The 51204-nt window shown below is 52.7% G+C and overlaps 5 protein-coding genes across 9 annotated transcripts; 3 read left to right on the top strand and 2 right to left on the bottom strand.

Moving 5' to 3' along the window:
- Nucleotides 1-1328: 1328 nt before the first annotated feature.
- On the bottom strand, nucleotides 1329-6044 carry BCKDK (branched chain keto acid dehydrogenase kinase). Of its 3 annotated transcripts, XM_061209189.1 has the most exons (12): nucleotides 5937-6044; nucleotides 4982-5348; nucleotides 4788-4856; nucleotides 4583-4693; nucleotides 4238-4285; nucleotides 4038-4157; nucleotides 3435-3533; nucleotides 3157-3230; nucleotides 2698-2826; nucleotides 2519-2608; nucleotides 1878-2036; nucleotides 1329-1784 (listed from the first exon to the last, which is right to left on the bottom strand). In XM_061209189.1, exons 2-12 carry the CDS (start codon nucleotides 5174-5176, stop codon nucleotides 1640-1642), a joined length of 1239 nt encoding a protein of 412 aa, XP_061065172.1. In that variant the 5' UTR covers nucleotides 5177-5348; nucleotides 5937-6044; the 3' UTR covers nucleotides 1329-1639. The 3 variants fall into 3 exon arrangements, with proteins under 3 accessions (XP_061065172.1, XP_061065173.1, XP_061065174.1); XM_061209190.1 differs by lacking the exon at nucleotides 4238-4285; XM_061209191.1 differs by lacking the exon at nucleotides 4788-4856.
- Nucleotides 6045-12891: 6847 nt separating this feature from the next.
- VKORC1 (vitamin K epoxide reductase complex subunit 1) lies at nucleotides 12892-15138 on the top strand. Of its 2 annotated transcripts, XM_061208697.1 has the most exons (3): nucleotides 12943-13258; nucleotides 14094-14203; nucleotides 14675-15138. In XM_061208697.1, the coding sequence occupies exons 1-3, from the start codon at nucleotides 13086-13088 to the stop codon at nucleotides 14881-14883; spliced, it is 492 nt and encodes a 163-aa protein (XP_061064680.1). In that variant the 5' UTR covers nucleotides 12943-13085; the 3' UTR covers nucleotides 14884-15138. The 2 variants fall into 2 exon arrangements, with proteins under 2 accessions (XP_061064681.1, XP_061064680.1); XM_061208698.1 differs by lacking the exon at nucleotides 14094-14203 and having other exon boundaries at nucleotides 12892-13258; nucleotides 14675-14780.
- A 945-nt stretch (nucleotides 15139-16083) lies between these two features.
- PRSS53 (serine protease 53) lies at nucleotides 16084-22197 on the top strand. Its single transcript, XM_061208349.1, has 10 exons — nucleotides 16084-17104; nucleotides 18060-18080; nucleotides 18186-18348; nucleotides 18676-18938; nucleotides 19082-19236; nucleotides 19380-19599; nucleotides 20393-20543; nucleotides 20628-20872; nucleotides 20959-21104; nucleotides 21324-22197. The coding sequence occupies exons 1-10, from the start codon at nucleotides 17047-17049 to the stop codon at nucleotides 21627-21629; spliced, it is 1728 nt and encodes a 575-aa protein (XP_061064332.1). The 5' UTR covers nucleotides 16084-17046; the 3' UTR covers nucleotides 21630-22197.
- On the bottom strand, nucleotides 22190-30938 carry ZNF646 (zinc finger protein 646). The gene is made up of 3 exons (XM_061208348.1): nucleotides 30674-30938; nucleotides 24084-29509; nucleotides 22190-22760 (listed from the first exon to the last, which is right to left on the bottom strand). The coding sequence occupies exons 2-3, from the start codon at nucleotides 29425-29427 to the stop codon at nucleotides 22639-22641; spliced, it is 5466 nt and encodes a 1821-aa protein (XP_061064331.1). The 5' UTR covers nucleotides 29428-29509; nucleotides 30674-30938; the 3' UTR covers nucleotides 22190-22638.
- A 391-nt stretch (nucleotides 30939-31329) lies between these two features.
- Nucleotides 31330-40243, top strand: ZNF668 (zinc finger protein 668). Of its 2 annotated transcripts, none has more exons than XM_061208916.1 (3): nucleotides 31330-31363; nucleotides 37549-38217; nucleotides 38648-40243. In XM_061208916.1, the coding sequence occupies exons 1-3, from the start codon at nucleotides 31341-31343 to the stop codon at nucleotides 39858-39860; spliced, it is 1905 nt and encodes a 634-aa protein (XP_061064899.1). In that variant the 5' UTR covers nucleotides 31330-31340; the 3' UTR covers nucleotides 39861-40243. The 2 variants fall into 2 exon arrangements, with proteins under 2 accessions (XP_061064899.1, XP_061064900.1); XM_061208917.1 differs by lacking the exon at nucleotides 31330-31363 and adding an exon at nucleotides 31646-31733.
- The last annotated feature ends 10961 nt before the right edge of the window (nucleotides 40244-51204 follow it).

The following is a 51204-nucleotide window of genomic DNA, read 5'->3' as shown; positions in this document are numbered from 1 at the left end:
GGAGTTTGGGGGGAGCAGTAAATGCCAGTTGTCTGGCAGCATATGAAACAGAAGAAATACAAGTCAGGCAAGAAAAAAAAAATTAAAACTGTAGTACCTTTTCCCACTCTCCACCCACCCCTAAAACTATGTAGATGATTCACCCAGATCCCCTAGAATCTTTTTTTGTTGCTTCTTTGTGCTCATATTTCCTTTGATGGGCTTTCAAAAGCCAGCACCAGAGGCTTGTTTGGTGAACTGCCCCTCAGGCTAATAGAGCTATTTTGCCTCAGAAGAGGTGAAAACGGAAGTTCTTAGCCAGCGAGTTTTAAGTACCTCCCCAATCCCACTCAAATAGGGACATTAAACGAATGACTGTCCAGTGGAGGAGTCCATCAATGACTGTGGAGCTTAGCTCTCTTGCCTGGCCTCCTGCCCTTCCCTTTCCCACTTCCCCTACTCCCTTCTGGGAGCACTTTCTCAACAAATCACTCGGACACAAATCCTCCTTTTAAGATGTGCTTCTAGGGAACCCAACCTGAAACATCCCTTCCTAGCTTAAAACCCTTCCATGGGTCCCTGCTGCCTCCAGGATAAAACCCATGCTTCTTCACTGTAAATTCAAGGTCTTTCACCCTGACTGCCACCTACCTCTCCAGTCTCACCCCCTCTGCCCTGCAGCCAGCAGGATTTTCAGCCTGGCAAGTCACTATGGTTTCCCACCACCAGATACAATTCCTGTCTCCCCTCAGTGCCCCACCTCCATCACCAGTCCCACCAAGCAGGGCCTCAGGCCTTCTCCTTCCCTGGCAAGACAGGCAGGCGGTCACCTCACCACCTGCTCCCTGGAGTCCTTTCCTTTTGCCCTCCCTACCAGGACCCCACTGTCCTCTGGGGCCTGCCAGAGCACAATCTGGTGTGTTCCTTTCCTTGGCAACAGCAAGCACAGCTGGCAGACAGTACTTCTAACCTGACTCAGGTTCAGGAATCAGGCGGCTTGGAAAGTTGCCTACTCTGGTGACCTACACCTCCGCAACCTGTGACTGCTGGGAAGGGAAGAGTCAGAACTGAGGCCTAAAGCTGGGCCAACCCGGGCCTTCAATATTGTCTGGGAGCCGGAAACATTTGGTAAATGAAATAAATGAAAGGTCTTTGCACAAACTGCCCAAGTCATCCCCACTCCCACCAAATCTAATGTGCAAGCGACTCGGAGCCAATTCTATTCCTGGTCTGCCAGGCTGTGAGGACAGAGACTGGAACATGAACTAGTTAAACCCAAGGGCCCAGGGGACCTGAATGGGGGCAGAAACAAAGGCTCACCTGCCCTGCCCACTCATGGGGCCCAAGAGGGCATTCAAAATGTGAACTTTAATAACAAACAGCAGGTCAGAGTGGGGGTTCCCCAGGAACAAGAATGACGGAGCTGGTGCTGGAGACCCCAAGGGTCCCCACTTCATCCCCTCTAAGGCCTGGAGGCGGGGAAGCAGTGGACCCCATCGAGGAGGGGAGGTGCCTGGCCCCACGTAAGTTCATCTGCTTGGGGCCCTAAGACCCGAGATGCAGCAGTGTGTGGAGCAGGGTGGCACCCTGCTGGGCCCGGAAGGTCCTGCCAGGGTGTGTGGCCCAGCCAGGGCAGGCAAGCAGGCCAAGGGCTGCAGGGTCAGATGCGGAAGCTTTCCTCCCGGCCGTCGATGTGACGGAGCCGCAGGTAGACGTCCGTGCCAATGCCCTGTAGGGACTGCAGCCGAAGGGAACCACCGAGGTACTCCGCGTAGGCCCGCGATGTGGGCAGCCCGAAGCCAAAGCTGGGGGTGGGCAAGGGGACAGAACACGGGCTTCAGAGGCTTGAGTCTCCTGGGGCCCCCCCGCCCCTCCATTCTGGCCAGGTGGGGCCTCACCCATGCATGGGTCCCGACTGGCCGCCACTGTGCAGGTCCAGGTGGCCGAAGAGGGGGCTGATCCGGGGGTCCTGGGTGCTGGCCTCAGCCGTAGTGAAGTGGTAGTCCATAACCCGATCCAGGTCTTTGTGAGCGATTCCCCCGCCCCGGTCTGAAATCCTGGCAGGATGACGACGACAGGGGTTTGGCTCAGCTTTGGTGGGGCTCACTACCTCCCCAAGCAGACAGTGCTAAGTCGGCCTTCCTGTCGCTTCCACGCAGATGTGGAATGTGGTCACCTAGACTCTTGGGCCTTGTTTTTTTAAGCTATGTTTCTCCACCCTCACCTCTGCCACTAACTGCTTATACCTTCTCATAGGACTTGACATTTATTCTCAGCCCAGCACTGCAGACTGTTTATTTCTGACTCCTTCCCCACTCTGGGCCCCTCAGCTGCTGACACGGACAGGGCCCTGGGGCCCACAGCTGGCCCCAGATCCACTCATGTCCAGCTCATGGCAATCTCAGGACTGGAGAATATCTTGTCCAACCAGAAACTAAATCTCAGACTGGGGCAGGTACTGGCTTGAAATCATCCAGCAAATCAGAAACAGTGCCCAGAACCCCCATGTATCCCACCCCAACTCCCACCCAGGGCAAACCTGATGACGAGATCGATATCATTGTTGGCGATGGTGATGACCACATCTGGGACATTGTAGGGAGTGTCTAGGTGACTCTCCATTGTGGCTCTATGCAGGGGAAAAAGACCAGTAGGTGGTGGTGCCCCAGCCTCACCCCAGTTCCTGTCTGCCCCCTTCCAATATATCCAGCAGCCCACCTCATGGCATTCTTGAGCAGCTCGGGCAGGATGTAGTCCAGCGGCATCGGGATGAAGGGGAAACGGGCAGCCACATGTCCATTGATGCGGACTCGGGGGGCGTTGCCATACTTGTGTTCACACAGGCGTCTGCGGAAAGGAGCAAGGGTTCAGACCTCAACCAGTGGTTCTCAACTGGAGGTGATTCTGTCCCCACCCTCCCAGGGAAATTTTGCAATCTCTAGCGACATTTTGGCTGTCACAGCTGGAGAGTATTACTGGCATCAAGTGAGAAGCCGGGGACCCTTCTGAACATACTAACAAGCACAGGCCAGCCCCTCACAAAAAAGAATGATCTGGCCCAAAACGTTAACAGTGTCACAGTTGAAAAACCCTGCCCTGGACCATGCCCTGGGCAACGGATCAGACCCAAACCTTCCCTGCCCGAAGACGTCACCCCCTTAGCCATTCTAGCCTCACCTGGCAAAGTCCACCCACTTTTCAATAATCTTCTTTGGTGAGAGGCGAGTGCAGATGATGCCAACAAAGTCGGGCTGGCAGAAGAAAGAAGGTCAGGACCAGGGATCACCTCCACCCACACCGTGACCACCAAAAGCTTGCAAACTCTAGACTACGGAAGCAGCCCCAAGGCTCTCCCCAGGTCCTTGGCCCGGGTCCCCAACCCATGGGGGCTCCTGGCTCAGTCCCCTCTGTCCCACTTGACATTCCCAGGTAGGTCTCAGGTCCCCGCGCCCCACCTTGTCCTCATGTAGCGCCAGATGATGTGTAGCCAACATGCGGATCCCAAGCCTTGAAGTCAACGTCTTGTCTAAGAAGTAGCGGACGAGCTTCTCATCCTGTAAAGAGTAGGGGCTCAGAAACCCTGTGCCTGGGACTTCCCTGGTGGCGCAGTGGTTTAGAATCTTCCTGCTAACGCAGGGGACATGGGTTCGATCCCTGGTCTGGGAAGATCCCACATGCCATGGAGCAACAAAGCCTGTGTGCCACAGCTACTGAACCTACACTCTAGAGCCCGCGAGCCACAACTACTGAGCCCATGCACCACAACTACTGAGCCTGCGTGCCACAACTACTGAAGCCTGCTCACCTAGAGCCCGTGCTCCGCAACAAGAGAAGCCACCGCAATGAGAAGCCCGTGCACCACAACAAAGAGTAGCCCCCGCTCGCCGCAACCAGAGAAAGCCCGCGCGCAGCAACAAAGACCCAATGCAGCCAAAAATAAATAAACAAAAAATAAAAATAAAAACAAAAACAAAAAATGTTAAAAAAAAAAAAAAGAAACCCTGTGCCCTTCCCAGGCCCTCCCAACAGGCCTGGGCCCCCATTGCGCTGCCCCTGACCTCTATGTGCTTCCGGCTCTCACGCAGGCCCTCAGCTAAGAGGGTCACCACATCCTTGTGGTCGTCCAACAGCTGTCGCACCAGCTGGCAGTATTGGGCATCGTCCGCCTGGTCCTTGATCTGCAGGCCACAGAGTCATGAGCTTGGATGGTCCAGCCCTGACTTCTCAGCCCCTCACCCTGCCCTGGCCCAGCCCTCACCGGAGGGAAGTCTGTCAGCTTCTGGAAGGCACGGATGTACAGCTCGTGCTGCAAGGAAGAGGTGTGGGAATTCACAGGGATACTCTGGGCACCAGGTAGAGAACAGCCACCCGTGCCCACCTATGGGGATTGCCATCCACCCCAATTCATTTGGTTCAAACCCCATCATGGCCTTTCAAGCCTCCATGAAGGCTTGGGTCCGAGTCCTCTGTGGCCCTGAAACCTTTTGGCAGGTAAGTCTCTACCACTCCGATTCCGTCTCCCCATTTGCCCCATGGGCGGTGGGCACACTGATCTAAGGTCCTCTCTACTAGGGAAACCGACGCCCCCTTGAGGCCACCTTACCACGTGCAGTATGGTGGGGTTGCAGCCAATGATGAAAGGAAGGCTGCGGAAGCCCTTGATACGGTGAGCGATCCTCACTGGCAACTCCTGCTGCAAGTACCGGGCACTTTTCTAGAAGAAAGAGAGGAAGGAAGTTAGGGTCAGGGCCTGAGTGGCTGGGTCAGAGCTCCAGGGACCAAGAGAAAAATAGGGCCAGGAATCTTACCAGAAGGTGACTGCCATCCTGAGAGCGGCCTGAATAGAGCATCATGGTCGGAGTGAGACGGACTGAGGGCTGGAGGGGCAGAGGGCCCTTGAGCACTGGATCTCTGACACCCTGCCCCCATCATATTAGCTCCACCCCTTCCCTGGACACCCACTCCAGCTCTGGACCCAGGCCTCACCGCCCTAGCTGCACACCTTCTCCGCTGCCACATCGATGGCCGACTGGTTGTAAAAGGAGGTGACTGTCTTGGAGCGCTCCCGTGCCATCTCCACGTGGTGGGTATCGGTGGCTGATGTGGAGCGGGCCCGGAGAGAGAGTGCGGGCCCCAAGAGAGGCCAGAGTGCTGGCCCGCCCCGGGGTCCGCTCCCCAGCACGGAAGCCAGTATCATCGTTTTGCTCTTTTGTCGAACTGGGCGGCCACTAGGGCTGAGGACCGGTTAGATGGAGGCGACCCCAAAACGGGGCAGGAAGGGTGTGGGTGGGCAGGGGCACTTCTCTGACTTCAGGGGTGACAGCCGGTCGAGGATGCTGACAAGCTCAGCCTCCAGGAGCAGCTCCCATCTATAAAGGCGGAGGAAGGGGGAGTTGTAAGGCTCTGAATCCAGGCGCACTATCTTTCCACGTGAGCACTGTTTAGTCAGATTTGGACAATCTCTGCCCACCCCTTCAACCACTTCCCCAAGCACACACAGGCCGAGCCTGGATAACCTTGCTTTCCGGGGCTGCTATTCTTCAATCTGATGTTCTATCTGGTAGTCTGGAGGGAAGGGGATCCTTAGACCCATCCAGCGCGAAAACCTCAACCCCCGCTCCCTCTGATCCCGGGCACCCTCGTTCAGGGGGCGGGGCTGACCCCTAATCCGGCGCCTTCGGACCCCGGCCGGTGTCTGGCCTGCGTACCTGCGGCACACAGAATTGTGCACCCCAGGGTCGGCTGCGTTGAAGTAGCGGCTCGGGAGTCCCCGTCTGGTTCCCTCCCTCCACAGGGTCACTTGGTTCGGCCCGGATCTTCCCCATATGGTAGATGTCAGTCCCCCAGCCCCCCAACCCCAGTCCACGCGCGCTCCAACAATCCAGAGCAAGGGCGGAGGCGGCGGGCGCGCGCTGCGAAGCCTTCGCGGCACGGTCTGAGCGGGTCGCTCCACTTACCTCGGGGCCAGGGCCGGAGTCCGAGAGGAACGGCCCAAAAGTCCACCGGCCGGGCTGGCCGAGCCGCTGGCGCCCTCTGCCGCCGTGACGTCACGTGGGCTATGGGCGCCCGGTGCCTCCTGGGAGTTGTAGTTTGGAGCGGAGGACTCGCAACTCGCGCCAGCCCATCGTGGCTGTGTCTCTGCTCCCAGGTCCCCAAATAAATAGCACAGCTCTCTCCACAGGGCTCCCGGAGTTATCTGGTCTCTCTGGGCCTCTGTCTTCTGCTCTATAAAATAGGCTCTCTGGAAAAGAAATGCGAGAGGGCGAGAAGACCCTTAGATGCAAAGTGCACAGACCAAACCCTACCTGGATTCCTCCCCTGAGGTCCCGTCCTTCTCCCTTCTAGCTCTTGACTCATTTGTGGGAAACCAGACTGCCTGGTTTAACCCCCAGCTCAGCCACTTACCATCTGGGGCAAGTTACTTAAACTACTCAATACTTCAATTCCCGTATTGGTAAAATGAGGTTGTACCAACCTTGGGGTTGTGTGGTCACATTAATTTATATATGTAAAGTGCCCAGAATAGTGCCAAGCATGGAATTAACACTCTACTAGGTATTATTATTATTAATATTATTACTATTATTGTTACCGAGTCCAAGCTCGCTCTGCTCGCCGCACGACAGGCCATCGGAGACGAGGTGTTGGGTACGCAATTCGGCAGACTGAGAAGATGGCAGACTAAAGTCTCAAAATAACCAACTTATCGGGGTTTGGATGCCAGTTTCTTTTATAGCACAGAGAGGGGGAGGAGATGAGGAAGTAAAGTAAAAAGGCCAAAAGTTTTGCAAATATCACCTGGAATGGCCAGCCTCGGGGAGGGGATGTGTTAATTTCTTCTTTCTTATAGTCATCCACAGGCGGACAGGGTCCGGATGTTTCCCTGAACAAAGGCACTTTGATTCAACATTCAGGCAGAAGGGCAGGGTTCCCCGAGGCAGGCCACTGTGTATAGACCGTATCCTTTTAGTGAACAAAAGCAGCAGAAAGCAAAGGTTAAAGTAAAAGAAATAGATCCAACATGCAGTCAGATTTGGCTCTTCCCTGTTACATTATCATTATTACCAATTAATGCCAGCAACAAACACTGTTTAGGTGACTTTTCTGTGCAAGGAGAGGAGATTGGTGTTGAATTAAATAAATAGACCCTTCCCTGCCCTGAAGAGGAAGACAGACAATTTCCGTGTCATCAGTTGTGCTAAGAGCCACACAGGAGGCTGTGGGAGCATCAAATAGGGTCTGGGAAATTGGAATAGGTGCAGTGTGAGTAGGACTGGCCAGGCCTGGGAGCTGGAGTGGGAAGGACATGTCAGGACAGGGAAGAGCCTGGAGCATGTGGAGTCTGGGAGGAGAGGAGCTGAATGAGGCGACCAGAGCCAGATTTTGAAGGATGAGTGTGCATTTGTCCTGAAGTAGTAAGAAGCCAGTGAAGGGGGCTTCCCTGGTGGCATGGTGGTTGAGAATCCACCTGCCAATGCAGGGGACACGAGTTCCAGCCCTGGTTCGGGAAGATCCCACGTGCCGCGGAGCAACTAAGCCCGTGCGCCACAACTACTGAGGCTGAGCTCTAGAGCCTGCGAGCCACAACTACTGAGGCTGAGCTCTAGAGCCTGCGAGCCATAACTACTGAGCCCGAGTGCCACAACTACTGAAGCCTGCGACCTAGAGCCCGTGCTCCGCAACAAGAGAAGCCACCGCAATGAGAAGCCCGTGCACCGCAACGAAGAGTAGCCCCCACTCGCCGCAACTAGAGAAAGCCCTGCACAGCAACAAAGACTCAACACAGCCAAAAATAAAATCAATTAATTAATTAATTTAAAAAAAAAAAAGAAGCCACTGAAGGGTTTTAACTGGATAGATCTGCTCCTTAGACAGAATGCTCTGGCGGTAGTGACTGGGACCAGTGAGACCAAACGAAGAGAGACCAGTGAAAAGACAGTTTTTCCAAGCAGGCGATGATGGGAGAGAGACTTTTCAGTGTGTGTTTGTGTGTACTTATACTGACCAGATTTTTCTTCACCATGGTCATGTACTTTCTAAATAGTTTAAATTTTTAAAGCAAAGGGGTAAGTGAAGCAGGCGATATTTTGGAGTTTTGGGGGGTTTGTTTTGTTTTGTTTTTGAAAAATTTTTTTCTTTTTTGCCTGAGCCATGCGGCTTGCGGGATCTTAGTTCCGCGACCAGGGATTGAACCCCGGCCCTCGGCAGTGAAAGCATGGAGTCCTAACCACTGGACCGCCAAGGAATTCCCTGGAGCTGTCTTTAAACTTCAGCAGAGGTGGGACCCTTCACCACCAGCTGGCCTGCCTGAGGGACTGAGGGAAAGTCTGCACAGATCATGAGGAAGGGGCTCCCTGAGTCTCTGGATTTTCTCTTCGCCCCTCACCCCCACACCATTCCCACCCTTTCTTTTCCCGCATCCCGGCAATACCCTGGAGTGAAGCTGGGAGGACGCTCAGCTCTGGAGGCGGCTGCAGGCAGGCAGGGCTTGAGCCAGCGTTAAAAGGGAGAGGGGAGGGTGCTCCCGCTGGGAAGGCCGAAGTGCGCAGACAAGCAAAAGATGGCTTGAAGCGTGCCAGATCCCGGCGCTCACGTGGCCGCGGCGTGGCCGGCAGTGCATTTGACCCTGCGCGCTGGACCAGCCCGGCCGGGACTCGCTGCTACCTCCCGGCGGTGGAGGTTGGACTTGCACCCCAAGAGTCCACCTTCCCGTTGGTCAGGCGCTCTTCTAAGAGATTTACATGTGTTCGTTTCATCCTCATAACGAACCTCTGAGGTAATGTGATTATCCTCATTTTACAGATGGGGCAACAGAGACCCAGAAAGATTGAACGACTCCTCCGTCCCCTTTTTCCGTTCCGTTCTCACCCCCCATACTCATGGCAACAGCCACACTGGCCCACCTGCTGTTCCCTCAACATACCAGGCACGTTCCACCTCTCACGAGCTGTGCCCTCTGCCTGGAACACCCTTTCCCTAGATTTCCACATAGCTTAATCCCTCACCTCCTGTAAGCTTTTGCCCAAATGTCAGCTGAATGAAGCCCAACCTGATCATCCTATTTAAAATTGCAACCACCCCCATTCCCCTCACACTGCTTTACTCTTATTTATTTATTTGTTTATTTGGCCGCACTGTGTGGCTTTTGGGATCTTAGTTCCCCGGGATTGAACCCTGGCCCCAGGCAGTGAAAGCACCAAGTCCTAACCACTGGACCGCCAGGGAATTCCTTCTGCTTTACTCTTTATTTTATCCGTAGCATGTATCACCGACAGCATACTATATACTTATGTATTTATCATATTAATTGCTCAGTTTTTTTCCTAAAATGTAAGACCACAGTATGAATATTTGTCTGCTATACTGATTTATCCTGTGCCCCTAACACAGTCCCTGGCACATAACAGGTGCTCAATAAACATTTATTAAATAAATGGAAGAAATATTGGGCTTTCTTCTCTGAGCTATTGAAAGGCAGAGTGACAAAACTACATCTTTTAATTTTTGATAAAGATGTACTTTGACTGCTGTATGGAGAATGTATCTTAGGGTAAGAGACAAATATATCTGAGAGACCAAAGATGAGGCTACTGCATTTATCTAGGTGGGAGGTGATGATGGTTTGGGTCAAGGTAGTGGTCTGCATAGATTACAGGGAATGAGAGAGTGGTCCAGGAGGAGTGGCTTGGGTGGATTGGGGGGGGCCATGGTTAAAATGGGAACCCCAGAGAAGGGCCAGGTTTGGGGAAGGTAAGAAGCTCAGTTTTGGTGCATTGCCTTGCATCTGATTGGCCTGTGAGACATCCATATGGTGATGTCCAAGAAGTGTTTCTGCTCTGGGGTGTGGAGCCCAGGAAAGAGATCTGGGCTCAGGTCAGAGTTCAGAAGCTGTGACCTGTAAGGAGTAAGGGAAGACATCGGTGGAAATAATGTTGCCTCATGTGGCAGTTTGTGTTTCCCAAAGATGCCCCACCCCACATGCCCACATGAACTTCTTAGAATATGACTTCGACGCTTCTCATATCAAGAGGTGAAGTTCTGTGTTCCTTCCCATTAGAGCTAAGCAAATTTGTGTTTACAGTGGAAGGGATACTATATGATGACTTACGAAGCTAGATCATAAAAGATGATGCAGCTTCCACTTGGCTCCCTGCAGAACTTTTACTGGAGTCCTGAGTTACCATGTAAGCAGTCTGATTGCCTTGTATTAATTGTCCATTGTTGTGTGACAAATTACCCTCAAAATATAGCAGCTCAAAACAATAAACATTTATTATCTCACACAGTTTCTTTGGGTCAGGAATCTGGGAGCAGCTGAGCTAGATGGTTCTGGTTCAGGGTTGCTTATGAGGTTGCAGTCAAGATGTTGCCCGATGGTCCAGTGGTTAGGACTCTTCACTTTCACTGCCGAGGGCCCGGGGTTCGATCCCTAGTCAGGGAACTAAAATCCCATAAGCTGCACGGTGCTGCCAAAAAAAAAAAAACATGTTGCCCAAAACTACAGTCGCATGAAGTCTTGACTGATGCTAGAGAATCCACTTCCAGGGTGGCTCTCTCACGTGCCTAGCAAGTTAGTGCTGGTTGTTGACAGGAAGCCTCAGTTTCTCACTAAGTGGACCTCTCCTTAGGGCTGCTTGAGTGTCCTCATAACATGGCAACTGGCTTCACCCAGAGTTAGTGATCTAAGAGGGAGCAAAATGGAAGCCACAATATCCTAATGACTTAGCCGCCAAAGTCACAAACCATCATTTCTGTATTATCCTACTGGGTCAGATCAGCCCTATTTCGTGTGGGAAGAAACTACACAATGTTATGAATCCCAGGAGGTGGAAATCATTGAAGACAACTTTGGAAACTGGCTATTGTAGCCTGGAGTCTGCCATGCTGTGAGGAAGCCCAAACTAGTGCCTACGGAGAGGCTACACGGATTCACGAATAGCCCCTGAGACTGCAAGAAGAGAGAGAGAGGCCAGGTTATCAGCCTCCCATCGTTCCAGCATTAGCCAGCATCTGACCACAGTTATGTGAGCCAGAACTACCCAGCCAAAATTCTCGTACTGAATGCCTAACCCCTAAAAACTGAGAGAAACTAAAATGATTGTTTTTCTCTTAAGTCATTATTTTTGTGGTGATTTGTTGAACAGCAGTAAATCCTCAATGATTCCCACCTCCCGGTATTTATATCCCTCTGTAGTCTCTTCCCACATTGAACAGGGCTGACCTGACAGAATAGGATAGATGACAATGTGGGACTTTCAAGGCTAAGTCATAAAGATACTGTGGTTTCCACCTTGCTCCCTCTTAGATGACTCATTCGGGGGGAAGTCAGTCATGGATAATAGGAACACTCCAGAAAACTGTGGAAAGAAGTGAGAAACTGGTCTAAGTCTTAGTCCTCTGTATTAGTTTCCTATTGTTTCTATAACAAACTACCACAAACTTAGTGACTTAAAACAACATGAATTTTGACTTCCCTGGTGGTCCAGTGGTTAAGACTCCGCCCTTCAAATGCAGGGGTCACAGGTTCGATCCCTAGTCAGGGAACTAAGATCCTGCAAGCCACATGGCTGGGCCAAAAAAAAAAAAAAAAAAATCCTCTCTGGAGGCTCTAGGGGAGAATCTATTTCTTCAACTTTTCCTGCTGCTACAGGCCACCCACATTCCCTAGCTCATGACACCCTTTCTCCATCTTCAAAGCCAGCAACACTGCATCTCTTTGTGCTTTTCCTCTGTAGTCACACCTTCCTCTGAATCTCTTCTTCTGCTGCCCTTTTTCACTTTTAAGGACCCTTGTGATTACATTGGATCCATAGGATAATCTGTTTTAAAATCAGCAGATTAGTAGCCTTAATTCCATCTGCAACCTTTAATTCCCATTTGCTACGTAAACTAACATGTTCACAGGTCCCAGGAATTAGGACACCAACATCTTTAGGAGCCATTATTCCACTGGCCACGTTGTCTGGAAGAAAAGGAATGGGCCTGAGAAGGAGCAGCCAGAGAAGGAGGAGGGCCATCAGGAGAGTGAAATATCACAGAAGCCAGAGTTCCCAGGAAGGAATGCCCAACAGTGATTAATACTGTTGAGAGGCCAAGCATGATAAGAACTGAAAAATATGTATTGAATTTAGCATCCTGGTGACACCAGCCATAAGTTGTCAGGGGAGTATTGGGGGCAGGAGCTAGTTTATGGTGTGCTGGGCAGCAAGGAAGAGGTGAGGAAGTAAAGACTGGGAGGGTAAAATCTTCCAAAAACTTGATTGTAAAGGGATATTTGTTGCAACTTCTAAAATGGGGGAAAGTTTCAGTGCAAATGGGAAGGAAGGGGAAGTATAGGTGAGAGGGGTCATCAATAGATGCTATGTCTGTGAAGGGGGGGAGCTCAGCTAGCCCACCAAAGGCTTGGAAAGGAGGCACTGTTGGGTTGATCTGGGCTCAGGTTTCGCCAGGTGGCGCCACAATAGAACAGAGGTTAGGATACTGTCAAGGGTATGGCGGAGGTGATGGAGCGGGGCATGTGGGGGAGAGACGAAGAGAGAGAGATCGGCCAGCAGGAGGCGCTGGTGCAGCAGGAGAGAATAGCTGGGCAAACTAGGCGGATTGGAGGTTATAATCCTAATAATGTCTGAGATAGTAATTTCAGGGAAAACGCTTGGTTCTTGATCGGATCGCAGTATTCGCTGGATTCCCCGATCCGCTGGTCTCTAGTTCATGGATGTTCCAAAGTTAGAGCAGGGCTTGGGCTAGAGTAAACGCTATATACTGTTAGTCGGATTAATAAAATTTTTAAAACTCCGGAGACTCCATTACCCTTGAGGCATTGAGGCCACCCCGACTACAATTCCCATCATGCCTGGCAGGCCGTCACATCAGTAAGTACCCACGTCTCTTAATCTGGTTTTCCAGTCCCAGCATTCCTCAGCAGTTTTCGTACCCCGGCAGCACTCCTGCCAAATCCTGGGAACAGCCAATTGGATCAGGAAGTGTGAGACCAACAGGCCGATCGCCCAGCCAGACGGGCGGGAGAGGGCGTGGCCAAATCCGGCCCCGCCGCTGCTCCGTGGCTGGTTCCCTTCCGGCTGGCGCCTCCGGCGGGACCAGAAGACATGGGCAGTACCTGGCGGAGCCCTGGGTGGGTGCGGCTCGCTCTCTGCCTCGCGGGCTTAGGACTCTCTCTCTACGCGCTGCACGTGAAGGCGGCGCGCGCCCGGGACCGGGATTACCGCGCGCTCTGCGACGTGGGCACCGCCATCAGCTGTTCGCGCGTCTTCTCCTCCAGGTGCGCGTGGGAGTGAAGCCTTGGGGGACCCGCTGCTCGTAGGAGCGGTGCATGGGGACCAGGTGTGCATGGCGACCAGGTTGCCAGATGAATCTGGGATTGGGATGCCCGGGGAGCGGACACACGGAGCCGGACTGCTCAGGGGGGCGTTGCCTGGCGAGACGGGTGTGTCCGAGATAGGAGTGTGGGGTAGAGGGGGCAGATAGTGCTGGGGACTGGGGTTATTCGAGGGAGTGCACGTGAATCCTGATGACAAGGAATAAGTGACCGGGCAGGACGGGGAGGTGGGGTCGAGTGTAGGGACTGATTATGGTCTTTTTTTTTTTTAATTTATTTTGATTATGGTCTTAAGGATGGCTTTGCCTGGGGACAAGGTGGCCAGATCTGGCTATGCTTGAGGGTCTAGGTTAGTGGGATGATCTAAAACAGAATAGGGGAGAGGGTGGCCGGGGGGCTGGAGATTTAGGGGTCCAGGGCAGAGAGATTCTGCCCTGGTTTCCCAGTCTCTGGTAACTCTGTAAAGCAAGGTGAAGGGTTATACTCACCTTGCCATCTTAAGACTTATTGAAGGTCTAGGATGAAAAGAGGAGCCTATGGGGGAGCCATGGCCAGGTGTGATCTGGGGATGGGGGTGGATAGGGGCAGTGACATGGAATCCTGTCCTTGCCAAAGAAAGGCTGTTCCCGGAGGCCATTGACCCTTGGACTCATGTGGGGGTTGGGGGAAGGGCTAGAAGGGGAAGGACAGCCCAGATGGCTTCTTGGAAATAACCCTCCCAGGATAAGGCCCATGGCACTCAGTTGACACTCCTAACCTGGGCCCTCCCCTCCACCAGGTGGGGCCGGGGCTTCGGACTGGTGGAACACGTGCTGGGCAAGGACAGCGTCCTCAATCAATCCAACAGCATATTCGGTTGCATCTTCTACACACTACAGTTGTTGTTAGGTGAGCGGCCCTACCCTCTCATGACAGGCCCCCTCCTGTCTTGGCCAGCCCAGCCCCGCCCCATCCCTTGCAATCTTGGTGACCCAGACATCTGATGGCCAACTGCTCATCACTGAGCACCCGGCAGGTGGGAACCTAAAGGAGTCTTTACTGTCAGAGCCAGAAGGGCCCTTAGAGACTTCATAGGAGCCCAGATTTCTGGAAAAGACTCAGAAGTTCCTTTCTGGGGGAAAACCAAGGGTTGCTTATCTTTCATCTCATGTAGAGCTCAGCAGGAAAATTCACTATTTGGGTCCCAGGGATCATTGAACAGATAGGAGAACCAAGGCCTTGGCGGAGTCTGTCAGAGCCTCTCATTTTAGAGACTCTTCCCCAGTAGCCCCTGCCATCTGGGTGGCACCATGGAGTCATGGCGTGTTCTAGAGGTAGCCAGTCCCTGAAGCCCATGCCTGACCCTTTTCTGCCTTGCAGGTTGCCTACAGGGCCGCTGGGCATCTGTCCTGCTGGTGTTGAGTTCCCTGGTGTCTCTAGCTGGTTCTGTCTACCTGGCCTGGATCCTGTTCTTCGTGCTCTATGACTTCTGCATTGTTTGCATCACCACCTATGCCATCAATGTGGGCCTGATGGTGCTGAGCTTCCGGGAGGTCCAGGAACCCCAGGGCAAGGTCAAGGGGCACTGAGCCCTCACCCCAAGCCAGGCTGACCTCATCTCCTCTGCTTTGGCTTGTGATCTTTGCCCAAGGAGGCTACGTCTGGATCCTTAGAAGAGTCTGCAACCTGCCCCTGCCATACTCCCACACAGGACAATGGACCAAACATGCCACACTGTTTCCTTCACCTTAGTGCCTCTGGCTCTGTCCCCAAAGACTGGTTTCCAAAGTTCCTGCTATTGCCCAAGGAGGGATGGTTCACAGCAATAAAATTCCTTAAATAAATTAGCCACGTCTGAGCCATCTGTCAGCCAGGGACCTTAGCGTTGGGGCTTTCCCAGTCTTTCGTCCTCTGGGACTGGAAGATATGAGTCAGAGGGAGAGTGGAGGGCCTGCTGGAAGGGTAGTTAGTCCCTTCTCCAGTATGTGGAGTCAGCAAGACCTGGGGTGCCATCAGCCCCCACCCCCAGGAAATGGGCTGGCAGCTTGTGCCTCCTACCCACAGAAGCCAGGCCTTGTCTTCTGGGACAGCCAAGCATGTGAGAGCTACCTTTCTGGTTCTGTGCAGGCTTGCTGGAAGTTCTTCCTGTAGTCTAACCTAACCCCTCCAGCTGCCTTATGTACCACCCCAAGCCAGTCTTGGCAGCCCTGGAGGGCCAGGTACAGGTTGTGTTTTTGTTTTGTTTTTCCTAGTATGTACTAAGCACTTATCCACATGCGACACACTGTTTAAGAACATGACGTGTCAACTTTTTTAATCCTTATATCAATTGTATGAGGTAGGTATTATTATTACAGTCATCCCTTGGTATCCACAGGAGATTGGTTCCAAGACTCACCTACGCACCCCCAAACCAAAATCCGACGATGCTCAAGTCCCTTATATAAAAGGGCATAGGGAATTCCCTGGCCGTTCAGTGGTTAGGACTCGGAGCTTTCACTGCCGTGGGCCCGGGTTCAATCCCTGGTAGGGGAACTAAGTTCCCACTGCAAGCTGCGCAGTGCAGCCAAAAAATAAATAAATAAATAAAATAAAATGGCATAGTATTTGCATATAACCTACACACGCCCTCCCATATACTTTAAGATATACTTTTAAGTCATCTCTAGATTACTTATAACATTTAATACAATGTAAATAGTTGTAAATACAATGTGAATGCTAGATAACTAGTTGTTGGTAAGCAGTAAACTCAAGTTTTGTTTTTTGGAACTTTCTGGATTTTTTTTTTTTTTTTGGATCTGCAGTTGGTTGAATCTGCATATGCAGAACTTGTGGATACAGAGGGCTGACTGTATATCTTGATGAGGAGACTGAGGTTCAGAGAGGCTAAGTAATTTGCCCAAGATCACACAGCTAGTTTGGGGGAGGGGATTAGGGAGCCCTCAGGACTTGAATCCACCAGGGCCATATGGCTCTGGTGTCTATGTTCTTAACCGGAGCCACAGCTGCCTCTGAGTTGGGGTCAGGGTCCCTGAACAGTCTGGTCTGTTCTGAGTTAGAAGTCAGGAAGAGGAAAAGGATGCACCCTGAGTGTTCCTCCGTCCTAATTGAGTCTTCCAACACCTGTCAGGAAGGTGGGCACCATGTAACCCTGTTTCCTGGGAAGGTGGCAGAGAGGCATTGAGATTTGCTAGTCTCGTAGCCAGCAAGAAGCAGAGAGCCTGGCCCCTTGACACCTAGCCCTGTACACCCTGCCTCTGAATCAAAATAGGAGAAGATATATGAAACCCATTTGGACCCAAGCCTGGGAGGGAAGCTGAAATGAAGAGTGAGAACTGGGGAAGGCCTGCCCGCCATGCCCTTCACCTGTTCCAATAGGACAGCTCCCACGCTTGGGAGCAAGTTTACTCTGCCAGGCTTCGGTCTAAGCACTTTTACATTCAACAGTTTGGAGTTTTTCAGACAAGGCACAAACGGGCTACCTGTCCAAGGTCACTCAAGTGTTAGGGGGAACTGGGATTTGAACCCAGGCAGTGTGGCCAAGGCTGAAGCCCAGGGAGAGGCGGTGAACAGCCCAGGGTCACACAGCCACAGCCCCAGAGCTGGAAGCTGCTGGCTCCCTTCCAGCCCAGGAAAAGCAATGACACCTGACTCCTAGCAAGTTGAGGGTGGAGCAGAGGTGGAGCTAGGGAGACCCAGGTGGCTTCTCGCAGAACCAGAGCACAGGTGGCAGAGTGGCTTGGAGCAGCATGAAGGGGAGCTGGGGACCGAGGCTGCTCATCCTGGGAGCCGTGGTCTTCATAGAGGGTGAGTCACCCGTGTTTGGGGGGGGAGGCGGTATGGTGGGGTTCGGGGGCTGTCCTCTACCTCAGTAGCCCCCTGCAGCTTGGTGTGTGAGAGAGAGCCTGCCCGGGAGGCCACAGTCAGCCTGTGGCAACGTAACCGTGTCCGGCTGTGTGTCGGGGGGAGGGGTATGTGGCCGCCTATGTCCAAATGGGTATGATTTCCTTGGGCTGGATTATAGTCTGTGTCTGGAGGAACTGTCATTATGCCTGTGTGTGCGCCCTGTGGCCCCGTCTGCCTCTCTACTTCCAGAATGACCTTAGGCAGGTTCTGGGGCTCTGTGGCCTCAGTCTCCCCACCTTTACATACGTCCCGTCTCTCCTGGCGCAGATGTTCAATGGTGTGTTTGTGTGTGCCTGTGATGGCGAAGAGGCAGGGCAGGGGACCCTTTGGTAGAGTCTCTGATGGTTTCTGGAAAGGTGGCAGAGCCCAGGTCGTCAGAACAGGGGCGGGGTGAGTCTCAATCTCTTGACGCCCTCCCCAACTTGGACATGACGCAGGCCTCTAATTATTCCTCTTAGGCCTCCGCAGCACAGGGCACAATTAAGCTAACGCTCTCCACATGCACAGGCCACCTCTCTGACTCAGCGGTGGGGGCAGGAGTTGGGGGTTCTGCGGCCTGGAGGAGGCTTGGCCTGGTCCCAAGCTGAACCCTAGGCCCTGCCGCTCAGGCCCAGGAGTGCTGAGCACGGCTGAGGCAGGAGAATTAATGCCTGAGTGTACACTCTGAATAGCTTCCAATAAAAGCTGTTTCTTGACCTCATATAAATATTTTCATTCTGGGAGGGGCCGGTGAGGTAGCCACAGAGTCATAGCAGCAACCCACACCAATCCCCCCAAACCTGTCCCCTCCACCAACGCTGGGCCGGGCAGGTAAGGCTCCCTGCCCCAAGGCTCACCTGTGTCTCTCTCTTCCCAGGTCTTCAAGCGGCTCAGCGTGGTAAGCTCTGGGGCCATGGGGCTGGGCCTTACTTGGGTCTGGGTCGGGCCAGGGGTGAGGGCAGGACAGGGGCCTGCTGTCAGCCTGACCCCCGCCTCTCCACAGCATGCGGGCAGCGTGGCCCTGGTCCCTCCACGCCTCAGGAGGGCAGCACGGTGCCTGGCGAGTGGCCGTGGCAGGCCAGTGTGAGGAGGGAGGGGGTCCACATCTGCAGCGGGTCCCTGGTGGCGGACAGCTGGGTCCTCACTGCGGCCCACTGCTTCGAAAAGTGAGTCACGGCTGCGGTCAAACAGGGTTTCTGGCTTTGGGGGTGAATGATTTGTCCCCAAGCCCCGCAAGACTGAGCCCTGCCCCTAGAGTAACAAAGTACCATTTATTAAAAATATGCCATGTGCCAGGTACATACTATCAAGTTAATCTTAACGACCCTTCATGGTAGAAACCTTACAAATGAGACAACTGAATTGGGAGAAGGATGGACCTTGCTTAAAGCCACAGGTTTTCTGTCCATCTTTCACCCACTTTGTGCTATCTCCCATGGTGTCACCGTCCCCCTTTGCACTCAATGCCTGGGTCTTGTCCCCCCCACTTCCAGGGTAGCAGTCACGGAACTGCACTCCTGGTCAGTTGTCCTGGGTTCTCTGAAGCATGAAGGGCTGAGCCCAGGGGCTGAGGAGGTGCGGGTGACAGCTCTGCAGCTGCCCAGGGCCTATAAGCACTACAGCCAGGGCTCGGACCTGGCCCTGCTACGGCTCGCCCACCCCATGGCCCACACACCCCTCTGCTTGCCTCAACCTGCCCATCGCTTCCCCTTTGGGACCCACTGCTGGGCCACTGGCTGGGATCAGGACAATGACGGTAAGTGCTGGCCCAGGCTGGAGCCCAGAGGGGCACTCTGCTTGCCCAAGGTCACACAGCCTCAGCTGCAAACTGTCCCCATTCCCAGTCTCCCTTGCTCCTCCGAGCCCAGACTCCAGCCCCAACCCCCTCTCTTTCGCCAGTTCCCAGGGCCCTACGGAATATACGCCTGCGTCTAATCAGCCGCCCAACGTGTAACTGTCTCTACAACCGCCTGCATCAGCGGCTGCTGGCCAGCCCGGCCCGGCCTGGGATGCTGTGTGGAGGTCCCCAGCCCGGGGTGCAGGGGCCCTGTCAGGTCTGAGGGGGAGGACAAGGGAAGGGAACAGGAGGGGGCTGGGCACTCAATCCACAGGGACTGGTGGAAGGACCACACGTAGAGGGTGTCCGCCCAGGGCTGGGGCTCAGGTATCTGTCCTTGACAACACTTCCCGGCTCCAGGGAGATTCCGGGGGCCCTGTGCTGTGCCGCGAACCTGACGGACACTGGGTTCAAGCTGGGATCATCAGTTTTGCAACAGACTGTGCCCAGGAACACACTCCTGTGCTGCTGACCGACGTGACTGCTCACAGCTCCTGGCTCCAGGCTCAAGCTCAGGCGGCAGCCTTCCTAGCCCAGGACGCTGAGACCCCAGAGATCAGTGATGAGGACAGCTGTGTAGGTATGAGCAGCGGGTGTCAGGAGCGGGACGTGTGGGGACCTCCCCCCAGGGCTGCATGACTTCTGGGCAGCAGGTGGAAGCCACAGTGGAACAAATTTCAGCTCAGAATAGAAAACTGATACAGGGTATCCACACGCTGCCAGGGGCTAATGAGGGGGCTTATAAGGCCCCTTTCAGCCCCCAGGATGGGAACAGCTCCATTCACGGCTAAGAGGCATAGATGCTTTGGAACTTTATGAATTTGGGGTTTAGGTAAGAAGAGGAATTTCTGGGATCTGGCTGAAGGTTTTGGGGTAGGCTGCAAATTTCCAAGCAGGAACTCCATGAGATTGGAGAGGGCAGGGCTCCCACTCAGTGGAGCATTAATTCTGGCAGTTAAGTGACTAACATGCAAACTGCATGCAAAATAATTCCTGAGACGGAAGCTCTATCTTGATGTTAAGAGAAGCACCAGTGAGCCAGGAGTTCTGGGGCCACTCCAAGCCCAGAGGGGTGCAGACAGGCGGGGTAGGGAATGATGAGCAGGCCACTCCCGTGATCCTGGACCATCAGAGTTAAAAGCTTAGGCCCTGGGTTTTGAATCTCAAGTCGGCCATTTGCCTGTGGTTACTGAGCTAGAAAGTCACTTAACCCCTCTGGAACTTTGGTTACCTTCGGTAATTAGGGTAACCAAGATTCAACTTAAAAGGATATTGTGAGGATGGTTGATAGCACATGGGAAGCGCTTAGCACGGGGCCTGGTATGCAGTGAGCACTTAGCAGGAAGGCAGATGATGTAATCTGTCTGTTTCAGCCTGTGGATCCTTGAGGAGAGAAGGCCCCCAGGCAGAAGCTCCCTCCCCATGGCCCTGGGACGCCAGGCTGAAGCACCAAGGGAAGCTGGCCTGTGGCGGAGCCCTGGTGTCAGAGGAGGTGGTGCTGACTGCTGCCCACTGCTTCACTGGGTGAGTCCCGTCTCCCTTGCCTTTGTGCCCCAACCCTTGCTGGCAGCCCTGCCACCCAGTGCTGTCAATGCTGTCCCTGCACAGGCGCCAGACCCCAGAGGAATGGACTGTAGGCCTGGGGGCCGGAACAGAGGAGCGGGGCCTGAAGAAAGTCATCCTGCATGGGATGTATACCCACCCAGAGGGGGGCTATGACGTGGCCCTCCTGCTGCTCGCCCAGCCCGTAACACTGGGCTCCAGCCTGCGGCCCCTCTGCCTGCCCTACGCGGACCACCGCCTGCCTGATGGGGAACACGGCTGGGTCCTGGGGCTAGCCCGCCAAGGAGCAGGTATGTAGGTAGGACAGGGCCACCAACAGCTGTGCATCTAGCCTAGAGGCCGAGGCAGCAGCTGGGTCTTCTCCGTCGCCCTGCAGGCACCAGCTCCCCTCAGACAGTGCCTGTGACCCTCCTGGGGCCCAGGGCCTGTAGCCGCCTGTACGCAGCCCTTGGGAGCGACAGAACCCCCATTCTGCCACAGGTGGTGTGCACCAGTGCTGTGGGTGAGCCGCCCGGCTGTGAGGTGAGCCCCACTCCCCGTCCTCACCCCACGGACCCCTCGCCCTGCCACTCATGAACAGACCCTCTGCCAGGCTTGGCCTCAGACCTCTCACCGAAACTCAGCCTTTCTGCCAACTGGCTCCCAAACAGCCAGACCCCCAGCCCCAGCCTCAGCCCCTTCTGCCCCGTGAAGCTGCCTAGGGAGAAAAGGAAGTCACTGGTGTCCCCTGACCCCTGACAGGGCCTGTCGGGGACACCGCTGGTGCACGAAGTGAGGGGCACATGGTTCCTGGCTGGGCTGCACAGCTTCGGAGATGCCTGCGAAGGCCCGGCAAGGCCTGCCGTCTTTACAGTGCTCCCCACCTATGAGAACTGGGTCAGCAGTTTGGAATGGCAGGTCTACTTCGCTGAGGAGCCAGAGCCTGAGGCCGAGCCTGAAAGCTGCCCAGCTAACAAGAGTACGTGGCCCTGGGGCCTCGTGCCAACACTGCCTCCGCAGACACCTTCTCTCTCGACCTGGGGCAGGGCAGGGCAGGGTCTGGCCTGACCCACCTCTAGCTGCCCTGGGTGGGGTGGAGCAGTGGACAGACCCATCTGGATTCAAATTCTGGCTCTTGTCACTGTTTGACTGGGAGAGCACGCCTCTCAACCTCTTCGGACCAAACTTTTCTCATCTGTCATGGGGGCTGAGGAGCGCCTCCTTCCTCTTCCTCTAAGGGAGGAAGGGAGGGAAGCTGTGAGGACGAGGCCAGCCCCACCCTCCTTCCTCTCCCTGACCTGCCAGCCAGCCGGCTGTTGACAGGTGGCTCTGGGACGCTGCAGTCACAGTGAGGCAATTCCTGCGTCACTGCCCCTGCCCCTCTGCCATCCCCCATGACCCCGTCCCCCACTGGGGCAGGCCCGACAGCGCAATGGGCTCTGGGAAGGAGCCTGCCCCGACCGACAGCTGCCCCCGCTCCCCTCTGCAGGACAGGGAGACCTCCCCTGTGGATGCCCCCTCCACGTCCAGCTCTGCCGTCCAACGCAGGCATCCCCAGCTTTCCCTATTCGTCATCCCCTCAGATACAACCACACCAGCCATGTACTTTGAAAATTTCTTTTTGGGGGGGAGCAATTTTCCTGTATTTTTAAACTTAAATAAATTGTTACAAAATAGACTTTAGAAAATAAATTACAAATTGTAGTAAAAGGCTCCCCCCTTCCACAGGCAACATTCCCACCCATGGCTCTCTCTGAATCTGCCTCTCCCTAGTGTTGGAATCTGGCTGGTGAGGGTGGCCTGGCCGCAGAGCCTGGCACTGGGTTTCTTGCAGGGCTGGTCACAGGGAAGAGCATGGTGACAAAGGCAGGGGAAAGGAGGTCCTTCAAAGACAGGACGGGAGGAACATCTCACCCCCTCCATGAGAAAGAAGCCAGATCTGGGTCCTCTTTGCAGGAGGAGAGGAGAAGAGAGCTGGGGATGCCCAAACTACTCCTGAGCAAAACAAGGAGATCAAGCCTTTCCCTACAACCTGCCCTCCCCCTACCCCGTATTCTGATCTTTGGAAACTTGAATTTCAGAGGGAGAAGCTGAGGTCTGCAGGCCACTGGGGTGAAGGGTCCAGGAGTGGGGTCGTGGGGGTGGGTGGAGGGGGCAATGACAAGTCCCCTTTGCCCGCCGCTGGTGCCTTTGGGGTTCCTGGGGAGAGAGAGACGAGGCGACTGAGGGCACAAACCCCACACAGCTTGTACCCCTCCCCCTCCCTAGCCCTGCAGGCCATTCCCCACAGCCCCTGCCCCCAAGGCCTGTGTGAGAACTCCCAATTATTTCCCCAGACCTGGTTCACTAGCTCCTCACTCATTCCCTTGGGGTCACGAGAAATCTTTCATCCTGAAAGCCATCTTATCAGCACTCTCAGGGGAATCTCACCACCCACCCTTCCTGCCCTGACAATCTCTGGTCAAGGGGCCCACCATCTCAGGGACACCCACTTTGGGGGCCACTAAATGGAAGGGGCCCTGGGAGAAGGGCTACAGATCCCTAGGGGAGGTGGAGAGCAAGCCCGGGACTTGCTGAGGGAACAGGCTCTCCCATTCCTCCGCAGCCTCGTCCTCCAGCAAGGCTGGGCGGAGGTGTCTTTCCCTGGAGATTCCCCTTGATGGAGGATGGGAAATAGGGGCTGATAACTGTTGTTGCTATAGCTGGGCCTGGCTTCAAAGAAACAATTATCTGTGACTCAGTCCTCCAGTTAAAGGTGTGCCAGCGGGGAGGGGGGTGTGCAGGTGGAAAGGGTGGCTTGGTTGGATCCCAAAAAGGAAATGCGCAGCAGAGAGAGAAGAAGGTTGAATAAAGGGAAGGAGAAGAAACGTGGGCCAATACAGGTGGGAAAGGGCCAAGGGTCTAGTTTCCAAGAAAAGAGAAGGGGGAGCAGAGACAAGATTCGGGGAAACAGGGACAGGGAGCTGGGTGCCAACTAATGACCCTGTTCCCCGACCAGGTCAGCATGGAAGCCGCAGTCTGGGGGCGCCTCCCATGCCCCCTTCCTTTTTCCCTGGCTCCTTGCCTACTCTAGGGAAGAGCAGAACCTAGACCATCTTGTTCTCTGGAAATCATTACTTAACTGGCTGGATCAGGGGAGTTTCCGGATGCAGCAGCCAGGTGGTACCCAGCTACCTCCCCTCCCAAAACAAAAAGACCGTTCCTCTCTGGTTCCGGCACAGCTGAGGAGCCCCGGTAGCTGCCTCTGCCCCTGACCACTCCCTACCACCCCCGACTACCCCAACCCACCAGGCTACCTATTCACCTTGGGGTAAGGTAGCCCCCAGGGGTTCAGATCTCAGCTACTCTAAAGGCAGCATCCGCAAACTAGCTTTCTCTACATCCCAGCCCTGGCCGCCTCCTGGCATCCACGTGATCCTCTCACTCCTTGCTCCCCTTGGGGCCAGTTTTTACCCTCCACTGTGGGCCCACCTCCTCTGGGACCCTTCAGTCCTCTGCCCAAGCCCACTCATGCCCCCGTACCAGAGCTGGCCACTGCCCACTCCTCCTGGTGCTGCTGCTGGTGCTGCAGGAAGCTGATGCGGCGGCGGAAGTGGCGGGGACAGTGGGGGCAGGTGAAGGGCCCCTCCCGGGGTGCGTGGACCCGCCCGTGGCCCTCCAGCCGGGCAGCTGTCCGGAAGGCCTTGCCACAGACGCTGCAGCGGTGGCGCTTGGGGTCCGTGTGGGTCCTGCCGTGGTTCTTAAGGGACAGCAGGTTGGGTAGAAGTTTGGGGCAGAGGGAGCAGGGATACAGTCCAGTGGTGTGGGCCTTCTGGTGGTTCAGCAGGCTACCGGCATGGCGGTAGGAACGCCCACACTGGGCACAGTGGAAGGGCCGCTCCTCGTCCACAGCCGCTGCAGACCTGACACCTTGGCCTCCATTAGCTCTCCCGGCATTCTCTCCTGGGGCCCTGGGGGGTTCTGATGGGGCCTTCCGGACTTGACCAGGGAGATCCACCTCATCCTCCACAGCCCCAGCTTTGGCACCTCTGGCCTCCATCTGGGGCGACACCTGACTGAGGCCCCTGGCATGAGTCTGCAGGTGGCTGGCGAGTTCATGGTGGGACCGAAAGGCCTTGCCACAGTCAGGGCAGGCAAAGGTCTGGGCAGCTATGTGGTTGTGGCTCTGGCTCTTGGTGGCCACAGGATTCAAGAACTCCTTGGAGCAGAGCAGGCAATAGTGACGGTCTGTCTTGTGGGTGTTGTGGTGTTTCAAGGGCCCTTCCGACTGGCAGGAGGTCTTGCCACAAGGGCTGCAGGAAAAGGAGTGGCTCTCCGGCTGAAGCTGAGGGCTGCTGTCTCCATTGTCCCAGCTATCCATGGGAATCAGACTAGGTCCATTGGGCTGGCTGTTGCCAAGGTGGCAAGGACTCCTGGGGACACTGTCCCCTGACTCGTCTTCCAGCTTGGTCGGTACGTGACCCCCAGGAACCCAATCTCCATCATGATTCACCGGTCCTCTGTCTCCTCGCCACCCATCTGCTTTCCCCGTGCCCCAGGACATTGGCTCTGTGCCTTCTAAACCTGCTGCCTTGAGGGGGCTCTGACTCTGCTCCGCTGGCCTCATGACTCCAGCCTCCAGCGGGGATACCGACTCAGTACCGCACCACCTGCCCTCTAGTCCCTGGTCATCGACCAGGTTCCCCTCACCGCCCTCAGTGCCGTTTGGGCCTCCCTGACCCCCTCTGGCCTCCTCCTCATGCTCTCGGAGGTGCCGCTCCAGAGATCCCCGGCCAGGGAAGCCCCGGCCGCAGAGGGCGCAGCGCACAGCTGCCCGCCGGGACCGCCCAGCTCGGCGCCGCCGGCTCTCCGAGTGCAGCCTCTGGTGGTCCTTCAGGGCCATGCGGTTGGAGTAGGTCTTGGGGCAGGCGGGACAGCTATACTGGCCCGTCTCGTGGCTACGCCTGTGGTTCAGGAGGCTGCCGGCGTGGCGGTAGGTCCGCCCACACTGCCCACAGCGAAAGGGCCGATCTTCCCGGGGCAGCTTGCGGGAGCCCCCAGCTCCACCGCGCTCCATGTGGACCCGCTGGTGGCTGGCCAGCTGCTTCCGCAGGCGGAAGGCCTTCCCACATTCGGCGCAGCGGAAACGCCGGGGATCCGCGTGGATGCGCCGGTGGTTCTTCAGGGACATGAGGTTTGAGAAGCCTTTGGAGCAGGCCTGGCAGCCAAAGTGGCCGGTCTGGTGGCTCTGCCGGTGATTGATGAGGCTGCCGGCGTGCTTGTAGGACCGGCCGCACACCTCGCAGCTGAAGGGCCGCTCGGAGCTGGCTTCAGTCTGGCAGCCCTTCTCCGCAGTCTCCAACCTCGGCTCCATTTCCTCCCCCTTCACAGTGGTCTCCTCCCAGGCCTCTTCCTTCACCCTCACCACCTCCTCCAGGGGCTCCACTTTAAGTTCCTTCTGGAACTTCTCCACTTCTGCCTGCCCGAGGCCCTCCTCCGCCATGTTTTGGGGCTCACCGCTGCCTCCTGCCTCTGGAACGGGCCCCACCTGGGGCTCAGAGCCTTTGCAGCGTGGGTGGTTTCGCAGATGATTGCGATAGGCAGCCAGGTTGGGGTAGCAGCGGGAGCAGACAGGGCAGATGAAGTCTCCGGTCTGGTGGATCTTGCGGTGGTTCACCAGGCTGCCCCCATGGCGATAGGTCTTGCCGCACTGGTTGCAGCGGAAGGGGCGGGGCTGGGTCTCCAGAGAACTTTCCCCACCCTGTATGCAAAGGCTGTCTGCAAGCGTGGCACCTACTCCCTCTCCAGACTTTGTGTCTCCACCCTCCCCAGAAAAAGAGGTCACCGTGCCCTCAAAGGTGCCATCTGCAACCATCCCCGTGGCATCACCTGACTCTCCCGGGTGATGAATGAGGCTGGGAACCTCGCCGTTGGTGTTCCCAGAACTCTGGCTTTGATGGTGACGCTCCAGGCTGCCCAGGTCATCGTAGGTCTGACCGCAGCAGCCACAGATGTGCCCATACCCAGCGCCATCCAGCGCCTCCACCTCCCGCTGCAGCTGATTCAGCAGTTCTGCTTCCGAGAGCTGCAGTGGGGGGCTACGGGTGGAGGCTGCCCCTGCTGCTCCTTCCTCTTCCCCCTCCTCCTCTGAGCCCTCAGTCGTACCATAGGAGTCATGAGCCTGGCGCCGGTGATGCCTGTAGCCAGCCCGCCCAGGGAAGATCATGCCGCAGAGGCAGCAGAGGAAGGGCTGTGCGGAGGCTGCCTCCCCGGGCCCATGGCTCTGGAAGTGGCTGCGCAGGGCAGGCAAGGACTCAAACTCCTTCGGGCAGAGGGAGCACTGATAGATGCCCGGTGGGTGGCAGGGCCTGTGGCTCAGCAGGCCAGCGGAGTGGGGGAAAGAATGCCCACAGTCAGGACACGTGTGGGAGACCTCAGCCTGCCAGCCAGCAGCGGCTCTGGCAGAGTGGGAAGGGGAGCTGGGCTGGCCAGGGGCTGGTTTCTGGTCTTCCTCCACCCCAGGGAGGCCACCACAGAAGCGAGTCCCATTGCTCTCCTCATCGCCTGGGATGTCCAAGTTGCCAAGGAAACAGGCCTCCTTCCTTTCCAGTCCTTCCTCAGTGCCGCTGCTCTCTTTATCACCCTGGAAACAGGCCTCATCCTTCTCAAGCCCACATTTGTCCCTTTCAGCTGCAGCCTGCAAACAGCTCCCATCACTTTCCATGTTGCCTTCGGCTCCGCTCAGACTTTGCCTTGAAGGGTCTTGGGGACGGCTCAGGCCCTCACCGTCTCCCACCAGCTCTGGGGCCCAGCTCCCGCCTGACGGGAGTTCGGCTTCTCCCCCACCGCCAGCACTGCCAGCCCGCCTCCGGTGCCGCCTGCTCCGCCGCCGACTGTGGCAGCGCATGTGGTTCTTCATGGCGGCCACGGTGTGGAAGCGCTTGGCGCAGGCCCCGCAACTGAAGTCTCCCGTCTGGTGGGTCTGCCGGTGGTTGATGAGGCTGCCTGAGTGGCGATAGCTCTTTCCACAGTCTCGGCAGGCAAACGCCCGAGGAGGTGACACCCTGGTCTCGGTCCTGCCGTTCTCCCCTTCCCCATGGCTCCGGCCGTGACGTTCAAGACTCTCAGGGTCTTCAAAGAGCATGCCACCCAGGCTACATATCGGTGGCGCGGTCCTATCTGCTGCTGGCGGGACATCGGTGGCCCCCTCTTCACGTCTGCACCCAGGTCCCTGATCTGAACGGAGGGCTGCCTCTGCTCCCACTGGGTCAGCTGGGAGCTCCACCTTGCGGCGGCCGTGGGGACCCTCGGCCCCTGGGCCTGTGCTGCGGCGAGCAGCCTTGCAGTGTACCCGCACGTGGTTACGCAGGGCCATGAGGTTGGGGTACTTGCGGGGACAGAGTGAGCACTGGTACTCTCCTGTCCGATGGCTATGGCGGTGGTTCACCAGGCTCCCCCGGTGCCGGTAAGCCCGACCACACTCATTGCACTTATAGGGGCGGTGGTCCAGGGTGGCGGCGGGGACCTCCGTCTCTTTGTGGGTGGTCTCAGCCAGTGGCAGCAGAGCTGGCAGTACTGATGGCTGCCCATCCTCTCCGGCTCCTTGCCGGGGTCTGTGATGCGCCCGCACGTGGTTTTTGAGGGCAGCTGCGTTGAACAGCTGCTTGGAACAGATGGAGCAGGGGTAGACACCTGTCTGGTGGCTCTTGCGATGGTTGATGAGGCTCCCAGCATGGCGGTAGGTACGGCCACAGTCCCCACAGTGGAATGGCCGGTACTCCTCCAGGCTGCTATCTTCCAGCTCCCCAGAGGTGCTCAGCTCCCCAGAGCCATTCAGCATCTGTGTACCAGGGAGCTGGTCCCGGCTGCTCTCGTCTGCGTGCCCATTGGTGGTGGGCATCCCTTTCTCTTCCCACAGCCGCTCCTGACTTTCACCCTCATGGGATTGCTGATGTTCCAGCAGCTCTCGGGGGAGCCGGAAGGCGCGGGGGCAGTGGGGACACTGGTAAGGCCGATACTGGGCATGGAGTCGGGAGTGATTCTTCAGAGCCATGAGGTTAGAGAACTCCTTGAAGCAGATGGCACAAGGGTAGACGCCCAGGGTGTGGCTCTGGCGGTGGTTGGTGAGGCTCCCGGCATGCTTGTAGGTCTTGCCACATTGACTGCACTTGTACCGTCGCTCCTCCTCAGCAGGAGGGGACTGGGCGGGCTCCTGACCCGCTGTGAAATTCACTACTGATTCAGCCAAATACTGTTCCAAATTGCTAAGGAGACTGCTGGCCGGGGTGGGGAGCGGTGGGTCTCCAGCAGAGTTGGTGGTAGGCCCCCAGCCCTCTGTGCCCTCCTCAGGATCTGGCTGGCTTTCCCAGCCTTCTCTTTGTCTGGTGGGTGGATCTTCCCAAGTGCCCAGAGCTGCCCTAGAGTCTGGCCCAGATTCACAGCCAGATGTCTCTTCAGTATGTTTCTTCTGGTTTTCCCAGCCTTCCCCAGGGCCAAGCCTCTGGCCCCAGGAGTCAGTGGACACTGTCTCCCCCTGGAGGCATGGAGTGGCTTCCTTGGGGCGCGGAGGCCTGCACCGCCGGCGGCCTTCAGGAGCATGAGTCCTCATGTGGCTCTTGAGGGCCATGGGATTGGTGAAGTCCTTGCCACAGGTGGTACAGGGGAAAAGGCCAGTCTCGTGGGTCCGGCGGTGGTTGACCAGGCTCCCTGGGTGACGATAGCCCCGCCCACACTGCTGACAGCGGTAGGGCCGAGGGATGCTGTCAGCCTCCTCACTGTCCTGGTTGGAAGATGGATGGAGCAGTTCTCGGTGCCGTGACAGTTCTAGGAGGCTAGGAAAGTGGCGCTGACAGTCAGAGCAGCTGAGTGAGGTGGGCGTGTCCTCCATGGGGCAGTGTGGCAGAAACCTGAAGGTTCAGGAAGAGCAGGCAGGTGGCAGCAGCATCTTCCTCTGGTGGAGGGTCCAAGGCCTAGGAACAGGGGGCAGTGGTCAGAAGGAAGGCCTGAATTAACTTTGCCTCTTAGTTCCATGAGCAACAAGTTCACCAGAGGGCACACATGGGTTCCCCAAGCAGCAGTGCCCAGAGACCTGCTCTCTACTGGATCTATTCTGGAAGCACCAGCATTTAATACTTCCCTGCATACAAGCTCCCCAAACATGGGAGCTCCTCTAGGCCTGACTCATCTCTGGAGGTATAGATAAGGAAACTGACGTCTAAAGGAATGCAACCTACCTCTGATCACAAACCTATTATTCTGTCTTCAGACCAAATCCCAAAAGCCTTACTGTCCCTAACCCTCTGCTCTCTATAAATCTGAAACAACCTATCTTCTGCGACATCTTAAAAGGAAACCTGTACCTCTCCTAGAACCTTCTATAAGGTAAGTCCAATCCTCCCTCCTTCACCCCTCAGCTAAACAGAGTAGCCTAGAGGCATGGAAGAAGCAGCCTCTTTCTTCAGTTGACAGCCTAGGACCTGAGAGGTGAGGTTAGAGGCCCCCTTCAGAGAAAGGGCTGGCTTGTTCCCCCACCTGCCCTATTCCTTTCAGGGTCACAAAGTCACCTTTCTGAAAGACTCTCTTGGGTTCCCCGGATTCCAAACGATCTTCCATCTTGGAAATTTCATCTCCTTTCTGGTTCTTCACCCTCTACCTTTTTCTTTCCTACGCCTCTCCATCCCTTCTCATTTTTTCTTCTACTTTCTCTCATAATACTGATGACAACAGCAACACATGCTACCTAAGCATTACCGTGTGTCAGGCACTGTGCTAAGTAAAGAATATTCGTTATGTCACTTAGTCCTCACAACACACTGCAGTGCCTCTGTTATCCCAGTTTACACACGAGCCAGCCCGTTTGACTCGGACAATCTTCTTTCCAAAGCCCTTGCTCTCTCCATGGCAGGCCCCCATGCCTCCTACATCACCTTGGCCTTCCCTGACTCTGACTGTTCACTCCCTTGGGACCCCAATACAACTCCTATCTCCGACTCTAAACCCCCTTACTGAACCTGCTCCCAGAATTCTCACTTCACAAAGCCCCTTCGCTCAAGAGTCGCCTCTCCTAATCAACCACCAATAAGGTCCTCTTGCCTCACTCATCTCCTCGACCAGTTTTCTCTTAGGACCCCTACCTCACACCGGTGGCCCCTTCTCGTTCCCGCCGCGGGTGCGTCCGTTGGGGACCGCGAACGGGAGTGCGCCTGCGCACTGGGACCCTCACCCTAACTGCAGCCGCGCGCCCCAAGGGGTGGTTGTGGAGGGGCTCTCGAGCTCCCACACACGCACACTCTGCCAGGGCTCCTGGGCGGTGGGAGGTGAGGGAAAGAGGGAAAAGAGAGGGGGAGAAGGAAGGACGCAGAGGAAAGAGGGCGCAGCTGGCACGAGCCAGCAGTCTACCCCCCAGCTCCGCGGACACTTCCTATTGTTACTAGGAAACAGGAAGTGTCCTAGCCGCAAAAGCTTCCCCGCGAAACTTCCGCCTTAAAAATGCTTCTGTCCCGCCTCCAAGCAGCGGTTCTGCACAGACACATTTCCGGTGCTAGATGAGAAGCAGCTAACGCGCGACTCTGACCCCGCCCACGTAGGTCAAAGAGCTGTGTCGTTCTGCACTAACCTTAGCCACACTTCCGGGAAGAGCCGCTAAAATCCTTCCGGTGCATATTGGCTGAGCGCAGAAGAGGATAAAAAGGGTTCTGCAGCCCTGGCCTCAGTATTTTGGCGACACTTTTCCTGGGGCTTCTTGTAAAACTTCTAAAGACAGATGAAGGGAGCGTCATTTACTCCTTGCTATTAAGGGAAATGTGGAATATAAGCGGATTTAGGTACTACAAATCTTGGGCATGGCCTTTCTGTCCTCCCACCTTCTAGTTGACGGTGATCTATCCCCAGGCTAGCAATAGCCGGTGCATCCCGTAAACCTATTCCGGTGTCCTCTGTCATTAGCACCCACAGAGACCCCCTGGAAGGTGTTTCTCCGCCACCTTCGGCTGGGGGTGCTCGGATAAACTTTGCCTTCCTCCCTAGCGGGAAAAGCTCCCTTCCACTTCCGCTCGCCGGCCCCGCCTCCCGTCCTCCCCCCTCCCCCCCCCCACTAGCTGGGTCCTAGCGCCTGCCGCTCCCTGGCTGTGTCCCGGGCTCCGTCGGTGAGAGGAGCTGCCGTTGACGCCACGGAGCCAGCCCCAGTCTGTTCAGGTAGGAAATGCCGGCGGGAAGCCGCAGGGACCCCCGGGCAGTCCCACTGCGGACGCAATCCGAACGGGCCTCAGTTTCCCTGTGGGTGCAGAGGGCAGATGGGGTTGGCCTGGCGCGAGCGGCGCGGGAGGGGCGGGAGGAGTGCGGCCCCGGGAGGGCGCGGGCGGGCGGGCTCTGGGCCCAGCGGGTCCTAGAACCCGCCGGCTGTCCCGGCGGACCGGCTGCAGCAGACGCCTGGGCTCGGGCGGCACGGCTGCCCGCCTTGCGCGCACGAGGGTCCTAGAGCCCGCCATGTTGCAGGCTTTTGTCCCAGGCGTGCGGCCCGTCAAGCACGGTCCCCGGCGCCGGCGGCCCCCCTCCCCGGTCGAGGTCCTGGCCGCCCCTCCCGCGGTCCTAGAGAACGCCATCTTGCCGGTCTTTGTCCAAAGTATGGCCTTCGGTCCATTCATTTGTTCATTCTGTCATCCTTCGTTCACTCCTTCTTGCCACGTTCTCCGATGCCACGTTTTCCCAGGGCTTTTCCTGAGAAGAGGCAGCCCAGGGCCCTGCCCTGCGGGGCTGTCTGTCTGCCGGGGGTTCCGACACGTAGACAGTTGCAGGGAGCGAGAATGCGCAAGGTTTCCGCAGCTCTCGGCTCTAACGACCTTAAAACTCCCACATGCCTCAGAGACGTCATTTTACTGATGAGAAAACTGAGGCCCAGAGAGCCATGGCGCTCTTACCTCTATAGTCTATTAAGTATTCCTGAGGGCACTGGGGAAGCAGGTATTTGAAGGATGCAAAAGAGTTTTCCCACGGGAGAAGGCAGAGGGAACTGCATATGGAGATGTATTTAGGTGGTGAAGTTTGAGAATTGTGGCTGGAGCTAAGGTCGCTGTCAGGAGGGGCACACTGCCCCTGGAGGTGAGGCTGGAAAAGTGGGTTGGGATTAGGTTGTGGACTGACCAGATTGGACGCCTAGGAGATGATTAGTTCTTATTTCTGCATGGTTCACAGTTCCCCATCTGCCGTCTCACCGGATCTCTCATGGCCTGTGAGGCCTATTGGTAACTACTTGTTTAGAGGTGGGGAGACTGAGGTGCAGAGAGGATAAAAAGTGGCTCTTCACCTCATCACTGCCCGCAGGGTTCTAAACTCTGGGAATTAAATCTCTGCATCCCTGGCATTTAGAGCCTGTTCATGCAGCAGGACGTCCCCCGCCCCCTAAATTCAGTAGTAAACAAAGACAAAGACAAGCCTCCCTCACCAGAGCAATGAATCCACTGTGGGATACTGGGGGCGATATATGGACCCTGTGAACTTGGAAAAGCAGAGAAATTCAGTTACTAAATAGTTGTTGACCGACATTCTTACAAACTCCTACTATGGAGGAGGCAGAGGCTATAGACCTGGGTTCAAATACCGCCTCGGAGGTTGATTTGTTCAGTTTGTTTTGGGCACCAAGCATGGTTCTATGCGTAGAGGATACAGAATAATAAAGGTGCCTGGCTCTTTGCCAGCCTAGACTCTCAAGCTGGAGACAGAGAATTAACAACTGAACCATAAAATGTGTAAGTGCTAGCAAAGCAATAAGCAGGGGACAGAGGGCAGAAGTTTGGGAGGCAGACCACCTGGCTTTGAGTATTGGCTGTGACTGTGACTAGTTTCTTCACTTCTGTGTGCCTCAGTATCCTTGTCTGAAAAATGGGGGGGAAATAATACTATTTAACTTAGTCTGTTTGGGCTACCATAACAACAACAACAGAAAACCGTAACAGACTGGGGGGCACAACAGAAATTTATTTCTCACCGTTCTGGAGGTTGAGGTGTCCAAGATCAAGGTGCTGGCCAATTCAGTTCCTGGTGAAGGCTCCTTTCTTGGATCGTATGTGGCCACCTTCTGTCTAAGTTCTCACATGGCCTTGCTTCCATGCATGCGCACATTCATCCATAAAAACTCCTAGGCCGTCGTGAGGCTTAGCTTGAGTAGTACACATAAAATGCTTAGAATGATACCTGGCCCATGGTAAATTTGCAAGGAATGTTATCCAGATGAGCAACATGAAGGAAATTAAACAGGAGGGGGATAGAGAGTGATTAGCAGGGGTGCAGATAGCATTAAGAAAGGTGGTCAGGAAAGCCCTCTTTAAGGAGGTGACAGGGAGCTGAGACCCAAATAGAATCAAAGAGATAGCTACACAAAGACCCTCGGAAATAATGTTTCTAGCAGAGGAAACTACTAGTGCAAAGTCCCTGAGATGGGAAGGAATTTAAGTCTTTGAGGGGATAAAGGGGGAGCCTATGTGGGTAGAGCCTAGTGAGCCAAGGGGAGAGGAGTGGGAGATGGGATAGGCAGGAGTTAGATAGTTCAGGGCCTTGCTTGCCATGGAAAAGATATTGGTCTTTGTCCTGGGAGCAGTGGAAAGTCTCATGATTTGGCTAATAAACCTTAAGTAAATGAAGACTGGTAGAGAAAGAGCCCAGCCCAGGGACCTGAAGACTCGTGTTTGAGTCTGGGCTCCTTGACTCGCTATGTGTCCTTATGTGTAAGTTTTTTCCCTTATGGGGGCCTTAATCTCCACATCTGAAAAAGAGGTGTATTAAAAATGCCTCTCTCCTAGAAGCTTCTGAAAACCTAAGGTTCTTAAATGAGTGTTAGTTGGAATGACCCAGAAAGCATGTTTAGAATAGATTTCTGAGTCCTACCCCACGCTCCCTGCATGATTATTTTCATGCAAGGAGTTCACAGAATCACTCTAGGGAGTGGTGGGTGGAAGAGTCCTCCGTGAACAGGGAAGTGAAGAGCTGATGATGGGTTTTTTGTTTTGTTTTTTTTTTACTTATTTTTTTGGTTGCACTGGGTCTTCGTTGTGGCGTGCAGGCTTCTCTAGTTGTGATACGCGGGCTTAGTTGCCCCGTGGCATGTGGGATCTTACTTCCCCGACTAGGAATCAAACCCACGTCCCCTGCTTTGGAAGGCGATTCTTAACCACTGGACCACCAGGGAATTCCCAATGCAGGGGTTTTAGACAGGGGCCTAGCCTACCTGACCCTTCGTTCTTTATAGAGCTTGTGCCTGGCACGCCCCTACTATTTCCCCTGGGAAGTGCCTTAGGAGGAGGGATTTACCCCTCCAGCTACCTGGTTTCTGGCTCACAGATGGGAAGACTGAGGCCCAGAGCTTGGAACCCACGGGTCCAGCCCTCTGAGAGGGAAACAGAAACATAAAGGGTGCTGGCTCTAGTGTCCAGGGACTTCTACAGGAATGAGAGGAGACCAAGGTGTAACCTGAGCTCAGGGTTCTGGTCATCGTGGGGCTGGCCCAGGTAGCAGATAAGTCTGGGAGGGCCCAACTACTCAAGGTGAATTAAACACCTGGATTCAAGTCTCAGCTGCATGAGTTACTAGGTATGTGACCATGGGTTAATCACTAACCTTCTCAGAACCTCAGTTTATTCGTCTGTAAAATGAGGACAATAATCCCTATCTCAGGAAGCTATGAGAGAATTAAATAAGGTTGCACACTCAGCAAGGTGTCTGGCTCTGAGAAAATTCAGTAATTGAGGGGAGTAATTATTCTTATCTCATTCAGCCCTCGCCCAACCCTGTGAGGTAAGTAGTGTTATTACCTCCCTTTTTTCAGATGAGAAAACTGAGGTCCTACGGCATGAAGTAAATTGCACAAGGTCACAGCTAGGAAGTGAGGAAGGTAAGATTCGAAGCCATGCAGTTTGGCTTCGGAGACTGCACTTAACGACAATGCTAAATTGTTTCTCTGGGCCTCAGTTCCCTTATCTGTGAAAGGGGGTAATAACAGAACTTTTTTCATGGTGCTGACATGAAGTGCAAGTAAGTTAATACATGTAAAAAGGTTAGGATGTTGCCTATTGTTTAGCAGGTGCTCGGTAAATGTGAGCTATCATTTTCTTTTTTAAAATATTTATTTATTTATTTATTTATTTGGTTGCATCAGGTCCTAGTTGTGGCAGGCAGGCTCCTTAGTTGTAGCTCCCGGGCTCCTTAGTTGTGGCATGCAAACTGTAAGTTGCGGCATGCATGTGGGATCTAGTTCCTTGACCAGGGATGGAACCCGGGCCCCCTGCATTGGGAGCACGGAGTCTTATCCACTGAGCCACCAGGGAAGTCCCAGGCTATCATTTTTATTAAGGAGAAACTTTATCAGACTGTCCAGAGATGATCTGGAAAAGAGGTAGTGAGGGCCTCATCCAAGGATAGGCAGATTCCCTAGAAACCGTAGGCGGAATTCAAGCCCTGGGGAAGGCTGGGCCTCAAGCCCTTTAACTCACCTTCCAGCCCTAGGATTTAGTTTGAAAAGTGAAAAAACCAAGCTGAGGGTGGAACAGAGCTGTGTGGGATGTAGGCCAGAAACCAAAGGGGAGATGCAGGAAGACCTTCCTTTGGGAAGTAAGGCTCAAAGGAAGGATTGGTAGGATTTATAACAGCCAGGAAGGACCTGGGAACTTGCATGGTGTGATGGAAGCCATGAAAAATTCTTGAGCAGGGGACAGAGCATCACATGGTACCTTAGGGAGAAGACTCCGGCTGTCTGTGCACACTAGATTGTGTGTGTAGGGGTGGGAGACTGAGGCAGGGCCACCAGGCAGAAGGGTGCTGATTCTAAGGATGCAGCCCTTGCCAATCACCCGGGGACTCCTGCATCCCCCCTGGGTCATAACTTAGAAGACACCAACCCCTGAGGTATACAGATGATGAAACAGGCCTAGAAAGGAGTGCTAGAATCCAAACCTCCTACCTCCCAGCCCATCTTTTGGACACACCTGGCTCCCCTCCCCTCTCTGTAACATTGTCCTTCCCCCAACCCTGGCTGCCCCAGCAGCTGCTGCACCTTAAGTGGATCTGCTGTAATCCTCTTCCCTTCATCCTCCAGGGAGGATGAGCTGGTGTTAAGACTAATGCAGCTGTTAATCCTATTTCCTCCCAGCCATGATCTGCAGGAGCAGCTGGGTGGAGGCTGTCTGGGCTCTGAACGGAGAAGGAAGGGGCCATAGCTAGAGTGGGTGTCCCAGGAGGCCAGGCCAGAGCAGATACATTGAGTATGAGACAGAGACTTCTAACTTCTGCTAGCAATGGCTCAAGCTGCTTTGAGAGTAATTGAGCTTCCCATTACCAGAGTTATGGGAGCAAGAACCAAAGACCCATTCCAGAGCAGAGGGTGGACCAGGATTCCTATCTGGGGTGGAGTACCTTACAGCTGTGCAAGGCCAGAATTCTGTGTGAACAGTTGCTGCCTCTGCAAGCTAACCAACCAGAGGGGAAAGACAAAATACATACGCTGGGGACCTATCCCTTCCAGACAGATGGTGCCAATCACCACATTTAGCCCACTGGCTCTGCCTTCTTCTGGCCCTACCTCTGTCTTTCCTGAGCACTTGGAGACCTTCAGGCCAGACCCACATCTAGGTAGCCTCCGTGTCTGCAGCCTTGCACATGTCTTGGATTCTGAGCTGTAGAAGGAAGATGGTGAGATGGACAGACCCTGGGCCTTCTGGGAATGCCACAGGGTTTGGAGAAGCCCAGAGGCTGGGGAGGAAAGTGCAGGTGGGCATTTCGATGATCCCGGCCTCCTCTCTTAGTTCCTCTGAGGTCACCTGGTCCAGCTCCTTTCATCAGTGAACAGACCAGAGAGGAAACTTGAGCGCAGAGAGACAGGAATGTTTGCGAGGAAGGATGTGCATCCCGGGTGGGAAATGCAGATAAGACAGAGTTCCTTCTGAGGCCTCAGAGGGCTTTGGTGAGGAGACAGGCCTTGGAGAATTGGAAAGGGGTGTGGCTTCTAACTTTGCCTCTCTTGCAGAGAAGCCCCGCCCATCCAGGCCATGGAGGTAGAGTCTTCGCAGGAGAGGTCCCCAGCCCCCGGCTACAAGCGCTCTGGCCGCCGCTATAAGTGCCTGTCCTGTACCAAGACGTTTCCAAATGCACCCCGGGCAGCACGCCATGCTGCCACACATGGGCCTGCAGACTGCACAGAGGAGGTGGCCGAGGCAAAGCTGAAGCCAGAGACAGACCCCAAAGCGGAGGATGCCAGCGGGGACAAGGTGTCAGGTGCAGCGGCGAAGCCTCGGCCGTATGCGTGCCCGCTGTGCCCCAAGGCCTACAAAACGGCACCAGAGCTGCGCAGTCACGGGCGCAGCCACACGGGCGAGAAGCCCTTCCCTTGCCCTGAGTGCGGTCGCCGCTTCATGCAGCCCGTGTGCCTGCGCGTGCACCTGGCCTCGCACGCCGGCGAGTTGCCCTTCCGCTGCGCGCACTGCCCCAAGGCCTATGGCGCGCTCTCCAAGCTCAAGATCCACCAGCGCGGTCACACCGGCGAGAGGCCATACGCCTGCGCCGACTGTGGCAAGAGCTTCGCTGACCCCTCGGTGTTCCGCAAGCACCGGCGCACGCACGCAGGCCTGCGGCCCTACAGCTGCGAGCGCTGCGGCAAGGCCTACGCGGAACTCAAGGACCTCCGCAACCACGAGCGGTGAGGGCGCTGGGCTGGGTGGGGGGCGGCTGAAGGGGTTGGGAAGAGCGCACCAATAGCGTGAAGGCGTTGAGTCCCAAAGATCGGAAGGAACCAATGGGAAAGTGAGTGAGGCAGAGCTATGGGGGCGAAGGGTGGAACTGGGGTCTGATAGGCCTGGGTTCCTGGACTAGGAAAGGGGCGGGGCTTGAAGTTGGGCTGCTGCCCAGGAGGTGCGAGTGGGGGCCGGGTCTGTTGAGTGCAGAGATGGATCTAGAACACCTAGACACCCAGCCTGAAGGTTTCTTACTCTGAAGTACAGACCTGTGGCCCTTAGGGGATTGGGCCAAGGCCCCAGCGATGTTAGGGGGCCCTAACGTACAGTGCAGACAGGCGGTGGGGGTCGGGCGATGGGCTGCCACCTTCACTCCGGGCCTCTGCACTCCCACAGGTCCCACACCGGCGAGCGCCCCTTCCTCTGCTCAGAGTGCGGGAAGAGCTTCTCCCGCTCGTCCTCGCTCACGTGCCACCAGCGCATCCATGCGGCGCAAAAGCCCTACCGCTGCCCGGCCTGTGGCAAGGGCTTCACGCAGCTCAGCTCCTACCAGAGCCACGAGCGCACGCACTCTGGCGAGAAGCCCTTCCTTTGCCCCCGCTGCGGCCGCATGTTCTCCGACCCCTCGAGCTTCCGGCGCCACCAGCGGGCGCACGAGGGTGTGAAGCCCTACCGCTGCGAGAAGTGCGGCAAGGACTTCCGGCAGCCGGCCGACCTGGCCATGCATCGGCGGGTGCACACGGGCGACCGGCCGTTCAAGTGCCTGCAGTGTGACAAGACGTTCGTGGCGTCCTGGGACCTCAAGCGGCACGCGCTGGTGCACTCCGGCCAGCGGCCCTTCCGCTGCGAGGAGTGCGGGCGAGCCTTCGCGGAGCGAGCCAGTCTCACTAAGCACAGCCGGGTGCACTCGGGTGAGCGCCCCTTCCACTGCAACGCTTGCGGAAAGTCCTTCGTGGTCTCGTCAAGCCTGAGGAAGCACGAGCGGACCCATCGCAGTAGCGAGGCCGCAGGGCCTCCCCCGCAGCAGGAGCTGGTAGTGGGGCTGGCGCTGCCGGTCAGCGTGGCAGGCGAGGGCTCAGCGGCCCCGGCAGCAGGGGCGGGGCTCGGGGACCCGGCAGCAGGGCTGCTGGGGCTGCCCCCGGAATCGGGTGGTGTGATGGCCACCCAGTGGCAAGTGGTGGGCATGACCGTGGAGCACGTGGAGTGCCAAGATGCTGGGGTTGGGGAGGCTCCTGGTCCCTTGGGGGGGGCAGGCGAAGTGGGGGGTGAGGAGGTGGACGAGAAACCACCACAGTTTGTATGCCGGGAGTGCAAGGAGACGTTCTCCACGCTGACGTTGCTTCGAAGGCACGAGCGCTCACACCCAGAGCTCCGGCCCTTCCCCTGCACCCAGTGCGGCAAGAGCTTCTCAGACCGGGCTGGGCTGCGCAAGCACAGTCGCACCCACAGCTCTGTGCGCCCCTACACCTGCCCCCACTGCCCCAAGGCCTTCTTGAGTGCCAGCGACCTGCGCAAGCACGAACGCACCCACCCTGTGCCCATCGGGACCCCCACGCCCCTCGAGCCCCTCGTGGCTTTGCTAGGAATGCCTGAAGAGGGCCCAGCCTGAGGCCCAGGCCCCCTCCGCCACATTCCCGGGAGCTCCGCCCCTACAGGGTGCTTCCTGAACCTCCCTTTGCCTCAGCTCACTCTTAGACTCCAGATCCATTCCTTCGCCCCAGGCAGCTAGCTCACCTTCCTGACAAAGAGCTGGGGACAGTGGAGGCTGGCAGCAGCCTGCGAGAGACATGGCTCCCTCTGAGCACCACTCATTAAAGCATTCACTTTGACACTGGGTTGTCTTCTGTGTTCTGGTCGGGGGTAAGTAATGGGAGTTTGGGCATTAGATAAGGTTCCGTGGAGATCCCTGGATTGACAGATTAGAAACTAGAAGGGTCTTTGGGTGCACTGTTTTCTCTAAATATGTTTCAGAATGTCTTGTGACAAAGGGTTCCGTGGTCAAGTAAGTACAGGAAATTCCTGTACCCTTCTTGGTGATCAAAGTATATTAAAGTCATCGATAAGTCCTGCAATGAACAAATCTATTTCGCTTTGTTTAGCCCACACTTACTTGACCTGTTACTGAGTAGCTCTACTTCTGTCTTTTTGCAGATAATAAACTGAGGCCCAAAGTTAGTATATTTCCCATAAATTGCAATAACAAATTAGAAAATATACTTGGGGTCCCATTCACAATAACAACAAAACCCATAAACTACAAAGGAGTAAACCTCACAAAAAACATGCAAACCCTGTATGAAGAAAATGGTATCTCTGTCCTGAAGGATATAAGACCTAACTAAATGGAGGTATACCATGTACCTGAGTGGAAAGATATTATTAAAAGATGTTGCTTCTCCAGTTTAATCCTTAAGTTCATTGCCATCCAAAAGAATTTTTTAACAAAACTTGAAAATCCTAAATTCCTGTGCAATATATATATTTAAAAACAGTGGAAGGGACTTCCCTGGTGGTCCAGTGGTTAAGACTCCGTGCTCCCAATGCAGGGGGCCCGGGTTCGATCCTTGGTCAGGGAACTAGATCCCATATGCCGCAGCTAAGAGCCCGCATGCCACAACGAAGATCCCGCATGCCGCAGCTAAGACCCAGCACAGCCAAACACATAAATAAATAAATATTTTTAAAAAAACAACAGTGAAGCTGTCAGGACTTCCCTGGCGGTCCAGTGGTTAAGACTCTGTGCTTCCACTGCAGGGGGCAAGTGTTCGATCCTTGGTCAGGGAACTAAGATCCTGCATGCTGTGCTGGCCAAAAAAAAACAAAAACAAAAAAACAGTGGAAGTGATGTATTTGACACGCTAGATAATCAAACATCAAAGCACTGGAATAAAAACAGGAAATTACTGACACAAGAATAAATTAGTTAATAGAGTGGGGGAGAGGGTTCAAAAGCAGCCCTGACTATTTCTGGGAATGTAGTTTATGATAAATATGTTATTCAAATCGGGGAAAATGTAGGCTGTTAAATAACTTGACAGTTATAGTCATACTCTGGAAGACTACATAACTTTTAAAGTAATTTTTCAAAGACCAAAAATGGAAAAACAAAAACGAGGCGCCACATTTAGTGTAAATTGGGAAGATGATTTGATGTTTATCAAAAGTTAAATACTTCATGATGTATGTAATCATTATGCTGTATGCCTTCAACATACAGTGCTATATGTCATGTCTCAGTAAAACTGGAAGAGGGGGGAAAAAAGCAAACAAAAACACATTAAAAAAAAAAAAAAAAGGTTAAATGCATATACTCTCAGCAAGTACACCTCAAAGAATTTACATCACAGATTTCTTTTTCCAGTTCTGTGGCAAAACTGAAGATGAAAGATTGTTCGGTGCCGCAAAATCTGTGATACCTGGGAACACCCTATATGACCATTAGCAAAGGACTAACTAAATAAGGCCGCTTTAAGATATATTATGCAACAGTTTTTTTTAAAATGAGGCTTATCAGTAGTGGCAAGCAGCCGCACAGCACAGGGAGATCAGCTCGGTGCTTTGTGACCACCTAGAGGGGTGGGATAGGGAGGGTGGGAGGGAGACATAAGAGGGAGGAGATATGGGGATATATGTATATGTATAGCTGATTCACTTTGTTATAAGGCAGAAACAAACACACCACTGTAAACCAATAAAGATGTTTAAAAAAAAAAGCCAAGAGAAAGACAAACACAAAACTAAAAAAAAAAAAAAAAAAAAAAATGAGGCTTATCAGGACTTCCCTGGTGGCACAGTGGTTAAGAATCCGCCTGCCAATGCAGGGGACACGGGTTTGAGCCCTGGTCCGGGAAGATCCCACATGCTGCGGAGCAACTAAGCCTGTGTGCCACAACTAGTGAGCCCATGTGCCACAACTACTGAAGCCCGCCTGCCTAGAGCCAGTGCTCCGCAACAAGAGAAGCCACCGCAATGAGAAGCCCGCGCACCGCAATGAAGAGTAGCCCCCGCTCGCCGCAACTAAAGAAAGCCCGCGGGCAGCAATGAAGACCCAACACACACAAAAATAAATAAATAAAATTTTTTAAAATGTTTAAAAAAAATGAGGCTTATCAATCTATGTTGTTGAGCAATATTCAAAGAATATGTCAAGTGTAAAAGAGTGAAGTGCAGAGCAGTGTGGTTAGTATGCTCCCATTTGGGCCAAATTACACATAAGTGCTCAAATTCCTATAGAATATTTCTAGAAAGATAATCAAGGACTGATTCTGGACTATAAATTCCAACCACCAGGGCCTTCTGCATTTATAAGCCAAAACAAAGCCAAAGGTCAGAGTGAACCAGATCCTTCTTTCTATGCTGTTATCTGTAGACTTGGGGGCCACCAAGTTGGCAGCCTTAGGAAGTGCCCGGTGTGCCACTGCCAGTCATGGGGACTAGGCAGCAGCTGGCTGTAGCCCAGGGCTGGTACACCAGGTAGCACCTGGAGCAGAAGTACTAGGTACCCCCTTGGTGTCAGGGGCCTCACTCAGTGTTGTCATGCCCAGGCCCTCATTCCTGTTCACAGCAGAACAAGGGGGCCACATGGCAACAGCAGGGACCAGTGTCATGGCTGCAGAAAGACGGCACCAGTTTGACCAAGGACACTCACTGCCCATACCCATATCCAGAGCAGGAAAGAAACAGACACCGGACTGGGGGATTGAAAGCAGGGGAACTTTTGTTTACTACTGACTTGATTTTTGGCCTTGAGCAAGATGATTTATCTTGGGGTTTGGGGAGGCACCTTTTAAAAATAGGTGTAAAGATACCATATACACTAATCAACAGATATCCCTGGGTATCTATCTACAATGAAGGATGAAGTGGGTCCCCTGGATGTTCAGAACAGATCCACAACTCCTGCTCCCTTTCTGGGCCCAGACAATACACCCATCCCTTGGTCCCTCTTCTCTGACACCCCCAGTATCCCATACCCTAGTTCCTGCTCCCTGAGGACTCAGTCTGACTTTCAAGAAATTAATAGCATTATTAAAATATAATTCATATACCATACAATTAACCTGTCTGAAGTGTACAATTCAGTGGTTTTTTGGTATATTCACAGGGTTATGCAACCATCACAGTCTAATTTTAGAATATTTTCGTACCCTCAAAAGAAACTCCATACCCATTAGCTGTCACTTCCTATTGATCCAAGACCCTCACCCCCCATCAACCCTTTTCCCTCAGCCCTAGTCAATGGCTAATCTACTTTCAGTCTCTATAGGTTTGCCTATTGTGGACATTTCATGTAAATGGAGTCATACAATATGTGGTCTTTTGTGACTGATTTTTTCCTTGGCATAATGTTGTCAAGGCTCATCCATGCTGTAGTTTGATCAGCTCTTCATTCTTTTTTATTGTCAAATAATATTCCATTGTATGGATATGCTACCTTTATTTATCCTTTCATCAGCCAATGGACATTTGGGTCTCCATTTTTTGTCTATTGTGAGTGATGCTGCTGTGAACATTCATGTACAAGTTTGTTTTTTTTTTTAATGAACTAAGTGAGCCTGTCTTTTTTTTTTAATACATTTACTTATTTTATTTTATTTATTATTTTTGGCTGCATTGGGTCTTCGTTGCTGCACGCGGGCTTTCTCTAGTTGTGGTGAGCAGGGACTACTCTTCGTTGCAGTGCGCGGGCTTCTCATTGCGGTGGCTTCTCTTTGTTGTGGAGCACAGGTTCTAGGTGCGCAGGCTTCAGTAGTTGTGGCTCGTGGGCTCGGTAGTTGTGGCTCGCGGGCTCTAGAGCACAGGCTCAGCAGTTGTGGCACACGGGCTTAGTTGCTCCACAGCATGTGGGATCTTCCCGGACCAGGGATCAAACCCATGTCCCCTGCATTGGCAGGTGGATTCTTAACTACTACGCCACCAGGGAAGTATCTGTACAAGTTTTTGTGTGGACATATTTTTCAGTTCTCTGTGTATATATCTAGGAGTGGAATTGCTGGGTCATATGGTAACTCTATGTTTAACCATTGGAGCAACTGTCAGACTGTTTTCCAAAGTGGCTGCACCATTTTACATTCCCACCAACAGGGTATGAATGTTCCAGTTTCTCCACATCTTCACCAACAGTTGTTATTTTCTGTCTTTTTCATTACAGCCATCCTAGTAGGTGTAAATTTGTTGTTTTGATTTACATTTCCCTGGTGGCAAATGATGTTGAGGATCTTTTCATGGGCTTATTGGCCATTTGTATATCGTCTTTGGATAAATGTCTATTCAAGTCCTTTGGCCATTATTATTATTTTTATTAATTTGGCTGCGCTGGGTCTTAGTTGCGGCATGCAGGATCTTTTAGTTGCGGCATGCAAACTCTTAGCTGTGGCACGTGGGATCTAGTTCCCTGACCAGGGATCAAATCCGGGCCCCCTGCATTGGGAGCACCAAGTCTTAGCCACTGGACCACCAGGGAAGTCCCCCTTTGCCCATTTTTTTAATTGGATTGATTCTGTTGAGTGGTAAGACTTATGTATTCTAGATACAAGTTCCTTATGATTTGCAAAAATTCCCTCCCATTGTGTGGGTTGTCTTTTTACTTTCTTGATGATGCCCTTTAAAGCGCAAACATTTTTAATTTTGATGATGTCCAATTTGTCTATTTTTGTCTGTTTTTGCTTGTGCTTTGAGAGCCATATCTAATAACCCATTTCCTAATACAAGGTCATGAAGATTTATGCCTATGTTTTCATCCAAGGGTTTTATAAACATTTACAAAGTTTATAATTTAGTTATAAATGTAAAAGTTTAAAATGCTTAAAAGATTTTTTTAAAAATAAACTATAAGTTTTTATAGCTAAAAGCTCTTACATTTAGATTTTTGATCCATTTTGAGTTAATTTTTGTATATGGTTTGAGGTAAGGGTCCAACTTCATTCTTCTGCATGTGGATATCCAATTGTCCCAACTCCATTTATTGAAAAGACTGTTTTTTCTCCACTGAATTGTCTTGACTTCATTGTTGAAAATAACCTAACTGTAAATATAAGGGTTTATTTCCAGACTCTCAATTTTATTCCCTGGGTATATATCTTTCTTTATGCCAGTATCACATTGTTTTGCTTACTGTAGCTTGGTAGTAAAATTTTAAATCAGGACCTGTGGGTCTTCCAACTTGTTCTTCTATTTCAAGATTAGTTTTGTTTTTCTAGATCCCTTGAATTTCCATATGAATTTTAGGATCAGCTTGTCAACTTTTGCAAAAAAGAAAAAGAAAAGGAAGCTGTCTGGGATTCTGATAGGGATTGCATTGGCTCCGTAGATCAATTTGAGGAGTACTGTCATCTTCACAATATTAAATCTTCTGACCCATGAACATGGGGTGTTTTTAAATTTATTTAGATTTTAATTTCTTTCAACAGTGTTTTATAGTGTTCAGTGTATAAATCTTACATTTCTTTTGTTAAATTTATATAGAAGTATTTTATTCCTTTTGTTGCTATTGTAAATGGAATTGTTTTCTTTCTTTCTTGGATTGTTCATTGCTAGTGATGAGAAATACAGTAGATTTTTGTACATTGTTCTTGTTTTCTGCAACCTTGCTGAACTAGTTTACTAGCTCTAATATGTGTGTGTGTGTGTGTGTGTGTATTCCTAAGGATTTTCTATATACAAGACCATGTCATCTGTAAAATGAGATTGTTTACTTCTTCTTTTCCAATCTGGATGCCATTTGTTTCTTTTTATTGCTTATAGTGTTAAATAGAAGTGATGGGAGAAGACATCCTGATCTGAGGGGGAAAACATCCAGTCTTTCATCATTTAAGTATGATGTTAGCTGTGACTTTTTCACAGATGCCCTTTGATAATTAGCAAGTTAAGGAAGTTCCCTCTTATTCCTAGTTTCTTAAGCTTTTTAAAAAAATCAAAGTTGCTGGGCTTCCCTGGTGGCACAGTCATTAAGAATCCGCCTGCCAATGCAGGGGATACGGGTTCGAGCTCTGGTCCGGGAAGATCCCACATGCCACAGAGCAACTAAGCCCGTGTGCCACAACTACTGAGCCCACGTGCCACAACTATTGAAGCCTGAATGCCTAGAGCCCATGCTCCTCAACAAGGGAAGCTACCCCAATGAGAAGCCCGCGCACCACAACGAAGAGTAGCCCCGGCTCACCGCAACCAGAGAAAAGCCTTCATGCAGCAATGAAGACCCAATGCAGCCAAAAATAAAATAATTTAAAAAAAAAAGAAAAAGTTGTTGGATTTTGTCAAATGTATTTTCTGTGTCTATTGAGATGATCAGAGGGTTTTTGTTCTTTATTCTATTAATATTCTTTATTACATTAACTGATTTTCAGATGTTAAACCAACCTTGCATTCTTGAGATAAATCCCACTTATATAATCATTTTTATATATTGCTGAATTTTGTTTGCTAGTATTTTGTTGAGGATTTTTACATCTATATTCATAAGAAATAGTGATCTGAAGTTTTCTTTTCTTGTGATGTCTTTGTCCCATTTTGTTATCTGGATAATTCCCAGACAGTCTGACTTTTGGCCCTCACATTTCTTCTGCCCCAACTTCCTTTAATTCCCTGGCTCTCTGCCAGGACTGTCCCAGGTAGTGAAAGCATCTTGGGAATGCAAAATCATAGGCCCAGCTGGTGGGGCAATAGCTGGCATCACTCCTTAGTCTGTACTTTGGACTTCAGTCATGATCCCCTCCCCAGCTGAATGTCTGCATAAACTGGGACTCCTCGCAGGAGAAAACTCCAGGACCGGGGCTGAGGCAGAGGTAAGGGAAGACAGCAGGCTTTGTAGTTGGGGCAGTCATTCTGGATTCAACCAAGGAGATTTGGAGACTTGTTCTCAATTACTTATGCACAGCCCACTCTCAACTAAAATCCGTCTCCCTGGAGCCTGCTTTCCATTCAAGTCCTATCCCAACTCTGACCTCATCTCTTACCTACTCCTTACACTCAGCAGGCTCCAGCCATGCTGGCCTTCTGTTTATTTTCTTCCCAGTCTTGGGACCTTTGCACTTGCTCCTTCCTGGGGATGGAACCCATAATCCTAGATTTGCCCATGATGCTCTTTCTGTTCAAGTCTCAGCTCAAATCTTACTGTTTCTACTGCTGCATAATAAATGACCACAAACTTAACATCTTAAAAACAACGTCCATTTCTTATCTTATGGTTCTATAGATCAGAAGTCCAGGGTGACTCAGCTGGGTCCTCTACTTAGTGTCTCATGAGGCTGAAGTCAAGGTCTTGGCCAGTGTGAGCTTTTATCTGGAGGCCCTGACATAGAATCCACTTCCAGACTCACCTGGGTTTTTAACAGAATTCAGTTCCATTTGGCTGTAGGAATGAGGTCCCTGTTTCTTTGTTGGCTGTCAGCCAGTGGTTGTTCTCAGTTTCTAGAGGCCATCTACATTCCCTGGCTAGGAGCCCCTCCCTCTTCAAGGTCAGCAATGGCACACTGAGTCCTCCTGCTTCAAATTTCTCTGACTTCTGTCTTCCTCTTCTGTAGCTAGCTGGAGAAGCTTTTCAGCTTTTAAGAGCTCATATGATTACATTTGGCCCACATGAATAATTCAGGACAATCTCCCTATCTTAAGGTCAACTGATTAGTAAACTTAATTACATCTGCAAAGCCCTTTTTCTCATGTTAGGTAACATATTCATAGAGATTAGGGCATGGAATCTTTGGGGGCCATTATTCTCCTTACCACAGTTCACCTTCTAGCCCTCAAAGATTCATGTCTGTCCCACACACAGAATACACTCACTTCCTCCCAAGGTCCCTAAAAGTCTCATCCCATTACAGCATCAAGTCAGAGTAAAAAAAAAAAAAATCTCATATAAATCTCATCAAACCAAAAGTCCCAAGTCTCATTATCTAAATTAGATGCAGATGAGGCTCTGGGTATAATCCATCCTGGAGCACAATTCCTCCCATCTGTGGACCTATGAAACTAAAGAAACAAGTCATGTACTCCAACATGCAATGCTGAGACATGCATAGGGTAATAGTTTTAGACATTTTGGTTCAAAAAGGGAAGAAATGGAAGGTAAAAAGGAGTCACTGATCCAAAGCAATTTCAAAAGCCAGCTGAGCAAATTTCTTTAGGTGTCCAGGCCTACAAGTAACCCTCCACGGCTCTGCTCTGCCTTCTGAGCCCTCAGTTCTGCCCTTTGGATAAGTCACCTCCCCTAAGAAACCGTTCCTGACTGCCTTTTAGAACAGCCGTCTCCAACCCCTTGTAATTTTTTGTCACAACACACTGCTTAATTTTTTAATAATACATGTCCTGGTTTTGGGATGTCTTAGCTATTTCTTTACTTGTCATCTCCACTAAAATATAAACTCCATGAAAGCAGAGACCTTGTCCGAATTTTCACCTCTATTCCTCCAGCACCCGCCATAATGCCTGGTACGTAAGTCTTGCTCAATAAATATTTTGTGAATAAATGAAAGAATCAGTTAAATGTGGATTGGGGTGGTGTGGTATGCTGAACAATGGCCATCTAAATATGTCCACATCTTAATCCCTGGAACCTGAGAATGTTACTTGACATGGTAAAAGGGACTTTGCCAATGTGATTAAGTTAAGGATGGTGAAATGGTAGATTATACTGGAGTATCTGGATAGGCCTAAGGTAATCACAAGGGTCCTTATAAGAGGGAGACAGGAAGGTCAGAGTGGGAGGAGAAGGTGATATGATAGAAGCCAAGATTGGAATGATGTGCTTTGAAATGGAGGATAGGGCCACTAGCTAAGGAATGCAGGCATCAGTTAGAAACTGAAAAAGGTAAGCAAATGGTTCCTCCAGAAGGAGCCAGCCCGGCCAACTCCTTGACTTTAGCCCAGTGAAACTAATTTTGGATTTCTGACCTCCAGAACTATAAAAGAATAAATGTATGTTGTTTTAAGCCACTACGTTTATGGTAATTTGTGCCAGGAGTAATAAGAAACTCAAGTTCTATTGCCTAAAGCAAACCATAGCTGATGTCAGTGGAGTGGGGATATATAATATTTTCGTATGGAGGGGCCCCACAGGGAAGGCCAATGAATGTTTTTGAACAATTGTAAAATCTTCCCCCGTCTGCCCTCTTTGTCACAAATACTGTCTTTTGTGTTTCCTCCACATGCAAAATAAATGCATCCCCGTCTCAAGGCAGACCACCCAAATGACCTATCTAATCATGGCATCAGGCTCAAATCCAGGACCTCTGATAGTCTCTATATCAGGTCCAGATGTGGCGTCTCTTGATCCAGAGACCTATGACCCAAAGTAAATAAACAGATAAACAGATAACTAGATAGATAAATAACTAGATAGATAAGTAGATAAATAGATCAATCAATCAATCACAAATTATCTCTGTCCCCTCCACCACATCCAACATATGAAGTGGAACAGGGACAGGATAATAGCAGTAAACAACCTCATTCAGAAGGAAAAATGGGAGACAGAAGTTACTGGTCTATGATAATTCTAAAATCCTGCTGGGCAGATGTTGAAAAGGACCCCCTTCTTCCCCTGGGAGCGGGACTGCTTCCTGGGACTAGTTCTCTAGTTCATTCTTCTCCATGTCCTTGGTTCTGACTTTTTTTGTTTATTTGGCTGCACCGGGTCTTAGTTGCCTCGTGTGGGATCTTCAGTTGTGGCGTGTGGGATCTTCAGTTGTGGTGTGTGGGATCTTCAGTTGTGGCATGCAGGATCTTTAGTTGCAGCATGTGGGATCTAGTTCCCTGACCAGGGATCGAACCCGGGCCCCTGCATTGGGAGCGCAGAGTCTTAACCGCTGGACCACCAGGGAAGTCCTGGCTCTGCCCTTATAATGGCTCATCCTTTTCCATTTATTCTCCTTGGCCACATTTGAGAACACTTGGAGGTTATGCCTTTCTTTAAATAAGGCAGCTTTCTTGGTCTCCTTCATGCCCATAGAAATTTGGAAGCCCTCAAGGTCATTTTAAGACTTGAACACTCATGGTCTTTTAAAAATCCAAGCTAATGTGTTTTTTTTTGGCGGGGGAGGCAGGGGGACTTCTTATCTATTTGATTCCAGTCAGTCCCATGGACCAACAGCCAAACTCACAATTTTTTCAGACATGCCTCTTTTTCGACTTAGTTGTAGGCAAATGGGGAGTTACACTCTTAATCTCTTTTCCCTGAATCACCTTGTATAACTGAAAAGATTTACTGGGAACCACTTCGACCAAGTCAGAGGTTTTTACATAAGGCATGAGAGCCATACACTTGATATGGCCCTTGCCACAAAGATGAGTTTGTTTTTTTAAAATAAATTTATTTATTTATTTATTTTTGGCTGTGTTGGGTCTTCGTTACTGCGTGTGGGCTTTCTCTAGTTGCGGCGAGCGGGGGCTACTCTTCCTTGCAGTGCGCGGGCTTCTCATTGCGGTGGCTTCTCTTGTTGTGGAGCACGGGCTCTAGGCGTGCGGGCTTCGGTAGTTGTGGCTCATGGGCTCTAGAGCGCAGGCTCAGTAGTTGTGGCGCACAGGCTTAGTTGCTCCACGGCATGTGGGATCTGCCCCAACCAGGGCTCAAACCTGTGTCCCCTGCATTGGCAGGTGGATTCATAACCACTGCGCCACCAGGGAAGTCCCACAAAGATGAATTTTAATAAAACTTTGTGCCTTAATGGCCTTGTCAAGTTGTATCTTTCACTGGTTAAAAATTTGGATCACTTGCCTGGAGTTTCTATATTCTCTTCCATTTCTGCTTAAAAACTGGCCAATTATATTCTGAGTCATCTCTTTCTTACAGTAACTTGTCAAATGCACCCAACAGCAACCAAGGCATGCTACTAATATTCTCTTTCCCCAATTTTTTGCCTAAAGCTCTAAACTCAGTTGGACATTATTTATACTCTTAGTTCTATTTCCAGATTACAGTTTTAAAAAATGCTTCACCACTGCATAACACACATCACCAT

Source organism: Eubalaena glacialis, chromosome 13, assembly GCF_028564815.1.
Source record: "Eubalaena glacialis isolate mEubGla1 chromosome 13, mEubGla1.1.hap2.+ XY, whole genome shotgun sequence".
Taxonomy (NCBI): Eukaryota; Metazoa; Chordata; class Mammalia; order Artiodactyla; family Balaenidae; genus Eubalaena; species Eubalaena glacialis.
This window is presented reverse-complemented; position numbering and strand designations above follow the sequence as displayed.

What these genes read in the sequence shown, in the direction of transcription:
- BCKDK (XM_061209189.1), bottom strand. Translation starts at nt 5,176, where the DNA reads ATGATACTGGCTTCCGTGCTGGGGAGCGGACCCCGGGGCGGGCCAGCA. An exon ending in AGCTGACAGACTTCCCTCCG is followed by an intron (nt 4,158 to 4,237) that starts GTGAGGGCTGGG and finishes TGTGGCCTGCAG; the next exon opens with ATCAAGGACCAGGCGGACGA. An exon ending in AGAGCCGGAAGCACATAGAG is followed by an intron (nt 3,534 to 4,037) that starts GTCAGGGGCAGC and finishes TACTCTTTACAG; the next exon opens with GATGAGAAGCTCGTCCGCTA.
- VKORC1 (XM_061208697.1), top strand. Translation starts at nt 13,086, where the DNA reads ATGGGCAGTACCTGGCGGAGCCCTGGGTGGGTGCGGCTCGCTCTCTGC. An exon ending in TCGCGCGTCTTCTCCTCCAG is followed by an intron (nt 13,259 to 14,093) that starts GTGCGCGTGGGA and finishes CCCCTCCACCAG; the next exon opens with GTGGGGCCGGGGCTTCGGAC. An exon ending in CACACTACAGTTGTTGTTAG is followed by an intron (nt 14,204 to 14,674) that starts GTGAGCGGCCCT and finishes TCTGCCTTGCAG; the next exon opens with GTTGCCTACAGGGCCGCTGG.
- PRSS53 (XM_061208349.1), top strand. Translation starts at nt 17,047, where the DNA reads ATGAAGGGGAGCTGGGGACCGAGGCTGCTCATCCTGGGAGCCGTGGTC. An exon ending in TGATGAGGACAGCTGTGTAG is followed by an intron (nt 19,600 to 20,392) that starts GTATGAGCAGCG and finishes TGTCTGTTTCAG; the next exon opens with CCTGTGGATCCTTGAGGAGA. An exon ending in GCTAGCCCGCCAAGGAGCAG is followed by an intron (nt 20,873 to 20,958) that starts GTATGTAGGTAG and finishes GTCGCCCTGCAG; the next exon opens with GCACCAGCTCCCCTCAGACA.
- ZNF646 (XM_061208348.1), bottom strand. Translation starts at nt 29,427, where the DNA reads ATGGAGGACACGCCCACCTCACTCAGCTGCTCTGACTGTCAGCGCCAC. An exon ending in GTGGGCAGTGGCCAGCTCTG is followed by an intron (nt 22,761 to 24,083) that starts GTACGGGGGCAT and finishes CTCTCTCCCCAG; the next exon opens with GAACCCCAAAGGCACCAGCG.
- ZNF668 (XM_061208916.1), top strand. Translation starts at nt 31,341, where the DNA reads ATGTGGAATATAAGCGGATTTAG. An exon ending in TGGAATATAAGCGGATTTAG is followed by an intron (nt 31,364 to 37,548) that starts GTACTACAAATC and finishes CCTCTCTTGCAG; the next exon opens with AGAAGCCCCGCCCATCCAGG. An exon ending in GACCTCCGCAACCACGAGCG is followed by an intron (nt 38,218 to 38,647) that starts GTGAGGGCGCTG and finishes GCACTCCCACAG; the next exon opens with GTCCCACACCGGCGAGCGCC.